This window comes from Lolium rigidum, chromosome 6 (assembly GCF_022539505.1).
Source record: "Lolium rigidum isolate FL_2022 chromosome 6, APGP_CSIRO_Lrig_0.1, whole genome shotgun sequence".
Classification (NCBI taxonomy): domain Eukaryota; kingdom Viridiplantae; phylum Streptophyta; class Magnoliopsida; order Poales; family Poaceae; genus Lolium; species Lolium rigidum.
Window position 1 is genome coordinate 239,021,999 of NC_061513.1, and position 72,089 is coordinate 239,094,087.

Consider the following 72,089-nt stretch of genomic DNA (forward strand, 5'->3'; position numbering starts at 1 on the left):
TACGTCGGGGACGTATCAGCCCCCACCTGGCTTGCCCTTCTGGCTACGTAAGTATTCTGGGAAAATAGGACCTTTCGCATAAATTCCGAGGATTTTCCTGAAAGTTGGATTTCTGCACAAAAACGAGACACCAGAGCAGTTCTGCTGAAAACAGCGTTAGTCCGTGTTAGTTGCATCCAAAATACACAAATTAGAGGCAAAACAATAGCAAAAGTGTTCGGGAAAGTGGATACGTTTTGGACGTATCACCCAACACTGTCTACAGGAATAGAAGCGTGCGTAGACATCATATTGCTACAGTAGTAACAAGCACCTTGACTCAAATATAAAACAAAAATTGCAGAAATAAAATAATGGGACGTCTCCCATAAGCGCTTTTCTTTAACGCCTTTCAGCTAGGCGCAGAAAGTGTAAATCAAGTAACATCGAGAGAAGAAGCATCAACATCATAATTTGTTCTAATAATAGAATCAAAAGGCAACTTCATTCTCTTTCTAGGGAAGTGTTCCATACCTTTCTTAAGAGGGAATTGATATTTAATATTTCCTTCCTTCATATCAATAATAGCACCAACGAGTTCGAAGAAAGGGTCTTCCCAAAATAATAGGACAAGATGCATTGCATTCAATATCCAAGACAACAAAATCAACGGGGACAAGGTTATTATTAACCGTAATGTGAACATTATCAATCCTCCCCAAAGGTTTCTTTATAGAATTATCGACAAGATTAACATCCAAATAATAATTTTTCAATGGTGGCAAGTCAAGCATATCATAGAGTTTCTTAGGCATAACAGAAATACTTGCACCAAGATCACATAAAGCATTACAATCAAAATCATTGACCCTCATTTTAATGATGGGCTCCCAACCATCTTCTAACTTCCTAGGAATAGAAGCTATAAGTTTTAATTTCTCTTCTCTAGCTTGAATGAGAGCATTTGTAATATGTTTTGTAAAGGCCAAGTTTATAGCACTAGCATTAGGACTTCTAGCAAGTTTTTGTAAGAACTTAATAACTTCAGAGATATGACAATTATCAAAATCAAAACCATTATGATCTAAAGCAATGGGATCATTGTCCCCAATATTCTGAAAAATTCACTTTTATCACAAACAGTTTCAGCAGTTTCAGGCAGTTTTGCACGCTTTGTATTAGGAGTAGAAACATTGCCAACACCAATTATTTTACCATTGATAGTAGGAGGTTTAGCAACATGTGAAGCATTAGCATTACTAGTGGTGGTTATAGTCCAAACTTTAACTACATTATTTTCTTTAGCAAGTTTTTCTTCTCTTTCCCACCTAGCATGCAATTCAGCCATCATTCTAATATTATCATTAATTCAAACTTGTATAGCATTTGCTGTAGCAAATGACTTAATATCTTTATCTTCATTAGGCATAACTTTTAATTTTAAAAGATTAACATCAGCAGCAAGACTATCAACCTTAGAAGTAAGAACATCAATTTTACCAAGCTTTTCTTCAATAGTTTTGTTAAAAGCAGTTTGTGTACTAATGAATTCTTTAAGCATGACTTCAAGACCAGAGGGTACACTCCTACTATTATTGTAAGAATTACCATAAGAATTACCATAACCATTACCATTATTAGAAGGATATGGCCTATAGTTGTTACCAGAATTATTCCTATAAGCATTGTTGTTGAAATTATTATTTTTAATGAAGTTCACATCAACATGCTCTTCTTGAGCAACCAATGAAGCTAAAGGAACATGATACGTCTCAAACGTATCTATAATTTCTTATGTTCCATGCTACTTTTATGATGATACTCACATGTTTTATACACACTTTCTGTCATTATTATGCATTTTCCGGCACTAACCTATTGACAAGATGCCAAAGAGCCGATTCTTGTTTCTAGTCTGTTTTTGGTTCCGGGAAGGCTGTTCGGGCAATATTCTCGGAATTCGACGAAACGAAAGCCAAATATCTTAATTCACCGAGACGGACCGAGACACCGAAGGGAGCCGGAGAGGAGGCCCAGGGGCCCCAGACCATAGGGCCGCGCGGGCTCCACCCTGGCCGCGCCGGCCTATGGGAGGGAGCCCTGGCGCCCTTCCGACTCCGCCTCTTCGCCTATTTAAGACTTCGTGACCTAAAACTTCGACACGGATTGACGAAACTCCAGAAAGACTCCAGGGACGCTGCCGCCATCGCAGAACTCCATTTCGGGGGACAGAAGTCTCTGTTCCAGCACCGTGTCGGGACGGGGAATTGCCCCCGGAGTCATCTCCATCGACACCACCGCCACCTTCATCGCCATCGCTGTCTCCCATGATGAGTAGGGAGTAGTTCTCCCCCGAGGCTGAGGGCTCTACCGTAGCTACGTGGTTCATCTCTCTCTCCCATGTGATCTTTATGTGATCATGAGCTTTGTGATCTAGTTGAATATCATCTATGTGCTACTCTAATGATGCTATTAAAGTAGTCTATTCCTCCTTCATGATGTAATGTGGACAGTGTGTGCATCATGTAGTACTTGGTATAAGCTATGATTGTGATCTCTTGTAGATTATGAAGTTAACTATTACTATGATAGTATTGATGCGATCTATTCCCCCTTTCATAGCCTGATGTTGACAGTGTGCATGCTATGTTAGTACTCGGTATAATTGCAATGGTCTATCGTGCACTCTAAGGTTACTTAAATATGAACACCGAATGTTGTGGAGCTTGTTAACTCCGGCTTGAGGGAGCTCTTGTAGCCCTACACAATGAATGGTGTTTGTCATCCAACAAGAGAGTGTAGAGAAAGTAGTATTTGTTTATTCAGTTATGTGATCAATGTTGAGAGTGTCCACTAGTGAAAGTATGATCCCTAGGCCTTGTTTCCGAATATCGAAACTCCGTTTATTTACTGTTCCACTGCATGTTTATTCGCTGCCATATTTATTTCAGATTGCTATTACCACTCATATTCATCCATATCACTTGCATCTCACTATCTCTTCACTGAACTAGTGCACCTATACATCTGACAAGTGTATTAGGTGTGTTGGGGACACAAGAGACTTCTTGTATCGTGATTGCAGGGTTGCTTGAGAGGGATATCTTTGTCCTCTACCTCCCCTGAGTTCGATAAACCTTGGGTGATTCACTTAAGGGAAACTTGTTGCTATTCTACAAACCTCTGCTCTTGGAGGCCCAACATCGTCTACGGGAATAGAAGCGTGCGTAGACATCAAGCTATTTTCACGGCGCCGTTGCGTGGAGGTAAGGTAAAAGGTATTCACATCCTCCGACTACTAAGCTATTTCCTAGCATTGTTGGCGGTGTATGAGTGCTCAAAGCTATTTCCTTTAGATCCTGCAACTGCATCTTTTTGTTTCTTGTTTTTATTTTTCACTAGTTAGGCATAATGGAAAACAACAGTGAGCTTTTTAATCTATTTCCTGAGTTAAGATATGAATTGTTTGATGCGAAAATTAAAAAACCTATGGAACCTTATTTGCATGATAGTAGCAATGTTATTAGTATGAACGCAATTACTGCTAATGCTATGGAGAAGTCTAAGCTTGGGGAAGCTAGTTTATATAAAAATAATCTTTTTGCTCCTCAGCTTTGGAAGAAATATTTTGCCTTGAGAATGCTTTGTCTCCAATATGTGGTGATTCGAATGATGCTTGTGATATTTTAAATCCACCTGTTGAAAGTATTCCATATAAAATACCTATGAAAATTATTGAACATGTTATGGATAACCGCTATGAAAGGGATGGAACTGTTCATCCTGGAGATCATTTACTGTTTCTACATGAATTATGCGGGTTATTCAAGTGTGGAGGTATTTCTATGGATGAAGTTAAGAAGAAACTATTCTCTATATCGCTGTCTGGTATAAGAATGGGAATTCTCTTGATTGGAAGGATATTGTGCCTCTATTTTACTCTAAATTCTATCCTCCAAGTGAAATTCACAAAGAACGGAACCGCATATATAATTTCTGGCCTCATGATGGAGAGAGTATTGCCCAAGCATGGGGAAGATTGAAGTCTTTAATGCTCAAATGCCCCATTCATGAGCTTCGTTGGTAATATCATCATTGATAATTTCTATGCAAGACTTTCTTTTCAAGATAAAACCTTGCTGGATACTACTTGTTCTGGATCATTTACATGCAATGAAGAAGAGTTTAAAAGGGACCTTCTTGATCAGATTTAGGAGAATACTGAAGGATGGGAGAACAACAAAGGTAAAGAGTCAGGTATAAATTATGATTATGAATGCATTGAAACTTTTATGGATACTAATAAAATTCGAAATATGAGTGTTACTTATGGTCTTGACTCTCAAGTTGTTGCAAATCTTTATAAAGCTTTTGCCTCTCATTTTGAATTGCCTAGGAAGAATTTTGACAAGTATCATGAACCTTTTAAAGATGCTTGCATGAAGGATGAAATTGTTATTAATGATTGCAATAAACATGCCCAAACTTCTGAAAATACTATTTATTATAAGCATGTTAATTTTTGTGGAATGCATAGACCTTGTGGAATTAATCAAATCGAAGATGAATATTGTATCCATCATAGGAATGAAAAAACTAGAAAGTGGTTTAGGGCTCTATATGATCTTGGTAAAAAAGTTTGTGCCCTCTATCCTTTTATTTGTGAACTTTGCCATAGAGTGGGTCATTTTAATTTTCAATGCTCCTCCAATGATAATTTGAACCCCATGAGTGCTGCAAATTTGTATTGTGATGATGAAATCCTTCTTAATCAGCATGACGAACTTACTTTATTTTTGTGGTGTGAAGAGTTATCAAGAAAAATTTCTTTGTTACATATGAGTGATCTTGATATTGATGATGTCCTGCATGGGTGTCTTTCTTATTGCATTAATAATTTCCATACAAATACTTACATACAGAATATTTTAGAAGATGACACTTTGCCAAAATATGATAGGACCGCTGCGTGTTTTGAACTTATTAATGAAAAGGAGGAATCCTCCCAAGTTTCTTCTATTGTTTTTGTAAATAAAACAGGTTATATGGAGAAGCCTCTCATCAAGCCTCTCCCTCCTAAAGAAGGGAACGAGGAGAATGAGAAGAAGAAGAAGGGAACGAAGAAGAAGAAGAGGGGGAATAAAAAGAAAGAGGTAACAGCATATCCCCGCGTGTATGAGATAACGATAGGTAACCGTAAGTATGTTGCTCCTAATGATTATTATGATAATGAATCTGAGTACAATGATCTTCCTATGCCTTTTACCTACATTATATTAGTGATCATGTAGAAGAGCACACTACTTTTGATATTGAAAATCTTTGGGAAACTAATTCTGAAAATGATGATGTTAATAATTGCCATAATATTAGTGTTATCCATGCTTATTCCCATAATGATATAGAAAGCTCTAAGCTTGGGGATGAGGTGTTTGAAAATCCTTTTGCTACTGATGATTATATGCTTGATACATCTCCTTCTAGTAACAATGATGGTAAGGTTACGGATGAACATACTTGTGGAAGATAACTATTCTATTTCTTATGATGACACTATGCCTCCAATCTTTGACAATTATTATAAAGAATGCTATGACACATGTTATAATTATCCTTATGAAACTTGTCATAGTTATGGTGGGATCGCTAAAAATCATTCCCTTAGTATGCAACTTGTTTACCATGTTCAAATTCTTGATAATGATCCTGCTCCAATTACTATTAGGGATTTCTATTTTCGTGCCCTCGGGTCGTTAGTTGTGCTCAGTTTTCCCCAGCTCGTTAGTTTTTCCTCAGTTTTCCCCTCCCTCTGGTTTGAAACCCCTCGAAGACGCGGGTTGCCGTCAGGTCAGAGGCCTTGCCGTTACCGTGAGGTCAGTTCCTCGCTGACCGTCTCGTGCTGACGGGTGGATCCATCTACCGCTGAAGCGTGGGCCGTTTTATTTCCTGATTGTATACGTGGTGCTGCCAATGACAAATGGGGCCGCTCTATGGGGCTGCCGCAACCAATGACCAGTGGGTCGTCTATTTATTTATAGAAAATTATATATTGCCAGCTCTGTGGGGCCTCCGTGACCAATGACCGCTGTGGTCGTCTATTTTATTTAGAGAATATAATATAGAGCCGCTCTGTAGGGGCCGCCTCAGCCCATGGCACGTGACTATTTTCGCAGCTTAATCTAAAGTGACTCTTATGCTAAACATTGTGCATCCCGACGTTGACCTAGCGGTGGTGGCGAGCATAGCCGTTCCGACCATGCCGATATCGGCATCGGCATCGGCATCGTTTGGAGGATGTGGTGCTCGAATAATAGTGGAAATGGGATGTTATTTTTTACATGCATAATATATAGAAAAGGCCTATAGAAAATAGCTAGATCTCTAAATCGATGCATATGAAGCTACATATATATTCTTGGTCATAATCCCCTTAATTATCTAAAGGGGATGGATGCATGGCTTCACGTCGTCGTCGCTTTCATCGTCAGTATCTTCGTCGTCCGAGTAGTAGTACCTCCTGCACATTGTTCCGTCGAACACCTTCACTGTGAGCACATCATCGCCTTCATATTTGAAGTGTACGAACCAGCCGAAATCCACACCGTGCGCGATGGCGAATTTCTCCCAGCCCTTGTCGAGGTACATCCGGCCTTGTCCAGTCAAATAGGACCTCCACGGTCCGGAGACGAGGACCGCGGTCAGCCTGCTCGCGAGATACACCTTAGCTGGCTCCTTGCCGTCAAGATAGTCCGCAAATTTTTTGGGAGTTCCTGCAAAGAGATCGAGCGCCGATCGTTTGAAATTAGGGAACCCTTGAAATTAAAGGTTTTTAGAACATGCCCATAATTAATCACATGCATCATATATGTGGGAACGCGTACGTACCTTCTTGACCAAAGGGTCTTCATAGACGACGATGAAGAACTCCTCTATGATCAATGGCAGTGTTGACGGTGGTGGTGGCAATGATGATGATCCCCTTCCCCTTCCCCTTCCGGTCCGCGTCCGAGACGTGGAAGCCATGGCAATGGATAAAGTGTATGTGAACGAAAAGAAGAGAGAGGCAGAACCTATTGACACAAGGGATGGCCGTGTGGGTGTTTATAAGGGAGAGATGACCGTTGTAGGGTTTACACAATAAAATAAGGAGGAGATGACCGTTGTGGGGGTTTATACACAATAAATTAAGGAGGAGACGACCGTTGTGGGGGTATAGTTTATCATTTTACCGTGAAAAGTAATGCCTAAAAGGAAAGTAATGGCTACAAGAAATCGGTGATGGTTTATCGTTTTTGCGTGAAAAGTAATGGGTACAAGAAATGGGTGATGGTGTATCATTTTTTGCGTGAAAAGTAATGGCTACACGAAATGGGTGATGGTGTATCATTTTTGTGCGTGAAAAGTAATGGCTACAACAAATCGGTGATGGTTTATCATTTTTGTGCGTGAAAAGTAATGGCTACAACAAAATCGGTGATGGTTTATCATTTTTGCGTGAAAAGTAATGGGTACACGAAATGGGTGATGGTGTATCATTTTTGTGCGTGAAAAGTAATGGCTACAACAAATCGGTGATGGTTTATCGTTTTTTGCGTGAAAAGTAATGGGTACACGAAATGGGTGATGGTGTATCATTTTTGTGCGTGAAAAGTAATGGCTACAAGAAATCGGTGATGGTTTATCGTTTTTTGCGTGAAAAGTAATGGCTACAAGAAATGGGTGATGGTGTATCATTTTTGCGTGAAAAGTAATGGCTACAACAAATCGGTGATGATTTATCGTTTTTGCGTGAAAAGTAATGGGTACAAGAAATGGGTGATGGTGTATCATTTTTTTTGCGTGAAAAGTAATGGCTACAACAAATCGGTGATGGTTTATCATTTTTTGCGTGAAAAGTAATGCCTAAAAAGAGTTTATAATTTAGCTCGTGAAAAATAATGCGGAAAACCAAACTTTGCGTGAAGCTAACCGACGACGAGAGAGAGAGAGAGAGAGAGGGGTGGTGGCCCCGACCGGAGAGAGAGATAGGGGTTATCCTCGCCCGTTAGATCATACGATCAACGGTCGTCGGGCACGATCCGCGTGACATGGGCTAGACCAATCAAGGCAATGTTGGGCGTCTGTGAGAGTTTGTGAAGGGAGAGGGCAAAACTGAGTAGTATCAAGAAACCAAGGGCAAGTGAGTAGTAAACAGACTAAGGGATTCAAATATGAGATTTAAAAAAGGGAAAATGCGTGTTTTGTACAATGAAACCCATCTTGGCCTACCTCAAACTATTTGCAATACAAATCTACATGAGTGTGAAAATTATGGTCTCATTCAGACAAAGTATGTTTTGGGGAAAGCTGTTTTGGGTAGGGCTTATTATGGAAAACCATGCACCTTCATAGCTACTAGGTGATTTGAGAAGTGGCAATTTGTGGTGAAACTTGATTTATCTACGATTTATCTATGATTTGAGAATTGGAAATTTGTGGTAAAGACTCCATGAGTAAGTGCCACTCTTTTTCGGAATTTTTTGCACATTAAATAACTCATTTAACTAGTTAATCCCATTTGTTGACTCTCTGTTGACCAGCCACTTGAGGGTAAAACTGAGTATATTGCACTAGCCAGTATTAGCACTCAAGGTGAAAACCGAGCATACAAAAAATGCTAGTATATGACTCGAGGGTATACCTGAGTATATCTAAATTTCCGAGGTTAGACTCGAGGACGCGTGTTGCGGTGCGAAGTGGAAGACGTGCCATTGTTGACGCATGTCGCGGTGCAGACGTGGAAGACGTGCCATTGTTGATGCGGGTCGCATTTAGGACGCGTAAGCCCCTCTCTCCCTCCCTCTGCACACAGTACGTCTCATTATCGCTCACGCACGAAACCACCCCTCTCACGTCCCATCAACTTCTCCAAAAACCCCAACCGCCGTACGAGCCCTCCCCTGCCGGCGATGGAGAAGAAGAATGCGCCGGCGGCCATCGCCCCCGAGCCCGTCGCCTCCGAGCCCGTCGCCTCCGAGCCCGTCGCCGCCGAGCCCGTCGCCGCCGAGCCCGTCGCCGCCGAGCCCGTCGCCGCCGAGCCCGTCGCCGCCGAGCCCGTCGCCTCCGAGGGCGGCGCATCCGAGGGCGGCGCATCCAAGCGCGGCGCCTCCGTGAACTGGGCCGGTCTCACGGCTGACGGACCACTTCACAAGATCGGCGAATGCTTATTGGCGAAAGAGGAGTACGTGGACAGCTACTCGCTATGAGGCAAGTCCGTAGAAATTGGCGCTCAGGTTTACCCGATCCCGACGTGCACCCGCACGAATGGATCATGCTACACCACGCCCTTCCACGCGCCGCTGAGTTCACCTTCCTCCATCTCGGCACATCCCGCTACGTCACCATAGATCTATCTGCAGTTCGTGCAAGGTTCAAATTCCTCGGCTTTTCCCGTGGCGTCACCATAGATCTTATTTTCAATCTTAGTGCTGAATGTTATCTTTTCAATATATTTTAGATTCTACTTCGTCGGCTTTTCCCGTGGCGTCATCGTGCTTGCCCAGAAGAACCCGCCGCACAAGATACGGCTGCTGAACCCACTCACAAAGAAATCGAACACTATGTTTGAGGCGCGAGATGCCATCTGTTTTTCGAAATCGATCGCCGTTATCAAATCCCCGACTATGGTCTTCGTTGCCGCACATTACCCGCCGGAAATTGGTTGGGTCGATGAGAGCACTCCAACTAAGGATATAAATGAAGATGGGGATTGGGGAGAAGGAAGATTTTCGATCAAGAACCATTGTTTGCGTTGCATTACCCCGTTCAATGGTGAACTGTATGCGATAGCTGCGGACAATTTTGAGATCGGAAGAATAGTGTGCACCAATGTACGGTTGCAGCAGCGCGCGAGCACCTTGTCAAGGTGGAGACACTAATTTCATTTCCAGAACTTGGACGTCGAAGTTCTACCTTGTGAAGTCGGATGGTGATCTGCTGCTTGTGTTGTTGGTCGGCGCGGCTTTGGCGGGCAAACCATTGGTGTACCGTGTGGACACTCGGAGCCGCTCTCTCCATCCGGTCGAGTAACATTGGCGATAATGCCTTCTTCGTGAATTATATCCGGTGTATCTCCGTCGACACCAGAGTGTACCCGACACTTCAACTCTGGCAGCATCTACTACACGGATTTGGGTTATATCGGAGAGTACTCTCATGATACAAATGCCCGGGATGAGTGGCCACTACGTGTGGATAGAATAGGACTCTACGGTTTGAGAAATGAACACGAGGCCATACCGTTTGGAGGATGTATTGGCCTCACACTTGCAGACGGAAGGAGTTCAATGAATATTTCCTTGGGGAATTGCACGAATGGAGCGACGAAGAAATATATGGGGAGGAATGAAGAACAAATTCATTCATCCTAATCTTCTTGTTGTCCATACATTGCGTGCGTGATCTTGTATATTTTTGCAGCTTAGTTTGTCGTGAACATTAACAATGTTATTGGCTGCTTTTGGCTGCTGTATGCGGTTTACCTATGTATTATACTTAGTTTTCTCGATTATGCTTGTCTGTGAATTTATCATATAATAGCTTCTAGATTTGCTACTAGATTTGCTGCCATATTGGGCAAAAACGAGGGCCAAAAGGCATAAATAACCCCGGAGATTTGCTACTAGATTTGCTGCCATATTGAAGAAAGACAGAAATAGAAGCTTCTCTAGATTTGATACTAATTTGGTGAAAAAGACGGAGAGAGAAAGAGGGGAAAAGGTGCTCTTAAAAATGCCAATTTGGGCCGAGAGAGACAAAACCCAGCTCCTGCTCACGTGCAACCAAACGCTTCTCGTCCTATCCCACGCGGTCCCTTTCTACCAGCCCCACGCGACGTGGCCCCACACGACGCGGCCCCACAGACGACGCGGCGCAACACGTCGGCCACGAAACGTCCAAATAAACGGATTCCTTCCGTCTGAGCTCCTTCTGCGGGTCTTCAGACAAAGGCTAGGGTAAAACTGAGGAAAAACTAAGGGGCTGGGGAAAACTGAGCACAACTAAGGAACCGAGGGCACGAAAATAGAAATCCCTTACTATTAATGAGAAGAGTTTTTCTTATGCCAAAATTAATGATACTTTTATGCATATGAACCATGATAAGAATGTTTTAAGTGATGGGTATATTGTGGATTTCATCAATGATGCTACTGAAAGTTATTATGAGAGAGGAAAATATGGTTGTAGAAATTTTCATGGTACTAAAACACCTCTCTATATGCTGAAAATTTTGAAGTTACTTGTGTTTTATCTTCCTATGCTTGTCACTTTGCTCCTCATGAATTTATTTGTGTACAAGATTCCTATGGATAGGAAGTGGGTTAGACTTAAATTTGTTTCATACTTGCTTTTTGATGCTCTCTTTGCTTCAACTCTCATCCTTATGTGAGCATCATTGAAATTGCTGAGCCCATCTTAATGGCTATAAAGAAAACACATCTTGGGAGATAACCCATGTTTTTATTTTGCTACTGTTTTGTTGTGTCTTGGAAGTTGTTACTACTGTAGCAACCTCTCCTTATCTTTATTTTATTGCATTGTTGTGCCAAGTAAAGTCTTTGATAGTAAGGTTGATACTAGATTTGGATTACTGCGCAGAAACAGATTTCTTGCTATCATGAATTTGAATAGGCCTCTCTGTAGGTAACTCAGAAAAATCTTCCAATTTACGTGCGTGATCCTAAGATATGTACGCAACTTTCATTCAATTTGAGCTTTTTCATCTGAGCAAGTTTAGTGCCCCTGAAAAATTCGCCTTTACGGACTATTCTGTTTTGACAGATTCTACCTTTTATTTCGCATTGCCTCTTTTGCTATGTTGAATGGATTTCTTTGTTCCATTAACTTTCAGTAGCTTTGGGTAATGTCCAGAAGTGTTAAGAATGATTGTGTCACCTCTGAATATGTGAATTTTCAATTATGCACTAACCCTCTAATGAGTTTGTTTTGAGTTTGGTGTGGAGGAAGTTTTCAAGGGTCAAGAGAGGAGGATGATACAATATGATCAAGAAGAGTGAAAAGTCTAAGCTTGGGGATGCCCCGTGGATCATCCCCGCATATTTCAAGAAGACTCAAGCATCTAAGCTTGGGGATGCCCAAGGCATCCCCTTCTTCATCAACAACTTATCAGGTCACCTCTAGTGAAACTATATTTTTATTCCGTCACATCTTATGTGCTTTACTTGGAGCGTCTGTGTGCTTTTATTTTCGTTTTTTTATTTTCATTCTCTGAATAAATTGGATCATACCTTGTGTGGGAGAGAGACACGCTCCGCTCGTTCATATGAACACTGGTGTTCTTAGCTTTACTCTTAATGTTCATGGCTAAAGTTAAAAGCTGCTGCATTTATTGCTATTTGGTTGGAAACAGCTTCATGTGGTAATTGGTATATTGTCTTGAATAATTTGATACTTGGCAATTGTTGTGCTCAAATAGATCATGTTTAAGCTCTTGCATCATGTACTTTGCACCTATTAATGAAGAACTACATAGAGCTTGTTAAAATTTGGTTTGCATGATTGGTCTCTCTAGAGTCTAGATATTTTCTGGTTAAGGTGTTTGAACAACAAGGAGACAGCGTAGAGTCTTATAATACTTGCAATATATTCTTATGTAAGTCTTGTTGTACCATTTTATACTTGAGTTTGCTTCAAACAACCTTGCTAGCCTAGCCTTGTATTGAGAGGGATTTCTTCTCGTGCATCCAAACCCTTGAGCCAAACACTATGCCATTTGTGTCCACCATACCTACCTACTACATGGTATTTCTCTGCCATTCCAAAGTACATTACTTGAGTGCTACCTTTAAAATTCTATTCTTTGTCTTTACAATATATAGCTCATGGGAAAATAGCCTTAAAAACTATTGTGGTGAAGAATATGTAGCTATGTATCTTATTTCTTATAAGTTGCTTGTTGAGCGGTAACCATGTTTCTGGGGACGCCATCAACTTTTACACCTTTGTTGAATATCATGTGAGTTGCTATGCATGTTCGTCTTGTCAGAAGTAAGGGCGATTTTCATGATCAAATGGTTTGAGTATGCATATTGTCGGAGAAGAACATTGGGCCGCTAACTAAAGCCATGAATCATGGTGGAAGTTTCAGTTTGGACAATCAATCCTCAATCTCTTATGAGAATATTATCTCGTTGTTGAATGCTTATGCATTAAAGAGGAGTCCATTATCTCGTTGTCTATGTTGTCCCGGTATGGATGTCCTAAGTTGAGATCTATCAAAAACGAGAAATCAAATGCGATCTATCTCCTTAGACCTTTGTACAGGCGGCATAGAGGTACCCCTTTGTGACACTTGGTTGAAACATATGTTATGCAATGATAATCCGTGTTAATCCAAGCTAATTAGGACAAGGTGCGAGCACTATTGGTAATCTATGCATGAGGCTTGCAACTTATATGATATCTTATACATAACACATATGCTTTATTACTACCGTTGACAAAATTGTTTCTATGTTTTCAAAATGAAAAGCTCTAGCACAAAAATAGTAATCCATGCTTCCTCTCTGCGAAGGGCCTATCTTCTACTTTATTGTTGAGTCGGTTTACCTACTTCTTTCTATCTTAGAAGCAAACACTTGTGTGAACTGCGTGCATTGATTCTTACATGTTCACCTATTGCACTTGTTATATTACTTTGTGTTGACAATTATCCATGAGATAAACACGTTGAAGTTGAAAGCAACTGCTGAAACTTATATCTTCCTTTGTGTTGCTTCAAAGCTTTCTACTAAGAATTTATTGCTTTATGAGTTGACTCTTATGCAAGTCTTATTGATGCTTGTCTTGAAAGTATTATTCATGAAAAGTCTTTGCTATATGATTCAGTTGTTTATCCATTGTCTTTACCATTGCTTCGAATCGCTGCATTCATCTCATATGCTTTACAATAGTATTGATCAAGATTATGATAGCATGTCACTTCGTAAATTATCCTTGTTATCGTTTACCTACTAGAGGGCGAGTAGGAACTAAGCTTGGGGATGCTTGATACGTCTCAAACGTATCTATAATTTCTTATGTTCCATGTTACTTTTATGATGATACTCACATGTTTTATACACACTTTATGTCATTATTATGCATTTTCCGGCACTAACCTATTGACAAGATGCCAAAGAGCCGATTGCTTGTTTCTAGCTGTTTTTGGTTCCGTGAAGGTCTGTTCGGGCAATATTCTCGAATTCGACGAAACGAAAGCCAAATATCTTAATTCACCGAGACGGACCGGAACACCGAAGGGGAGCCGGAGAGGAGGCCCGGGGGCCCTGGACCATAGGGCCGCGCGGGCTCCACCCTGGCCGCGCCGGCCTATGGGGAGGGAGCCTTGGCGCCCTTCCGACTCCGCCTCTTCGCCTATTTAAGCCTTCGTGACCTAAAACTTCGACACGGATTGACGAAACTCCAGAAAGACTCCAGGGACGCCGCCGCCATCGCGAAACTCCGTTTCGGGGGACAGAAGTCTCTGTTCCGGCACCCTACCGGGACGGGAATTGCCCCCGGAGTCATCTCCATCGACACCACCGCCACCTTCATCGCCATCGCTGTCTCCCATGATGAGGAGGGAGTAGTTCTCCCCCGAGGCTGAGGGCTCTACCGTAGCTATGTGGTTCATCTCTCTCTCCCATGTGATCTTTATGTGATCATGAGCTTTGTGATCTAGTTGAATATCATCTATGTGCTACTCTAGTGATGTTATTAAAGTAGTCTATTCCTCCTTCATGATGTAATGTGGACAGTGTGTGCATCATGTAGTACTTGGTATAAGCTATGATTGTGATCTCTTGTAGATTATGAAGTTAACTATTACTATGATAGTATTGATGAGATCTATTCCCCTTTCATAGCCTGATGTTGACAGTGTGCATGCTATGTTAGTACTCGGTATAATTGCAATGGTCTATCATGCACTCTAAGGTTACTTAAATATGAACACCGAATGTTGTGGAGCTTGTTAACTCCGGCTTGAGGGAGCTCTTGTAGCCCTACACAATGAATGGTGTTTGTCATCCAACAAGAGAGTGTAGAGAAAGTAGTATTTGTTTATTCAGTTATGTGATCAGTTATGTGTTTGTCATCCCTAGGCCTTGTTTCCGAATATCGAAACTCCGTTTATTTACTGTTCCACTGCATGTTTACTCGCTGCCATATTTATTTCAGATTGCTATTACCACTCATATTCATCCATATCACTTGCATCTCACTATCTCTTCGCCGAACTAGTGCACCTATACATCTGAAAAGTGTATTAGGTGTGTTGGGGACACAAGAGACTTCTAGTATCGTGATTGCAGGGTTTCTTGAGAGGGATATCTTTGTCCTCTACCTCCCTGAGTTCGATAAACCTTGGGTGATTCACTTAAGGGAAACTTGCTGCTGTTCTACAAACCTCTGCTCTTGGAGGCCCAACACTGTCTACAGGAATAGAAGCGTGCGTAGACATCAGAACGTTATTAGGATCAACATGAGATCTACCATTAACAAGCATAGACATAATAACATCAATCTTATCACTCAAAGAAGAGGTTTCTTCAACATAATTTACCTTCTTACCTTGAGGAGTCCTTTCAGTGTGCCATTCAGAGTAGTTGATCATCATATCATCAAGAAGCTTTGTTGCAAGACCCAAAGTGATGGACATAAAAGTACCTCCATAGCACTGAATCCAATAGGTTCCTCGAAGAAAAATTCAATCCTGCATAAAAGGTTTGGATGATCATCCAAGTAGTTAGTCCATGGGTAGGGCAATTCTTTACCAAATATTTCATTCTTTCCCATGCTTGGGCAACATGTTCATTATCCAATTGCTTAAAATTCATAATGCTACTTCTCAAAGATATAATTTTAGCAGGAGGATCATATCTACCAATGAAAGCATCTTTACATTTAGTCCATGAATCAATACTATTCTTAGGCAAAGATAGCAACCAATCTTTAGCTCTTCCTCTTAAGGAGAAATGAAACAATTTCAGTTTTATAATGTCTCCATCTACATCCTTATACTTTTGCATTTCACAAAGTTCAACAAAATTATTAAGATGGGCAGCAACATCATCAGAACTAACACCAGAAAATTTCTCTCTCATAACAAGATTTAGTAAAGCAGGTTTAATTTCATAAAATTCTGATGTAGTTGCAGGTGGATCAATAGGAGTGCATATAAAATCATTATTATTGGTGCTAGTGAAATCACACAACTTAGTGTTCTCAGGAGTATTCATTTTAACAGTAATAAAAATAAGTAAAGCAAACTGAATTAAATAAAGTAAATGCAAGTAACTAATTTTTTGTGTTTTTTATATAAAGAAAGCAAACAAAACAGAAAATAAAATAAAGCAAGACAGTAAACAAAGTAAAGAGATTGGGCGTGAGAGACTCCCCTTGCAGCGTGTCTTCATCCCCCGGCAACGGCGCCAGAAATTAGCTTGATGACGCGTGAAGCACACGTCCGTTGGGAAACCCAAGAGGAAGGTGTGATGCGTACAGCAGCAAGTTTCCCTCAGTAAGAAACCAAGGTTATCGAACCGGTAGGAGATGAAGGCCACGTGAAGGTTGTTGGTGAAGGAGTGTAGCGCGGCGCAACACCGGGGATTCCGACGCCAACGTGGAACCCGCACAACACAATCACGGTACTTTGCCCCAACTTAACGAGTGAGGTTGTCAATCTCACCGGCTTGTCGTAAACAAAGGATTAAACGTATGGTGTGGAGAATGATGTTTGTTTGCAAAGAACAACAGAGAACAGAGTTTGCAGTAGATTGTATTTCAGATGTAAAAGAATTGACCGGGGTCCACAGTTCACTAGTGGTGTCTCTCCAATAAGATTAATAGCATGTTGGGTGAACAAATTATAGTTGGGCAATTGACAAATAGAGAGGGCATAACAATGCACATACATATCATGATGACTACTATGAGTTTACTTAGGGCATTACGACAAATAACATAGACCGCTATCCAACATGCATCTATGCCTAAAAAGTCAACCTTCGGGTTAGCATCCGCACCCCTTCCAGTATTAAGTTGCAAATGATGTCTACGGGAGCTTCTATTCTTGTAGACAGTGTTGGGCCTCCAAGAGCAGAGGTTTGTAGAACAGCAGCAAGTTTCCCTTAAGTGGATCACCCAAGGTTTATCGATCTCAGGGAGGAAGAGGTCAAAGATATCCCTCTCATGCAACCCTGCAACCACAAAGCAAGAAGTCTCTTGTGTCCCCAACACACCTAATAGGTGCACTAGTTCGGCGAAGAGATAGTGAAATACGGGTGGTATGAATAAGTAGTAGCAACGACACCGGAAAAGTGCTTTGCCCAGGACGATAAACAAGCGAGTAGTAACGCAGCGAGTAGTAACGCAGACAGTAGTAACGCAATGAAACAAGTAAACAAGCAGCGATAGCGATATTTAGGAACAAGGCCTAGGGATTAGACTTTCACTAGTGGACACTCTCAACATTGATCACATAACAGAATAGATAAATGCATACTCTACACTCTCTTGTTGGATGATGAACACATTGCGTAGGATTACACGAACCCTCAATGCCGGAGTTAACAAGCTCCACAATTAAATGTTCATATTTAAATAACCTTAGAGTGCAAGAAAGATCAACACGACTAAACCAAGTACTAACACAGAGCATGCACACTCGTCACCTTCACACTATGTAGGAGGAATAGATCATATCAATACCATCATAGCAATAGTTAACTTCATGATCTACAAGAGATCATGATCATAGCATACGCCAAGTACTAACACGGATGCACACACTGTCACCATTACACCGTGCAGGAGGAATAAACTACTTTAATAACATCACTAGAGTAGCACATAGATAAATTGTGATACAAAACACATTGCAATCATAAAGAGATATAAATAAGCACTTCACTACGCCATTCATAACGGTGAACAAGTATTCCGTGAAATATAGCCTAAGAGACCCACACGGTGCACACACCGTCACCTTTACACACGTGGGACAAGGAGTCTCCGGAGATCACATAAGTAAAACTCACTTGACTAGCATAGTGACATCTAGATTACAAGCATCATCGGATGAATCTCAATCATGTAAGGCAGCTCATGAGATTATTGTATTGAAGTACATAGGAGAGAGATGAACCACATAGCTACCGGTACAGCCCCGAGCCTCGATGGAGAACTACTCCCTCCTCATGGGAGCAGCAGCGGTGATGAAGATGGCGGTGGAGATGGCAGCGGTGTCGATGGAGAAGCCTTCCGGGGCACTTCCCCGCTCCGGCAGGGTGCCGGAACAGAGACTCCTGTCCCCCAGATCTTGGCTTCGCGATGGCGGCGGCTCTGGAAGGTTTTCCGTATCGTGGTTTTTCGCCTCAGGGTTTTCTCGACGGAGGCTTTAAATAGGCGGAAGGGCAGCGTCGGAGGGTCGAAGAGGCGGCGGCACCATAGGCCTGGTGCGGCCGGGGCCCGAGCCGCGCCACCCTATCATCCGGGGCCCACAGGGCCCCCTCTAGCGGCTCTCGGGTGTTCCGGATGCTTCCGGTGAAAATAGGAACCCGGGTCTTGATTTCGTCCGATTCCGAGAATATTTCGTTACTAGGATTTCGAAACCAAAAACAGACTAGAACAAGAACCGGCACTTCGGCATCTTGTTAATAGGTTAGTTCCAGAAAATGCACGAATATGACATAAAGTGTGCATAAAACATGTAGGTATCATCAATAATATGGCATAGAACATAAGAAATTATCGATACGTCGGAGACGTATCAAGCATCGCCAAGCTTAGTTCTCGCTCGTCCCGAGCGAGTAAAACGATAACAAAGATAATTTCCGAAGTGACATGCCATCATAACCTTGATCATACTATTTGTAAACATATGTAATGAATGCAGCGATCAAAACAATGGTGATGACATGAGTAAACAAGTGAATCATAAAGCAAAGACTTTTCATGAATAGTACTTCAAGACAAGCATCAATAAGTCTTGCATAAGAGTTAACTCATAAAGCAATAAATCAAAGTAAAGGTATTGAAGCAACACAAAGGAAGATTAAGTTTCAGCGGTTGCTTTCAACTTGTAACATGTATATCTCATGGATAATTGTCAACATAGAGTAATATAACAAGTACAATATGCAAGTATGTAAGAATCAATGCACAGTTCACACAAGTGTTTGCTTCTTGAGGTGGAGAGAAATAGGTGAACTGACTCAACATAAAAGTAAAAAGAATGGTCCTTCAAAGAGGAAAGCATCGATTGCTATATTTGTGCTAGAGCTTTTATTTTGAAAACATGAAACAATTTTGTCAACGGTAGTAATAAAGCATATGAGTTATGTAAATTATATCTTACAAGTTGCAAGTCTCATGCATAGTATACTAATAGTGCCCGCACCTTGTCCTAATTAGCTTGGACTACCGGATCTTTGCAATGCACATGTTTTAACCAAGTGTCACAATGGGGTACCTCCATGCCGCCTGTACAAAGGTCTAAGGAGAAAGCTCGCATTTTGGATTTCTCGCTTTTGATTATTCTCAACTTAGACATCCATACCGGGACAACATGGACAATAGATAATGGACTCCTCTTTAATGCATAAGCATGTGGCAACAATTATTATTCTCATATGAGATTGAGGATATGTGTCCAAAACTGAAACTTCCACCATGATTCATGGCTTTAGTTAGCGGCCCAATGTTCTTCTCTAACAATATGCATGCTCCAACCATTAAGGTGGTAGATCTCTCTTACTTCAGACAAGACGGACATGCATAGCAACTCACATGATATTCAACAAGTAATAGTTGATGGCGTCCCCAGAAACATGGTTATCGCACAACAAGCAACTTAATAAGAGATAAAGTGCATAAGTACATATTCAATACCACAATAGTTTTTAAGCTATTTGTCCCATGAGCTATATATTGCAAAGGTGAATGATGGAATTTTAAAGGTAGCACTCAAGCAATTTACTTTGGAATGGCGGATAAATACCATGTAGTAGGTAGGTATGGTGGACACAAATGGCATAGTGGTTGGCTCAAGTATTTTGGATGCATGAGAAGTATTCCCTCTCGATACAAGGTTTAGGCTAGCAAGGTTATTTGAAACAAACACAAGGATGAACGGTACAGCAAAACTCACATAAAAGACATATTGTAAACATTATAAGACTCCATACCGTCTTCCTTGTTGTTCAAAACTCAATACTAGATGTTATCTAGACTCTAGAGAAACCAAATATGCAAACCAAATTAGCAAGCTCTAAGTGTTTCTTCATTAATGGGTGCAAAGTATATGATGCAAGAGCTTAAACATGAGCACAACAATTGCCAAGTATCAAATTATCCAAGACATTTTAGAGTTACTACATGTAGCATTTTCCAATTCCAACCATATAACAATTTAACGAAGAAGAAACTTCGCCATGAATACTATGAGTAGAGCCTAAGGACATATTTGTCCATATGCTACAGCGGAGCGTGTCTCTCTCCCACAAAGTGAATGCTAGAATCCATTTTATTCAAACAAAACAAAAACAAAAACAAACCGACGCTCCAAGCAAAGTACATAAGATGTGACGGAATAAAAATATAGTTTCAGGGGAGGAACCTGATAATGTTGTCGATGAAGAAGGGGATGCCTTGGGCATCCCCAAGCTTAGACGCTTGAGTCTTCTTAGAATATGCAGGGGTGAACCACCGGGGCATCCCCAAGCTTAGAGCTTTCACTCTCCTTGATCATATTGCATCATACTCCTCTCTTGATCCTTGAAAACTTCCTCCACACCAAACTCGAAACAACTCATTAGAGGGTTAGTGCACAATAAAAATTAACATGTTCAGAGGTGACACAATCATTCTTAACACTTCTGGACATTGCATAAAGCTACTGGACATTAATGGATCAAAGAAATTCATCCAACATAGCAAAAGAGGCAATGCGAAATAAAAAGGCAGAATCTGTCAAAACAGAACAGTCCGTAAAGATGGATTTTATTAGGCCACCAGACTTGCTCAAATGAAAATGCCCAAATTGAATGAAAGTTGCGTACATATCTGAGGATCATGCACGTAAATTGGCTTAATTTTCTGATCTACCTACAGGGAGGTAGACCCAGATTCGTGACAGCAAAGAAATCTGGAACTGCGCAGTAATCCAAATCTAGTACTTACTTTACTATCAAAGACTTTACTTGGCACAACAAAACATAAAACTAAGATAAGGAGAGGTTGCTACAGTAGTAAACAACTTCCAAGACACAAATATAAAACAAAGTACTGTAGCAAAATAACACATGGGTTATCTCCCAAGAAGTTCTTTCTTTATAGCCATTAAGATGGGCTCAGCAGTTTTAATGATGCACTCGCAAGAAATAGTATTTGAAGCAAAAGAGAGCATCAAGAGGCAAATTCAAAACACATTTAAGTCTAACATGCTTCCTATGCATAGGAATCTTGTAAATAAACAAGTTCATGTAGAGCAAAGTAACAAGCATAGGAAGATAAAACAAGTGTAGCTTCAAAAATTTCAGCACATAGAGAGGCATTTTAGTAACATGAAAATTTCTACAACCATATTTTCCCCTCTCATAATAACTTTCAGTAGCATCATGAGCAAACTCAACAATATAACTATCACATAAAGCATTCCTATCATGAGTCTCATGCATAAAATTATTACTCTCCACATAAGCATAATCAATTTTATTAGTAATAGCGGGAGCAAATTCAAAAAAGTAGCTATCATAATTATTCTCATCAAGTGTAGGAGGCATAGTATAATCACAATAAAATTTACTCTCCATAGTAGGTTGTACCAAAAGACCACTATTATAATCATCATAAATAGGAGGCAAAGTATCATCAAAGAAAATTTTCTCCTCAATGCTTGGGGGACTAAAAAGATCATGAAAACCAGCTTCCCCAAGCTTAGAACTTTCTATATCATTATCAACAATGGTGTTCAAAGCGTTCATACTAATATTACTACCAGCATGCAAATAAGATTTCATAGGTTTTTTAATTTTCGCATCAAACAATCCATGTTTTAAATCAGGAAATAGAATAAGAAGCTCATTGTTGTCCATTATGCCAAACTAGTGTAAACAAGAAACAAAAAGATGCAATTGCAGGATCTAAAGGAAATAGCTTCGAGCACAAACACAATGGCGCCGGAAAAGTACTGTTACACGGAACCGGAGTATGAGTGCCTTTTTACCTTTCCTCCCCGGCAACGGCGCTCGGAAAAGTGCTTGATGTCTACGGGAGCTTCTATTCTTGTAGACGGTGTTGGGCCTCCAAGAGCGAGAGGTTTGTAGAACAGACAGCAAGTTTCCCTTAAGTGGATCACCCAAGGTTTATCGATCTCGGGGAGGAAGAGGTCAAAGATATCCCTCTCATGCAACCCCGCAACCACAAAGCAAGAAGTCTCTTGTGTCCCCAACACACCTAATAGGTGCACTAGTTCGGCGAAGAGATAGTGAAATACGGGTGGTATGAATAAGTAGTAGCAACGGCACCGGAAAAGTGCTTTGCCCAGGACGAGTAAACAAGCAGTAGTAACGCAGCAGTAGTAACGCAGCAGTAGTAACGCGAGTAAAACAAGTAAACAAACAGACGATAGCGATATTTAGGAACAAGGCCTAGGGATTAGACTTTCACTAGTGGACACTCTCAACATTGATCACATAACGAGAATAGATAAATGCATACTCTACACTCTCTTGTTGGATGATGAACACATTGCGTAGGATTACACGAACCCTCAATGCCGGAGTTAACAAGCTCCACAATTAAATGTTCATATTTAAATAACCTTAGAGTGCAAGAAAGATCAACACGACTAAACCAAGTACTAACACAAGCATGCACACTGTCACCTTCACACTATGTAGGAGGAATAGATCATATCAATACCATCATAGCAATAGTTAACTTCATGATCTACAAGAGATCATGATCATAGCATACGCCAAGTACTAACACGGATGCACACACCGTCACCATTACACCGTGCAGGAGGAATAAACTACTTTAATAACATCACTAGAGTAGCACATAGATAAATTGTGATACAAAACACATTGCAATCATAAAGAGATATAAATAAGCACTTCACTACACCATTCATAACAGTGAACAAGTATTCTGTGAAATATAGCCTAAGAGACCCACACGGTGCACACACTGTCACCTTTACACACGTGGGACAAGGAGTCTCCCGGAGATCACATAAGTAAAACTCACTTGACTAGCATAGTGACATCTAGATTACAAGCATCATCGGATGAATCTCAATCATGTAAGGCAGCTCATGAGATTATTGTATTGAAGTACATAGGAGAGAGATGAACCACATAGCTACCGGTACAGCTCCCGAGCCTCGATGGAGAACTACTCCCTCCTCATGGGAGCAGACAGCGGTGATGAAGATGGCGGTGGAGATGGCAGCGGTGTCGATGGAGAAGCCTTCCGGGGCACTTCCCCGCTCCGGCGGGTGCCGGAACAGAGACTCCTGTCCCCCAGATCTTGGCTTCGCGATGGCGGCGGCTCTGGAAGGTTTTCCGTATCGTGGTTTTTCGCCTCAGAGTTTTCTCGACGGAGGCTTTAAATAGGCGGAAGGGCAGCGTCAGAGGGTCGAAGAGGCGGCGGCACCATAGGCTGGCGCGGCCGGGGGCCCGAGCCGCGCCACCCTATCATCCGGGGCCCACAGGGCCCCCTCCGGCGGCTCTCGGGTGTTCCGGATGCTTCCGGTGAAAATAGGAACTCGGGTCTTGATTTCGTCCGATTCCGAGAATATTTCGTTACTAGGATTTCGAAACCAAAAACAGCGAGAAAACAACGAATCGGCACTTCGGCATCTTGTTAATAGGTTAGTTCCAGAAAATGCACGAATATGACATAAAGTGTGCATAAAACATGTAGGTATCATCAATAATATGGCATAGAACATAAGAAATTAGCGATACGTCGGAGACGTATCAGCAAACAACAGACAATTGCATTAAGTACTGTGCGTAATGTAATCAACACAAATATCCTTAGACAAAACATTGATGTTTTATCCCTAGTGGCAACAGCACATCCACAACCTTAGGACTTTCTGTCACTGTCCCAGATTCAATGGAGGCATGAACCCACTATCGAGCATAAATACTCCCTCTTGGAGTCACAAGTATCAACTTGGCCAGAGCCTCTACTAGCAACGGAGAGCATGCAAGATCATAAACAACACATATATGATAGATCAATTAATCAACTTGACATAGTATTCCATATTCATCGGATCCCAACAAACACAACATGTAGCATTACAAATAGACGATCTTGATCATGATAGGCAGCTCACAAGATCTAAACATGATAGCACAAGAGGAGAAGACAACGATCTAGCTACTGCTATGGACCCATAGTCCAAGGATGAACTACTCACACATCAATCCAGAGGCGGGCATGATGATGTAGAGCCCTCCGGTGATGATTCCCCTCTCCGGCAGGGTGCCGGAGGCGATCTCCAGAATCCCCCGAGATGGGATTGGCGGCGGCGGCGTCTCTGGAACTTTTCTCGTATCGTGGCTCTCGGTGATAGGGTTTTCGCGACGGAGAGATTAAATAGGCGAAGGGGCAGAGTCGGGGGACGCTCGAGGGGCCCACCCCATAGGGCGGCGCGCCCAGAGGTGGGGCCGCGCCCCCCTAGGATGTGGCCGCCTCGTCGCCCCTCTTCGTCTCCTCTTCGGACTTCTGGAAGGCTCCGTGGAAAATAAGACCGTGGGCTTTTGTTTCGTCCAAATCTGAGAATATTTCCTGTGTAGGATTTCTGAAACCAAAAACAGCAGAAAACATGAACTGACGCTTCGGCATCTTGTTAATAGGTTAGTGCCGGAAAATGCATCAAAATGATATAAAGTGTATATAAAACATGTGAGTATTGTCATATAACTAGCATGGAACATAAGAAATTATAGATACGTTTGAGACGTATCACCGCCCCATAAACCGCAACGAGAGCCCAGCAAAAAATGATCAGCTTTGGACTTAACATAGAACTTAACACATCTATCTCCGGCTACAACTTAGTAGATGTAAAAGAAAAGATATTTCCTTTATATTTAAATCCTGCGAACGAAACATGCATTTATTATATATATAAGAAAACCTAATTCAACTTAGTAGATGTAGACGTATGCCTTTACTCCATTTGGTGTGTGGGGTTGCGATCAAAGTGTGCCTTGACCTGCACATGTAGCCAGGCATATAAAACCTTGTGTCCTCAGTCTAGGCTTAGTGGACATCGTTGATACTCTCATCAATTGGTAATAACAAAAGGATCAAGAACCATGGATTTTCGACAACAATAACGTGGAGAAGTGGACAATATGATTGACAAAGTTAAAAATAAGAAGGGAGGGCATGGGTTTTTGCAGGCACCGAACATCTTCAGAGCCTCATGTACCGCGAGTAATCTGTGGATGTAACCTGATGTTGCCGTTGGATTCATTCTTGTTTCTTAAACTCTGCATAATTTATGAAATTGCAACATCCCCGCTTAATTTACAAAAATGCACAAGAAATGGTCCCACTTTTCTCGAGAAAAAAAGATCGTCGCCTCTGACGGTGCATTACACCGATCTAACTTTCTTATGGGTTTACACATATTCTTGGATTTATTTGTTTGAATAATTTCCTTTTACTTACAATCGTACCGTTTATCCTAAAAACATTTTCATTTTGATCGAGGCATGCATAACATCAAAGCAAGTGAACGATCCCACAATGCAGTATATTATAGGATCCATAACACAAACCTTTTGAAAACTATGCAATACAAATATGCATGTGCGCATCGTTCTGATGCAGAGGCATGCTCTCTTTAAGAAAAAAACACCAACTAACCTTCAACAATGTGCATTCTCTCCTCCTAGTAAATAATACACACACTAGTTGTGATGCTGTATGTCAAGAGGCTCTAAGCACACCAAGTCACAAACCCACAATTTGTCAGCAAAATGTTTGCTAGTTTTCGAGCAAGCGAATCCTCTGCAACGATCGAAAATCATCGTTATTATCATGCTCATGGTTTCGAATTTCAGTTTCAGGATTCTCTTTTTGTTTGGCTCCTACTGAAATCATGGAAATTTAGCCAAAGGAGTGAAGTTTTCTGTCGAAATTCATCAAAATTTTGAATAATATTTTGGATATGTTTTGGATCCATGGGTACTGCTGAAATTACTGAAATACTTTGACCAAAAGGTAATTATTTGTGTGCACCAAAATCATTTCGTTGAAAACTTAGTGAAAGTCAATTCCATGATCCTGCTCTACTATTTTTTCTATAACATGAAAAAGAAAAGAATGCTTTGGGGTCTTCTCCAAAACATTGTTTCGACGCTGGCCGCTACTTCCCAAGCATCTCTCCACAAGCATCCGCATCGAACTCCCCCACACAAAAATATCGCCAGCTTACCATTTCAGTCCAAACAAATTTCCTTCTCGCAGCGGTCCGTGGACGGCGACGCCCGGCCGACCTCTATCACCACCACGGCCTATCCTGTATCCTCCCCGCGCGCGTCTCCGCCACCCAAATCCCGCCCGCTCCCACCCATAAACTTATCCAAAACCACCCACCCCGATCCTCCACTTTGCATCCAGCTTCCAAGCTTCCCAGGCTGCTGCAGCAATGCCGGCGCTCGGGACGCTCTCCGCCGGCGGCGCCGCCGCCGGCGTCGCGGGCCTGCTCCGCCTCCGCCGCGGCCCGGCCGTCGCCTCGCCGCTGCCGGCCGCCGCGCGCGCCGGCGCCGTGCACGACGGCGGCCAGCTCGTCTGGGGCCGCCAGCTCCGCCCCAACCTCCTCCTCCCCGCCGGCCTGCTCCCGTCCCAGCCCTCCAAGAGGCTGCCGCTCCGCCCGCCCGCCGCCTCCTCCTCCGACCCCGCCCCCGCCGGGTGAGTGCTGCTGCTGATTCTTTTGGAAGCTTCTAGAACCCTCTGGCCGGCCGTTCCCTTGTTTAGACGCGCCCGTTGGTTTCCTCGCCCGCCCCCACGCGCGGCTCGCATAAAAAAATCACTTGCATTCGCGCTGCTTCACACGTTGCCCCACTAGGCACTCGCTCATTGCAGGCACTTCAAAAAACTGGTCCCACCTGCAGCCACACTGATCGCTGTTCAGTGGGGCTCCATCGATGAAATCTGTATAAAACTGATTTGGTAGCCTATCTGATATCGGAGAGTACAGTAGACTGGACAGCAGTGCTGTGCTTTTCATAAATATAAGTTCTCATTTCTGACTGCGATCTCTGGTAACAGGGACACGAAGTCAGTGGGGCTCCTGGAGAAGTACCCTGCAATCACCACCGGATTCTTCTTCTTCATGTGGTACGTTTTCGCTGCCTCGCCGCTTGGCCTACACGTCGAAGTCAAGTACAGTTTCAGTGATTTCTTCAGCTAATGCTGCATTCTGGTGCAAGTGCTTCTGCAGGTACTTCCTCAACGTCATCTTCAACATCCTCAACAAGAAGATCTACAACTACTTCCCCTACCCATAGTAAGTGTGTCTTGGATGCTTCACATTGCTATCAAACAGTGAACTCGGCGAGCTGAAGAATCTTTGCTTTCAGTTTTTGTGCTCGAGCTGCAACTTATATGAAGAATCTTTGCTTACAGCTTCGTGTCAGTGATACATCTGCTCGTGGGTGTCGTGTACTGCCTCATCAGCTGGGCCGTCGGTCTCCCAAAGCGTGCGGTAATTTGTGCTACCTGCCCCAGTGTTGTGTTTTACTATTTGAAAATTCACATGACAGTCAAAATGGTGTTCAGTTGAGATGAATTATGAAACTTAGGCTGTAGGAACAAGGTTTCGTAAGCTTTATACGTACTGTTCGACTGATAGGCCTCCTGTAATTTTCAGTTTAAATAGGTTCAACTGATGGAACATCTGTCACTGCCATGTTTAATACTCTATCTAGATAAAATGCAAAAAATCTCACACTTTCTGGTTTGTGGAGGGTGTAATGAAGTACGGGTGCTTGCAGGTGTTAAGTATATGGTACATATCCTTTATTTAAACCATAATGCAGATCTTCTGTTGTTTGTATGGCTCAAACTGAACTTGATTTACACCCTTCATCTTTTCATACATTACAAAAGTTTCTGTTTACAAAAGAATGACATTCCTCTTCTATCGTAATATAAGAGAATAGTGCATCACAAATCATCACTGCGTTTTATCCAATGTCGTGTTTTTTACGAGGAAACTAGCAACAAATTGACACAAAAAAAACCTGCTGTTTTCTGTAGCCTATCAATTCTACGCTCCTGAAGCTGCTCTTCCCTGTGGCTTTGTGCCATGCTCTTGGTCATGTCACAAGCAACGTGTCCTTTGCTACAGTTGCAGTCTCATTTGCCCACACTATTAAAGGTGACTCTTTCATCTGCACATTTCATTGTGGAGTTCTGTTGCTCTTTTTTTGTGTTATATAAGCTGATTCTTTTCTGTGTCACATAATTGCAATGCAGCTTTGGAGCCCTTCTTCAATGCAGCTGCTACCCAGTTTGTCCTTGGGCAGACAGTTCCCTTGTCTCTCTGGTTATCTCTTGCCCCCGTTGTGCTTGGTAATTCTCAACTAAGTGTTTTATTATCAGTTTGCTAGTTAAAGAGTAGATAGTATAAACAACAAGAAAGAAATGTGTGATACAGTGATTGAAAACTAATAATAACTTCGTCTAAAAAACTAATAATATTTCCTTGCCATATGAGGTTCATTTTGTCCCAGTTATTGCTGTCATTTTTCACTTGATAACACATGCTACTTAGTATTTCTAGCTTCTTTGATCTCACTAGTACCGTGGCCATGCCATTTTCCTCTTCAACCTATTTAACTACTTGAATTACCAGGTGTTTCAATGGCATCCCTCACCGAACTTTCATTTAACTGGAAGGGTTTCATCAATGCCATGATCTCTAACATCTCCTTCACTTACCGAAGCATTTATTCCAAGAAAGCCATGGTTTGTGCCACATCATATCTTTTACTGCTCATTCGATATTTTCTGCCTCAACTCGTGCTTCTGAACTTTCTGTTTTTACTATTTTTACTTGTTTTTGCAGACCGACATGGATAGCACCAACGTGTATGCTTACATCTCAATAATTGCTCTTATCGTCTGCATACCACCAGCAATTATTGTAAGTGTGATAAATTCAGCCCACATAAAAAAGGAAAATATTTGTGCATTATGCTTATGATTGTTTTTCCCATGATCTACCTTGCAGATTGAAGGACCCCAACTTATGCAGTATGGATTAAATGATGCAATTGCAAAAGTAGGAATGACAAAATTTGTTTCAGACCTTTTCCTGGTCGGACTGTTCTACCATCTCTACAACCAGGTAACCATTTTGATACCATGCAAACTGTACGTGTGCTCTTTTTGGCATAATAGGTGTAGCATTTAAGCTTTCTCATGTCATTATGCCATACTTTGATAGCACTAGTAGCTGTAGAATATTTCCTTCTTATGCAATATTCATATCAACATTAAGCAGTAATTAATGATGATGTTGCCAAATGGGTGCGTCCATTTTTTGATGGACAACCTACCTTCCATCTATTATAATCTATAACATGGCTAATGCATTATGCCATGGCAGCTTGCTACAAACACATTGGAGCGGGTGGCCCCTCTGACGCATGCTGTCGGTAATGTGTTGAAAAGGGTGTTCGTCATTGGTTTCTCGATCATCATCTTTGGTAAGTAAAATATTCCTGTTGTTTATGAGTGAATAGTATTTGTTCCCTTGTCAGTTTTTGGACACTGCTGTGCCTACCTTAACACCGGCTAAATCTTATGTTCAACAGGCAACAAAATTACCACACAGACTGGTATCGGGACGGTCGTTGCAATAGCTGGTGTTGCCACCTACTCATACATCAAGGCTAAGATTGAGGAGGAGAAAAGGGTAAGCTTTCAATCAATTATTACAATGTCTCCTAATCTGAGTACATGTAAAGCAGAACTGCTATGACTAGTTTCCAACTGGAATATGGTTTGCACGATAGCAATGATTTTTGTTTTCGGTTACCCAAGCAAGATTACCTACTCCGTAGTACTTGCTAACGATAACAATTCTTTACAAGCAATATGCATAGTATTACAAATTGCTCCTCAGTAGCGAAATTCCTCAGAAGTCAAAAAGCCAGACATTTGAAAAGTAGAAGTAATGGCAAGACAAGAACCATTCAATACCAGGATTGTTATGGTCAATGCTAACCATAATTATAGAGAAAATAAACTTGGATTTCTAATATTACATTTTCTATGATTCACGGCCAGTGTTATAATGTCATCTCATTATCTTGCTTCAATCTTGCAGGCGAAGAGCGCTTGATGTGGTTGCTGTGAATATGGTCGGATGGTTCTGGTGCTCGACTTGCACTGTGCATTGGAGACATGGAGGAGAACCGTAGAGTCTCCTCTTCGTTATTTTGTTTTTGTTTTTGTTTTTATCTGCGCAACTGTTCCCGGTCTAAGGTTGAGCAGCAACAATGCAGATGGTATCCTTCATATTGTCACCGAGAGAGCTCAAATGTGCAGGAATAAACGCTCGTACTTGTAAAGGCTTTTTGTTGTGTGTGTGTGATATCCGAGCATCTATATTCTTCTTTTTGGTTCTTCTGTTGTGGACGTTGGATGAAAGAAATCAACCAGTCTCCTTTCTGCTGTGAACCCTTAGTCGGTAGGCCATATGTGCGCATAATGTGGCAACAGGTCTAATACGTCGGAAAATGATTAGCCAAAGCTACTCTAAGCTTCTGGAAACATTCGTCCGAGCCATCCTAACAAGAGTTAATGATTAGCTGAAGATAGGGCAATGTTACTCTAAGCTTCTGGAAACTTCTGTCTGTGCCATCGTAACATGGGCTCCAATACTAGCAACCATGACACTGAGTCACTGACAATGTAGACATTGCCCATTCCCTAAGAGCATCTCCAGCCGCGTCCCCCAAACCGTCCCCCAAACCGCGCCGGATCGAGCGTTTGGGGGACGTGTTTCGTTCGTGCCGCGTTTGGGGGACGTCGCTCCCCAGCCGCGTCCCCCAAACGCCGCCCCCAAACATTAAAAGTATTTTTTTTAGCTAGAAAGAAACTATTTAATAATATTCAAATCGGTTGAACATAAACAAATTATATATAAAACTTCGAAAAAATATAATTAAATACATATAAACTATCTACTTCTTCTTCTTCGCCGATGGCCCCGCCTCGTCGTCGTCATCGCGGTGGCGCTTCCTGCTCGTCACCTCTTCCGAAGAGGCGGTGTCGGCGCTCGACGCGTCGTCGTCGCCGGTGCTCGTCGGCTGCGCCTTGGCCTTCGCCTTCGCCTTGGCCTTGGCCTTGGCCTTGGCCTTGGCGGCCTTCGCCTTGGAAGCCTTCGCCTTGGCCGCCTTCGCCTTCGCACGGGCCACCGCCGCCGCCGCGGCCTCGCTCTCTTCTTCCTCCTCCTCCCGGCCCAGCCATTCCTCCTCGCGGTCAACTGGCGGCGGGGAATCGTCGCCGCTGCTCGGCGTCCCGGCTCTCTCCCACCAATGGCGCCAGCCGGCAGGCTTTCCCTCGCCGGAGGTGTCGGACGGGAGGCCGGGAGATGTAGCTCATCGTCGCCGGAGGTGTCGGATGAAGGCTTGGATGAATGGTGGCGTGCGTACGGCGTACGTACGGGTCTTATTGAGCGCGGATGAACGGCGGCGCGAAGTCGAAGAGAGCAGCGGTTGCTCTTCCGAGGAGTCGGCGCTCCATTCCGGCGGGGTTGGCGCGTCGTCGACGCGGTTGCCAATGCGACGGTTCCGCTTCCTGTCAACTGCACCGTCGCTACGTATGTGGCGGTTGAGCGTCCGAGCCGCTGACGGGTCGGCCCCGCCACTCCCCGCCTCGCTTTTCGCTGTGTCCGGCGTCCCCGGTGCGTCCCCTGTGGGACGGGGACGGGCTCGGGGCGCCGGACACCGAATGGGGGCGCGCCGGACAAAAAAGGGCTTTGGGGGACGCGGCTGGAACGCTTTTTTTGTCCGGCGCGCCCCAAATCCCTTTGGGGGACGCGACTGGAGATGCTCTAACATTCTAGCTCAAAATTGATCTAGTTCATGTGCTATTCGTACAGGATAATAGTTCCAATATAACTGATTTTGAACAAAAGCAAAAATTCCCATACACAGACACGGTGCAAAATCTCTAACCTCAAACCTACATGGGGTTTGTTGCCAGCAATCATCCTGGCTGCATATGTAAAAAGACTCAAGCAAATTATGGAGATAAAAACAACAACATATCAATATAATTTTTACAGGCATGTTACGGGATACCCTCATTTAACCAATTCCGCTCATTGGCCTCTTCAGGCAAACAGAATCTACCTAGCCACACGGTGGCAATATTCACAACCACTTCTGCTAGTCTATAGAATGCCATTTAAATCTAAGAACCCAAAAGCCTTTTGATCCCAGCCTTTTGGTCAGACGTTAGCCTGGAAGGGAACTTGATACTGAACTTAACCCGCAGGTTTCCCTTCTTATTCGGCTCCTTGGGTATTGGCATGCCCTCTCCAGGGATCACCTCTTCATAGCTAGGATGGATCACTGAGCTAACGGGTACAGACAGAATACGCCCATCAAGCGTAGCAACACGCACAGTATATCCAGTCAGTGCTTCAACCAAAGAGATCTTCTCTGTCACGACGAGATCATTTCCTTCCCTAGTGAAAACGTCATGGGGCTTCTCTTCAATGATGAAAACAATATCAGCAGGTATCATGTTTGGAGCTTCATTTCCCTTCTCAGGAAAGGTGATCTTTGTCCCCTTCTTCCAACCAGGCTTTACATCTATAGTCAGAATTTCTTCTACTTGTGAGACTCTCCTGTAAAGATAAGTAAAATTAGAAAGCAGGCACCCAGTATAAGAAGTTTGCAAAGAGAGCATGGTCTTGGAAAGAAAAAGGCTCACAAGAAATAACAATCTATTTTTGTCACAGCATAATATCAGGTACCACAGCAGATGCAGATGAATCAAATCATTGAGGGACTATGTCATAAAATGCAAATATCATACACTGTCCCTAAAATAGGCCGCACACAAGCTAACTAAAACAGTTAACGAGATGACCAATCCCGCACCAACAACGACTTGTTCTGAAAGTCAGACTGAAATAGATATGCAAATATGAGTTGTACTTCCTCCGTCTAAAAATAGGTGTCTCAACTTTATCTAGATACGGATGTATCTCTAACTAAAATGCATCTAGATACATCCGTATCTAGACAAAAGTGAGACCTATTTTTAGATGGAGAGAGTATATCTATTTTTAGAATGTTTCCAACATTCCCATTAGCAAAGCAGAACAACTGGACAAAATTGGAAGGTAATCATTACGGAAAGATGAAAGCTACCATTAAAAAGGAAATATGAGATGGCAACGTGTCTGAAACCGGGTGTTATTTGGTGTGTCCAAAATTTTCTCCGAATCGGATACTCGAATCCGAGTCGGATTCTGACAATGAGATACTCGAATCCGAGTCGGATTATAACAAGAGCACGTGTGTAGCTCTTGTTACATTATTTACAATATAAAGAGATGCTTGGCAAGGAAACAAGATGATTAACACACAGGACTTCCGTGGTTAATAATAGCCAGGTATCATCCCTGCGTTACAAAAAACTAAAAATACCATATAATCTCTGGCTCTGGACAATCTCAAGTTCTCAACCCTGTCATGGAAGTATAAAGCCAAGTGCTAAGCAATTAAAATGCATCACTATGTATACCTAAAATAGACATCTTGCCTAGTTAGTTGACGACTATGAATTAACATAGCTATTTCTAATAGTTCTGTGGAAAACAAGTTATGTCCTTGCAGCAATAATGGGCACACAAGGCCATAAAAGAAAAACAATTTTTGCTCCAAATAAAAGATTGTAATGCAGCTAATTCAGAAAAGGAGAATTCATTTAAATCCCTATAGCCTATAGGGGAGCTTACACCCTGCAATTTCTCATAGCTAACGTGCCAAGCTGAAAAGTAACTGGAATATAGAGGAAGCTTACCCGGTGGCCTCTATGACCTCTCTTGATATTTTCATCTTTTTGGCTACACCCTTGTACAAATCAGCAAGGGTAACTGGCAGCCGGTTCTCAATGGATGCAGGCTTGTGTGATGGGCGCGGCATATTACTTGCAGAACTCTGCGCACCAAATTGCGAGGAGAGGAACTCATTGCCAAACATTGACCCGTAGGATCTAGGGTCCCCTCTCATGCCGCCAGTGCCACCTGACATGCCACCCATGCCACCCATACCACCCATGCTTGAGAATGGCCCAGAAAATCCGAAGAACTCGGCAAATATATCATCTGCACTCCTCGGATTGAAGTGGAATGAGGTGGAATGGCCACCGCCAGGGTAGAAGGGAGATGCACTAGGACCTCCCGCGCCTGGGGGAGGCTGTCCCTTCAACCCTTCTTCACCAAGCTGGTCATATACTGTGCGTTTCTGGGAATCGCTAAGGACCTGAAAGGTCATGAGGTAACGCATAGCATCAGTGTACATTTATAATAAATTACTGGATAAAGAGTATTTAACAAACACAGGAAGTTGATCTCGCTCAAGGTCTGGACTAAAAATAACGTTTCAAAATTTCTCTACCAGATAATAGCAACTATAGATTAAGATTTTCAAGTGTGTGAATCCTTGCGACTAAAATCGTAACAAAGAAGTGGATTAGAGTTTGCATCAACAGAGAAGTTCCTTCCAGCTTCAGGCAGTTGTTTCTGCTTCCTGCTTGACATTACTCCTAAATTGTGAACTCCAAACAAGGATGCAAATCACCCCTCCTACACATTAGTTATGCCCCTAAACGACACAGTAACATCCAACGATATAACCAAAGGATTTGCGATGCAGTTCTAAACATTTTCCAGTTTAAAGCTTCAATTTTTCTAAACATGCCAAATCATTTGCCTTGATGCAGTAAGACCTACAAGCACAACAAAATAGCATACAAATATCATGTAAAAAACTGGCCCTTAAACGGAACCGCTTCCTACCAGCGCACACAATGGCAACGCCAATACATCGATCTGAATTGATCGCCTACAGAGGAGACTTGTTATCTAGGGTTGTTATCTTCGATTCACGTTTTGTGTACGGATAGAATAGACAATCTGGATGATTTCCCTAATCGGCAGGCGACGATCCAGGCGGAAGAAGAAGAAAAAAAGAAGTAATCTTGGGTAGAGGGATGAGATCGAGAAAGAAGGAACAACCTCGTATGCCTCGGAGATCTGCTTGAACTTTGCCTCCGCGTCCTTCTTGTTGGTGGGGTTCTTGTCCGGGTGCCAGCGCATGGCGAGCTTCCGGTATGCCTTCTTGAGGTCGTCGTCGCTGGCGCCGCGGTCGACGCCGAGGACCTTGTAGTAGTCGACCCCCATCTCCTTGGGCGCCTCGGCGGGCGAGTCCTTGCGGCGGCGGGTGGGCCGCGTGGACGACGACTCCGGCGGTCTCCGCTTGGCTCCCCCGCCCCCTCGAATCTTGCCGGCCTTCTCGGTTCCTCGCCGGAAAAGGTCGGCCCGCTCGCTCTTGTCACCAGCCCGTGGGTGGTGGCCTCGGTCTCCGGTTCAGTTTCAGTTTGGTGCTTGTGACGGGAAAGGCGGCTTTGCCTCGGGTCGGAGGGTGTTGATAGGAAATTAGGGAGGCGTAGAAGGTTCCAGAAGGGCTTGGATGGGATACGTGTACTCACGGACACCAGGTGCTGCTGGTGTTGGGTTTGGTCCCGGTTTGGGCTCTGCGGCGCAGCCCGTCCGGTCGGACATGTCACGTCATCTTTCCATGGATTCGTACGAGGTTAAATTGTTGGCCCAGTATAGGCCCGGTTCCCATTATCTGCGATGAATAGACGGAGTTCAATCTATACCTAATAATAAAGGAGCTAAGGTTTCTGCCAAAAAGTTTCGTCAACGCTTTTTTTAGACCGTTTTGCCCTCCCACCAAATCACATAATACTTCACATTGCCATGGTACCAGTTGGTTTCTATACCTAATAATAAAGGGAGAAGCGTTTCCACGGTTTGGTCCGTATGGTTCCGCTGTCCTTCCCTGCTTGGTTTCGTCCGTCGTCGGTGATAAATTTTTGTTCGCCTTCCGACCTGCCGTGTCAAAGCCGAACTCGGTCGCCCTCCCCCCTCCCGCAGGGACTCTCCCTTCCCGCACGGAAATAAATCAGCCCCCATGGTGCTGGGCTCTGGTGCAGATCGATCACGGCCTCCGTGATCTCCCGACAGCCAGCAAGGCAGAAGCGGCGGAGGTCCAATGTGGCGCAGCGCTGGGGCCTGTGAGGCTGTGACGGAAGACCAGGGCCGTCGTCCTCACCGCCATAGCTAGAAAATCGACGCCATCACTACTAGGTCCCACGTCACCGCAGCGAGCTCGCCGGAGATCAAATCAATCCCGCGGCCTGAACCTACGCATGATTTGATCAATTTTCCGAAAAAGTTCAATCGGTTGGAGGTACAGGAATCGATCCTCATGCCACCCAGCTAGCAGCCGAAGGCGCCAGGTCGCCACCACCAAGCAGCCTGGCCAGATCTTCCCACCGCTGCCTCCAAGAGTTCCCGCAGACCCTGCGCGTCCTGACCTCTGCAGGCTATAGCGATGCTTCAAAAACATAAGCCACGGGACAGCGTCCAGGAGGACAAGCCGAAAAGGCCACGGCGACACGATTCCTGGCCATTGACACAATAGTGGTAGCACGGGAGAGGGGAGACGCGGTTGGACGTTATCAAGGAGTGTGAGACCGCTTCAGGGTGGCATGGCGAGCCGCTCTTGGCGATGGTGGTGGAAGAGGCAGTGGGTTCCAGCCGCACGTCGGAGCGCGTGTCCGACGATCATCAAGAACAGCTACCGGGACAACCTACTGTAACGGGCGCCTGTCTCGAACAGCGACATGGACGGCAACTTGCATCGACTCATCGGCTCCGGTGCGACAGCCGTACTTCTACGATGCCGATGAGGACGGCCGCGCCGTTGAGTGCGCCATCTGCTTCTACGTGTGATTAGTTGTTGAGTGTTGACTCGCTCCTTCGCAAATCAGATTCCTCAGTCTGTTCTAAACTTTTGATCTATTTGTTCTATTCTTTTTTCCTCGGTCGTTCAGTTCTATCTGAGACTGAATCCAGGTGTTGCGCCGGTCAGTTCCACTTCATCAAAATTTCTTCATCAGGATCTCTGTAACTTTTGTTTGAATGTATAATGAGTTTCTGGAGTGCTTCTCCACGGCAGCTTATTTAACTATTTTGAGATGATTGCACTACATTGCTGCAGACGGGAGAAGGCAGGACTAAAAACCCAGCCAATTGATAATTTTAGAGGGGTAGTGCCTCTACTAGATGACAAACTCTTGATTTTTTTTTGGATTTTTATAGAAAGGTAATATAGTGTTTGCCTTCAATGAATTAATTTGTGCTCACTGCTTATGTGCTCCATCCAGTAGGCCACATACAAATGCATCTTTTGACCGCCACACATTTGGGAAAAGAAGAATAATTTTCACGCTTTGAATGTGCATATGTTTGATATAAACTGAAATATATGTACATGCTTGTCTGAATTTAACATCACTGTTTCGCTGTCAGGTTGGTTTGATAATATGCAAGATTGCCACTTCTTAAGAAATATAGTTCCTCCTTATTTTGCTTCATGTTAAAAGCTGGATGTGTGAAACAAATGACTTATTGCCGCAATTTCACTTTTTTTGATAGATGAGTACTGCATATCTTGAAGTTATATCGAATAGTCCGAATTTGAAGCAGTAAGATATACTCCATGGTTGATAGCAACTGAGCCTTGAGTTCCACCGACCGTGAGAATCATCACGAACCTACTCAAAACACTAGCTAGCAAGGTTGTTTACATAGGTTTCTGAATTAATTGTTTTCCACTTTAGTTTGATTCTCTCAATTCATGTCAAGTTTTCAGAAAAAAAGCATCTTAATGTGTCTTTGGACATGAAAATTATGAAAATACCATACTAAAAAATGCTGCCATATATGCAAAGGTACCTTCCCTTGGACGGGAGGGGACTGCAAGGTCGTGCCTGAGAGTGAATGAAGAAGAGGGTTCGCCTCTAATATATATGAAATGTTACTTTCCTTAACCGGTAGCATGGTGGGTAACTGGCCGACAAGAAACAATCCACGTTTTACTATTTATAAGTACTCTCTCCGATCCATAATAATTATTGGGCTTTAGTTCAAATTTGATTGGAGTAATAGTATAGATATAGATTATGTTTGTCGTGAATATAATAAGAGAAAACATGACCACGCTTAACGATAGCGATAAGGAGGTGGTCAACGTGATGGTATGCTGGAGAGTTTGATTGATGGTTTGCTGTAGCGTTAAGTATTTCTGTCTTCCGATGCGTTCCGGTGCAACGCATGCTGCCAAAATTTTCGTCCAATATTTTTTTTTGGACAGTTTTGCCCTCTCACCAAATCGCATAATACATTAAATTGTCACCATACCAGTTCATCCTCCGAGCGGAATCCTCCCCCCCCCCCCCCCCCCGTTCCTTCTCGACAGCCACAACTCCCCTCCCCTACTTCCGGCGCTCGTCCACAAAGACCCTTGCCGCACACCGCCAACGAACCGGCGAATCCGCCGCCTGCCGCCCGTTCCTTCTTTGCATCGACAGAGGCTTCTATGGGATCCTCTTCTCGCGCAGTGCTTTTTGTGGTTGATTCGGGAGCGACGGTGGGTAAAGATGACCAGCCCCAGATCCCCCACTTCCTGAGATCTGGGTCATCCGGTGGCTGAGCCCCTATCCCCAACGAGTCATGATTTGGCTCTATCCCGGCCTGCTCGCTAGATGCCATTAATTAAAAAATTATTTCTTATTCGTACCCGGTGCAACGCACGGGCATTTGTGCTAGTGATATATAAAGCTCACAAAGGTTTATCTAAAGCAGCGTCTGCTTCTCTCAACAAAAAAAAAAAAGCTAAAGCAGCGTCCGCTTTAGAAGCTATCTTAGCAATGCCATAATTGCCGAGTTGAAATAAAGAGAACTAGCAAAAGATTTCGCTTATCTTGGCTATAAAATGATCTCTTAGAAAGATCTAAAAAAAATGATAAGACATTTCTTCTTCTCTTTGCTCACATGTTTTCTTGTTTAATTTGAACAACCACATTACTTCATAAGAATACAAACAACGGTTTATATAGATACCTTATCGAGGTTCCATATACTGATATGGTGGTCGTGCTTAAAACCTTTGGTATTGGTCAAGTTTATGCTTGGTTTGGTCTTCTAAGGTTGTCTACATTGCGGTCATCGAGGAACATGGAGATGCAAATAGTGAAGCAAGGTACAAAATGAAAATGGGTTGATGTATTACCTCTCCAAAGTCCTAGCACCTAATTCTACTCATGTTTCACATATGTTGTATCTTTTGGTCTGGAACTTTGGATAGAATTGTCTACTTCCAGCATGTTCTAAACCTTTTCTGGTCTTAGGCATAGATGAATATCATCACAAATTCACGAGTTATATTTGTTTTGTTAGAACTCAGAGCCAATCTACCTTTTTCAATGTTCATATCAACTAGATTATCAGGAGCTGAACTTCTTTGACCACTAAAATGAGTCTCTAGCCCCTGTCCCAAATATCTGTGCAAGTTCATATGTAGTGTCAACTAAATACTAGAGAGGACACAAATTTTACACTCAACTTAGAGTATTGAGTGAGAGAATTTCTTGGAGGCTTTCCTGTATCCTTTTAATGTTGAATGTCAATGAAACACCAGACTACATCTTACTGGTGCTTCATATGCAGCCACATCTTATACATAAAGTTGTTTCTTTAAGACAAGGTTTACTTAGTGCTAGGTTGATTTAGTTGCAGTAGGATTTGTTAGCAATTTGGTTTGTTAGCAGTAGGATTTGTTTGCACTCTGGTTTGAATGAAAATGAAAATGCTACTCCTACTGGTTGAATAAAGTAGCTACTGGTTACTCCTGCTGCTTCATTAGGTGGAGTTCTTTTGGTGGCAGTAGTTGATTTAAACCAAAGTAAGAATAAATTTTGGTGGCAGTAGGTGCTTCATTAGGATTTAAATTTTGGTGGCAGTCCATGCTGCTACTCTGCTATTGCTGGTGCATGCTACTACTGTGATGTTGATGCTCTGGTTGCAAAAGTATAGTTCTCTTGATTTAGTTCATTGTTTTCAAATTCAAAATAAAAGTATAGTCCATGCTACTGCTCTGCTATTGCTGGTGCATGTTGCTCCTGTGCTGTTGCTGCTCTGCTTGCAAAAGTATAGTTCTCTTGATTTAGTTTCATTATTTTTAAATTCAAAATAAAATTATAGTCCATGTTGCTGCTTTGCTAATGCTCACTGGTTGCTCATGCTCACTGTAATGAAATGATGAAATGAAGCAGAAATAAAAGGGCATTCTCTAGAAATAAATGGTGTACATGGTTCTCTGGAAAGTAGAGCATATAGAAATAAAATGGGCATTCTCTGGTTATAAATGATTTCTGCTCACTATATATGTGTATATGTTGTACATGGTTCTCTGGAAAGTAGAGAATATACAAATAAAATGGGCACTCTGGTTATAAATGAAATGGTTCATTCACTGGAAATAAAATGCTATGGTTCATTCTCTGGTTATAAAATTCTATGGTTCATTCTCTGGAAATAAAATGCTATGGTTCATTCTCTGGAAATAAAACGGGCTATGCAACTGCTTCTATTGCATTCTATATGGTGGCAGATGCATGGTGGCTACTCTCTGTAATAAAAGTGGTGATATGCTATGCTATTGCTCCTACTGTATTTTTATACTAGGAGGCATTGGCGCGGCGCACGCCGCGCCCATGACATTTCGATTGTAGGAAAGGCAAGTGGTTATGAATTATCGGCGTATATAAAGTAATAAAATCGAGTAAGTCTAGCAGATTAGTGGTGTGTAGCATAAAATCATGCAGTGTATATGTTGGAATTATGTGTGTAAAAAATTGTGCCGGAAATTGCACTGAACAACCTATTTATTAGATTTGTTTCTAAAAGTATTAGTATTAACCCCGAAATTGCCTGCGGATGGCCAGTGAGCTAAAACCGGAAGTATGGGTTAATTCTCTCTTCTTATAGTCTTACATATAGGACAAAAAAAATAAAGTTTTTCGATCACTTGCTTCGCTTGTCCTTTTTTGATCGGCTTTTTTTAACGCAAATAGATTCAATGTAGTAATTTCTTTTAAGTGAACTGGAGTAACGTGCAGATGGGCTGCTAATGGAACAATGGCCCATAGGCAATAGCTGTTCTGTGTTGTTGGGTTTTTAGTACGTGGATTGTTTTTCGAGGGAATTGCAGTACATGGACTAACTCCAGGAGTTGGGGTGTCTTCTCCCCGGATCCCCTTTCTCACTCCTCTGGCTGGAGCTTGGAGGAGCTGAGCTCTGTCGCCATTGATTCTGGGCGTCGTCGATGTCAGCCGACTCAGGAAGAAGGAAGGCTCGATCTAATCATCTAGCGGGGCCGTACTTTGTTCCTTCGGGGCGGCCACCTGGATGGCCTCGCTGCTTCGCGGCAGCGCGATGGCAAAGCGGGTGGCGTATGAAAGGCGGGGATGCGTTGCAGGGACGTCTGTGGAGGGATTCTTGAGACTTGGGTGGTGGAGCTCGTAGTTTAATGGAGGCTCCGGATAGAGGTGTGGCTCTCCGTGGGAATCGGCTCCATCGACATCGCCAATGGAATGGAAGGCAGCCAAATAATTGGTATGTTTCTCTCACTGGTTACTGAAAGCAATTTCGTTCGTATGCTTTATTTGAGTGGGCGAGGCAACCTCAATTTATTTTGTGCTAATTAGAGTGTAAAAACAGCAGAGCTTTCAACTCTGTCTTTAGCCTCTGAGGCATGCACAGAATGCATAGGCATTACGGATAGGTAGTGGCGCATGGAATATTCATACACAAGAGCAAACACAAAGCACAACAGTATCAAAAATAGTTCCACTACATGGTTCTACGCAAACAAAGCACAACATACCATAGATACTTGCCCAAAAGAAAAATATACTCTTGATGAATAAATCGTGCAGGTGTGAGTAAAGTAGAGTGATAAGATGAATGGCTTTCCACAATCACTTTTATCTTAGGAGGAGAGAATGATGGCTTAGTCTAACAGGCGTGGTAGAAAAACTAATAGATGGGATCTGCAATTACACAAAGCGACTTAGTATTATAGTACTTCAGCTACTTAATATTACTTCATTAGAGGTACTCAATGTTACAATAGCTCAATGGTCTGTTCACTATTGTAGAGTTGCTAGAAGGGTGCCTCATATTCTACATTGGTGTCGCGGTTGAGCCATTGCAAAGAAATCAAATTCTTCTATATAGGTTCTCTGAATGGCTAGTTCTTGCAATCACCATGGCCTTAATTAATTTCGACAGCTTCTGCAAACGAAACTGTTTACCACGATATTACGTGTTTAGCCATGGTTTATGCAATTTAGCTTTGGCTTTGCATCTTTACCTGACCAATTGGTCTATTTCTTCTTCTCGTGACCTGTACTGCAAACATCAAATATGGATTTCAGTCATTGGTGCAATCATATATAACTTGTATAAATGTATGCCTTCTTTTCCCTGACCCAGTCGGCCGCACCATGTATACGGAGTGTGGGAGACAGTCTATTGACGCTGGATCAGCTATAAGCAATATGAGAAGTGTCAGTGTGAGAGTGTACCTCACCTAGGTCTGAGTTAATTGGTCCCAGGACATCTTTGGTGGGCGTGACTTATGTGGTGCCGCAATCCTCTGATATTTTTGGACCTCTCAAGTTTCCAAGCAGGGCAGGAGGTGGTGGCAGACTAATTCTTGCGCCCGCAATTGCCTGGGATTTTTTGCCCACAATAACGGCCATGTGAGGTGGGATGTAGTATCAGTAGTATGCTCAGTCCTTGTTATTGATCACAAAGAGCATCTCATCTCTGCATGTCCTTGGAATGGCAGGGGAGCCAAAGAACAGAGTTTAACCGACTATCACCTCATCTTTCGCGGTTAAGGTCAATGTTGGTTCCGTTGGCTCCATTGGCGTGGAGTTTGTACCTGCACAAGGCAATAATGAAATCATAATGAATATGCTTGACATGTCCACTGTCAGAAGCAAAATTGACCAGTCGTGCATCCAAGATATTTTATTTATGCATCCAAAATTATCTATCTATGTTCTAAGCATCACCTAAAAGCAATGATATAGAATATGAAATTAAGGGTGTAGACGAACAAATTAAATAATAAATATGATAAATGGTAAGGTTATGCATACACTCAATTTTGGAAGCACTGCTTATGAATTTTAAAAGTAATCTAAGAAAAACTGTTCATAGCTTTGTCGCTATAGTCCACTTGCCAGTTGTAAATATTTGACGTGACCCTGATTGCAAGAATTAATCAACATACGTACCATATCTCCATTACTCATTGTGTATCATTCCTGGCAAACCGTCAAGCAAGTAAGCACGCACTTAGCAGATGCACAGTTGAGTTACATCAGCCATGGAAAGGGGACTTCATAACATCCTGGGACATGGAACAGCAGCACGATATACATGCTATACATTGAAAGTTGAAAGCCTTGAAGTTTGACAGCCTGAAACGCATAGACATCACATCACATGAGAGAACATGTAAAATTCTAGTGACCTCATCCCTAGCAGCGAAGTAGGCACAACCTATCTTCACTTTGTGAAGAGAAGGATAGATAAATAAGTTGAGGTAGTGGGGCATTGTTTTTACTAAATACGGAGACAAAATAATTTCAATGCTGAAAACTGCAGAATATCACATCACAGTCCACAACAATGATCCCTAGATCGTATATATTCTGCAGTGTTTTTTGGTCTCTGTTTTCCCAAATGCGGCCAATGCGTGCGAGGATTTTCCATTGATAGGTCTTTGGGTTTACAACTATAACCAATTAAGTCCGCATGGTGTATTTGGTCGGTACTGCATAGAAGAGGAACTACTCAGTAGGAAATAACCAAGGAAACATCAAAATTAGAAAGCAACAATGATATTTATAGACAAAACCTGTGTTTGCCTGAATGAACTGAAGCTCCATTTTGCTGGAATGCATGGCGATGGAACTTTGTTGGTAATCAAGATCTAGCTTTTCAGGGGCACTGGTTCTATTGGTGAGGCCTGGATAAAAAGGGGCTGCTCGTTGGCAAGCAGCCGCAATAGATGGAGAGCCAGAATCGTACTGGTCGGCAGCAAGTGGTCGGGGAGGACATAGAACAATGGGAGGTGAATCGAGCTGGTGTACTACAGCTGGTATGTTCGTACTGGTCGGCAGCAAGTGGTCGGGGAGGACATAGAACAATGGGAGGTGAATCGAGCTGGTGTACTACAGCTGGTATGTTCCTCTTTCTTGAAATACTAAAACTTAACTTCCTTTACATACATCAGCCAATTATATCGATCAGCTCTGAACTTTTTTTGTTGAGGTGAAGAAAATAATTGCATCATTCTCAATATTACTTTACTATTCCTTAGCATGCAAAGTTTTGTTCTCCCTGCATACGAATAAGCTAAAAGTGAAAAAGTAAAACAAAAGACTAAATACAAAGAAACCATGACTCTTTATTGAATCAAATGGTTATGACTATTAGAAGTGATAAAAGGACATATGAAATAAGGGATGGTGTGCAGCACACTGAATACATCTAAAAAAGCAATACAAAGCACATAAGAGGAACTACCGGCTATGCCACAACAAAGTACCATTTGGTAATAGTAAGCATACATAATGCAATAGCTGCAGACACCTGAAATTGGCTTCCTGGCATCTGCATACTTCTGAAGTTAGCTCCCTCACTACAGATTTGCACATACAAATAGAAAACAGTGTGGTGCGTAATTTTATAAAACTCACCGCAAAAGAACCTAGGTAGAAAACACAACACATGGGTGCGAGTTTTTTTTGAACTTTGCCCATGAAGATCTCCTTCATTCGTGGACGACAGCCTGCCAATTTCTGACCTGTATGTAGTTACAACTATTCTAATGCAAAATCCAAGCAAAAATATCGCCATGAAAGGCCATAAAAGTTTGGAAAAACCTGAGAAATACATGTGAACTGACCCTAAACACGCTCTAACGGCAAACCAAAAAATATTCAGTCAAATTCATGAATTTAAGGTACATAAATTGGTCGACTTAAATGCAAGATGAAAAGGTAAAAAAATTAACAAAAAAAAAAGACTTGGCACAGAAGCTACTATCACTTGAAGGAAGAAGTCAACTATATGCATGACAATAAGAGTTTACCGGTAGGAAACAAAATCAATCCTTTTTACCAGCTTTACTGCTTTCTGTGCACGCCCCGTTGCTGCTTACCCTTTTTTGCTTATCTTCTTAAGCGGAGATGGAGACATGAGGAAGACGTAGCCTACCGGAGCCTTGCCGATGGAGAAGATGAGGCTGGAGATGGAGACATGAGGAAGACGTAGCCTACCGGAGCCTTACTGATGGAGAAGATGAGGCTGGACCTCCTTACCTGATCCGCCCCTGCCTGCATCTATGGGACAGTACGGGAGGCTGTGTAGTGGCACATAAAAGTGTTGCCATGGGCGAGCTGACGCAAGTGCGGAACAACTTCTGACTGCGCCATCCATGATTGCAAGATCACCAGCGGCGCAGACAACTTCTGATGGCATCCTCCATGACTGCAAGATCACCGGCGACGCGGACAACTTCTGACGGCGTCCTTCATAACTGCAAGATCAACAGCGGCACCACGTGGAGAGCTCCGGACGGCGACCACAACCTCCTCAAAGGGTCCGAGGTACGTCGGGATAAGGCGGGAACCACCGCGGCGAGGCACGGCTACCGCTCCACCAGCGACCATGGCAACATCAGAGGAGAGCCCTAGGAGAGAGTTTGTGGTCTGAGAAGGGGAAGAGGGCGCCGGCCCTAGTGGGAGGAGGTGGGCGGTGAGGTAGGGAGGAAGGATAGAGATGGGGCAAAGCAGCCCCTCGCATCGATCTATGTGGAGTCGTGGGCACCGCTTTGACTACTTGGCTCTTTGACCAATCTTAAAAAAAAAAGGGAGAGGCCAACAGCCGGTTGCCGGTTGCCCAGGAAAAAGAAACGTGTAACAACTAATAGAGCAAATGGTGGAGAAAAAAAAAGAGAGCAACGTGTCATGCAATGGCTGGATAAAAGAGTGGATAAATAAGCCATGAACAGTAACCGAATTGCTAGGAGCGCACGAAATCAGCCACCCTTTATATAGGGTATATATTATGGTGGCAGATTCTATAAAAGTTCTACTGCTGCTACGCTACTCTCTGTAATAAAAGTGGTGATATTGCCAACATGTTGATATGCTGGAGTTTTTTTGCATTTTTGTACATTTGTAGGGATTGAGTTGCTATTGAGTTGTCGGAATGTTGATTCACTTCCGTTCCAGCAATTCTAGCACTCCGCATGACCATTTTTTAGCAAAAGTCATGCCGAATTTTTCCGTGAAATTTATGTTTGCTAATAGCTCTTTCATCTTTGATTAGGGCTAGCCACCATGTTGTCTCAACAAGATTTATAGTTGCACTACCATAAGTATTTATTGAAGTCGGTGGAGGATGCCGCCGGGGGTAGTGGCGACGACCATGAGATGGAGGATGCTGCTGGGGGTAGTGGCGACGAGCCAAGCGGCGACGAGACAAGTGGCGCCGCCAGGGTGGCACCGAAACAAGTGGCAATGAGCCAAGCGGCGCCGCCGGGGGTGGCGCCGAGACAAGTAGCGACGACCCGGCCAAGCGGCGTCGCCGAGAGTAGTGGCACCAGGACAAGTGGCGCCAAGCGGCCGCAGAAGGCAAGGCACCCAAACACGGTCACCACTTGCACAGACACAATCACAGAGGTGGACCCCAAAAGTGGTTTGCCAGTGGAGCCTAAGCATGTCGCGAAGGGGTACGGCAACCAACTGACAGCAATCCTCCGAGAGGTCGTCAATCTCAACAAAACGGACCTCCGAGGGAAGAACAAAAAACATTTGCGAGTCCAACTCCTTGCGAGGTTGCACGAACGATACAAGTTCCTAGGCGACTACTCCTCCACTCATGAAACCAAAAACATTGTGAACTCACAAGCCCTCCTCAAGTTCACTAAACACCTGAGCAGCTATAAGCCCATGGTGAGGAAGATGATTGCTGAGGGCAAAGGTTTCGAAGAGGTCCACTCTTCCTTTCCGAAGTTTACGCAAGAGGACTTCGATGATTTTGTGGACAATGAAGAGCTACAAGCGACCAAGAATCGCAAGACGTTGGGGAAGGATATGTGGGAGCTTAACATCGGCAACCACACCCTTGGGAGCCGTGGGTATGAGGGAAAGGATCCCTATTGGGAGAAGGAGGCCGAGGCCTATAGAAATTCCGGCATTGAGAACCCTTGGCACAAGTACAAGAACCCGCAGTAAATAAGATTTATTAGGTCCCGGTACCATAAAAAGGACCATCCGGGGAACTTGTCACGGACCCCAAGCTGGTAACTGACATAATTTGGTTCACGACCAACGAGAAGGTCATGGAGCTCAAGAAAAAACTGGTAAGCAATTTACCGGTTTAATTAGATCCTATGACTCATCAAGGATCGTTTATATAATAGTAGCAACATTTCTAAATGGTTCACGTTTCTTCCGCGGGAAGAAGAAAGACAAAGACTTGCCCAATGTGATGAAGGCTCCTCGTCCCGGGCGTCGACGGGCAGGGTAGCCCGGGATAAGCCTCTCATACGGGTGATAAACCTAGTTAATGAGCATTCACCTACGAGAAGGCCGAATAGAGGCCGTGTGGCTGGCACCGATATTGGCCACAAGCATTCTCACTACGGCTTGTCGTCTGCGGCAGATAAAAATGTGCGCGATGAGAGGAAGCAACGGGAGGTGGAGGATATGAGGAAGTCCATCTTAGCCGAAGTCAGAGCTGATTTGGTACGATGAATTACAGCTGAACTGGTACCACAACTCGAAGCTTCACTCGTACTTGAACTCAAAGCTGCAGTCGTCGCTGACGTCCAAGCAGATTCCGACGCCGTCCTCGCGTGGTATGAAGGTGGCAAAAAGGGCGCCGCCCGGTGGTTAGCTTAACTGCCAGCAACTCCGTGATGGCGCCGCCGGCCGCCAGCAATGACGATGTTATAATGGAGATTCCTCCGGCCAACGGCAATGACGCAGGTGCTAGGGATTCACTGGCCATGCCAGCTAGCAACGCCTCCGTCACTTGCACGCCCACCGCCGCAGGTGTCGGCCCGTCGACATTAGCCAAGCTCAACGCCCTCACGGTAATTAACTAAGCTAGTGTACATCAAGTTAATATATTAGTTTCGTCATCCTTGCCCTCTCTCTAACGACGTACACATGTTCTCGCAGGTGCTCTCAACGCCATGCACCTTTCTGATGAAAGTGAATGAAGAACTCAAAGATGTCGCGAGGGGGTCCATCATTCGGCCTCTAGACTCACATGAGATATTCCCGATGACTGTTACCGGGTTGAAGTGGATCGGGCATTACCGGGCTATGAGGATTTGTATCCTCCAAATCAACCAGATGGTGCCGATGACCAGATGAAGCTGAGCGAACTAAAGGGTTGGGTAGTGCTATGGCCGAAGACCCTATTTAGGATCAACACCTCCTCGGGTTCGACGGCAATCAAAGGAAAGCAGGTTGCTGCGACAGAAGTTAGCGCCACTCCACAATAGCCAGCGGCGCCGGTGGTCAGCGCCACTCCACAACAACCAGCGGCGCCGGTGGTCAGCGCCCCTCCACAACAGCCAGCGGCGCCGGTGGTCAGCGACCCTCCACAACAGCCAGCGACGCTAGAGGTCAGTGCCCCTCCACAATAGCCAGCGCCAGAGGTCGAGGCCTATGAACGTGACGACTTCAAATGGGATATTCCTACGTCTTTGTAGCGGCCCCGGGTAGTACCCTATTAGATTTGTTTGTTCCTTTTCTTTTATGCATCATCATGATGTCATGCATCATATCATCCATGTTTTTAACAAAATAAAATTATTTTTATAAAACCTCCTTTGCCTATCCTCTTAAATAAAACCCTAGTCTCACCCTGTCATATTCTCTATTTTATAATTGGGATTTCTATTTTCGTGCCCTCGGTTCCTTAGTTGTGCTCAGTTTTCCCCAGCTCCTTAGTTTTTCCTCAGTTTTCCCCAAGTCCTTGTTTGAAACCCGCAGAAGTAGCTCAGACGGCAGGAATCCGTTAAGTTGACCGTTCCGTGCTGACGAGTGGGGTCGTGTCGTTTGTGGGGTCGCGTCGTGTGGGGCTGGTAGGAAGGAACCGCGTGGGACAGGACGAGATCATGTTTGTGTGGCCGTAGCGTGTGGGGCCGTAGCGTGTGGAGCCGTGTGGGTCCGGGACGTGGGCACGAGTGGTTTCTGTCTCTTTCGCCCAGATTAGCAGTTTTCAATGTACCTTTTTCCTCTCTCTCACTCGATCTCATTCATATTTGATAGCCCAAATTGGTAGCAAATCTAGAGCAGCTTCTCCTTCTGTTTTTTAACGCCATTCATTTCTTTGTGCCTTCGTTTTTACCCAATCAGGTAGAAAATCTAGGGCACAAATCCGTAAAAATATAGGATAAGTTGCATACAAGCAGACCAACATAGCATAGATATATTCACGACGGATCCAACAAGTAGTACCGATAGAACCCTACAACATAAGCTACATTTTACATGAATTTAAACTGCTCTGACGTATAGAGCAGTCACATACGAGAGTGCAAGAGGCATGTTCAACGCCTCCGGAGTTGCGCCCGTGACTCGCCCGGAGGTTGCGCGAGTGAATCCCAAGTGCTTTGTGTTTGGCCATGAACGCATGCACGTTCACCGTCGTTCCAACTCTAGCACCGCATCCGCCAATGGATTCAGCATGGTTCACCGTGCGAGTTGAAGTCGGTGGCGCGGAGCTTCCTATTGCGGAAGGGGCACTTGTAAATGCCTCGAGCAAAGGGGCCATCGTAATGGCCGGACCGCAGCCTCCCGAGGACGTGACGAGTCTTGGTGTGGAAGGACTCGTCGTCGCCGTCGACGTCGCCGCTCCGCACTCGTCACGTAGCACCAAATATCGTGCAAAAAACATGGAGTCAATTGCAACGATGATGGAACAAAGAGTGAACAAAGATCATGCATGATAATATGGGCTCGAAAAAAAGAGGTAGCCGTAGTTACATTGGACACACTTATATCCAGGATTTGAGTCAGTAAACCAAAGATCATGCACAACAAATTTGTACACACCAATTGTTTACTCGACCAAACCCCGAATCAATTTGTGCCCAAATATTCATCATCATCGGCACAAATCTTAAACAAAAGCAAATCACAAGCACTAATAACGCAAGATCTAACACAAAAGGATTGAACTAGGAACACACGCACCCTAATAATGCAAGATCGAACACAAATGGATTGAACTAGGAACAGACGAACCCTAATAACGCTAGATCTAACACAAAAGGATTGAAATGGGATAAGAACAAGGGAGCAAAGGGTTACCTCCGGCTCGTCGTCGACGATGCTGGTGTCGTAGGGGTTCTCCGGCGCGACGTACGGCACCGGTTCGTACGGGTCCCAAGTGACGGGGCCTCGGACGGTGGCGGCGGCCGATGCGCCGGCGGCTGATGCGCCGGCTGCTACGTTGGAAGCAGCGAAAGGGGCCTGGACGGGGGCAGCGGCCGATGCGCCGGCGGCTGATGCGCCGGCTGCTATGTTGGAAGCAGCAACAGGGGCATGGACGGGGGCAGCGGCCGATGCGCCGGCAGCCGATGCGCCGGCGGCCGATGCACCGGCAATGGGCATCTCATTCTTGTCCATCGCCGGCGGTTTTCTTCGGGTTTTTTTCTTCGGTTGTGGAGAAGATGATGGGACAGGAGAGGCGGTTGCAGTGAGAACGTGCATCGAGGGAGAGAAAGAGGGGCTCTATAAAGACGAAGGTGGCGTGTACCGTAACACGCGTCCGCTATGCACGGCTGCAGCGTGCACCGCGACACGAGTCTAACCCTAGGACGTTTGGTGTACTCAGTTATAACCTCGGGCCTTATACAGAAATTTTATCTATACTCAGTTTTCCCCTCGAGTACTTAGACTGGTGATACGTCTCAAACGTATCTATAATTTCTTATGTTCCATGCTACTTTTATGATGATACTCACATGTTTTATATACATATATGTCATATTTATGCGTTTTCCGGAACTAACCTATTGACGAGATGCCGAAGGGTCGACTTCGTTGTTCTGCAGCTTTTGGTTTTAGAAATCCTAGTAAGGAAATATTCTCGGAATCGGACGAAATCAACGCCCGAGCATCCTATTTTTCCACGAAGCTTCCGGAACACCCGAGAGCCACCGGAGGAGGCCCCGTGGGCCCCGGATGATAGGCCGGCGCGGCCGGGGGTGGGCCGCGCCCCTACTCGTGTCATCGCCTCGTCAACCCTCCGACTCCGCCTCTTCGCCTATTTAAAGGTCCCCGACCTAAAACCTCGACGAAAAGCCACGCGTACGAGAAACCTTTCGGAGCCGCCGCCATCGCGAAGCCAAGATCCGGGGGACAGGAGTCTCCGTTCCGGCACGCCGCCGGGACGGGGAAGTGCCCCGGAAGGCATCTCCATCGACACCACCGCCATCTTCATCAACGCTCGCTCGTCTCCCATGAGGAGGGAGTAGTTCTCCATCGAGGCTAAGGGCTGTACCGGTAGCTATGTGGTTAATCTCTCTCCTATGTACTTCAATACAATGATCTCATGAGCTGCCTTACATGATTGAGATTCATATGAGTTTTGTATCACTATTCATCTATGTGTTACTCTAGTGATGTTATTAAAGTACTCTATTCCTCCTCCATGGTGTAACGGTGACAAGTGTGTGCATCATGTAGTACTTGGCGTAGGTTATGATTGTAATCTCTTGTAGATTATGAAGTTAATTATTGCTATGATAGTATTGATGTGATCTATTCCTCCTTCATAGTGTGATGGTGACAGTGTGCATGCTATGTTAGTACTTGGTGTAATTGCAATGATCTATCATGCACTCTAAGATTATTTAAATATGAACATCGAATGTTGTGGAGCTTGTTAACTCCGGCATTGAGGTGCTCTTGTAGCCCTACGCAATTAGTGGTGTTCATCATCCAACAAGAGAGTGTAGAGTGGTTTTATTATGTGATCAATGTTGAGAGTGTCCACTAGTGAAAGTATGATCCCCAGGCCTTGTTTCTAAGCATCGAAACTCCGTTTATTTACTGTTCTGTTGCATGTTTACTCGCTGCCATATTTTATTCAGATTGCTATTACCACTCATATACACCCATACTACTTGTATTTCACTATCTCTTCGCCGAACTAGTACACCTATACATCTGACAAGTGTATTAGGTGTGTTGGGGACACAAGAGACTTCTTGTATCGTGATTGCGGAGGTTGCTTGAGAGGGATATCTTTGACCTCTTCCTCCCTGAGTTCGATAAACCTTGGGTGATCCACTTAAGGGAAAACTTGCTGCTGTTCTACAAACCTCTGCTATTGGAGGCCCAACACTGTCTACAGGAAAAGGAGTGTGCGTAGACATCAAGCACTTTTCTGGCGCCGTTGCCGGGGAGGAAAGGTAAAAGGCATTCATACTCCGGTCCAAGGTAACTGAGTACTTTTCTGGCGCCATTGTGTGAGTGCTCGAAGCTATTTCCTTTAGATCCTGCAATTGCATCTTTTTATTTCTTGTTTTTATTTTTCACTAGTTAGGCATAATGGAAAACATCTGTGAGCTTTTTATACTATTTCCTGAGTCAAGACATGAATGGTTTAATGCGAAAATTAAAAAACCTATGGAATCTTATTTGCATGCTAGTAGCAATGATATTAGTATGAACGCTTTGAACACCATTGTTGCTAATGATATGGAAAATTCTAAGCTTGGGGAAGCTGGTTTTGATGAGCATGATATTTTTAGTCCCCCAAGCATTGAGGAGAAAATTTTCTTTGATGATACTTTGCCTCCTATTTATGATGATTATAATGATAGTGGTCTTTTGGAGCCGCCTACTATGGAGAGTAAATTTTATTATGATGATATTATGCCTCCTATATTTGATGATGAGAATAATAATGATAGCTACTTTGTTTAATTTGCTCCCACTACAACTAATAAAATTGACTATGCTTATGTGGAGAGTAATAATTTTATGCATGAGACTCGTGATAAGAATGTTTCATTTGATAGTTATATTTTTGAGTTTGCTCATGATGCTACTGAAAGTTATTATGAGAGAGGAAAATATGGTTGTAGAAATTTTCATGTTACTAAAACACCTCTCTATATGCTGAAATTTTTGAAGTTACACTTGTTTTACCTTCCTATGCTTGTAACTTTGCTCTTCATGAACTTGTTTATTTACAAGATTCCTATGCATAGGAAGCATGTTAGGCTTAAATTTGTTTTGAATTTGCTTTTTGATGCTCTCTTTTGCTTCAACTCTTATTTCTTGCGAGTGCATCATTAAAATTGCTGAGCCCATCTTAATGGCTATAAATAAAGCACTTCTTGGGAGATAACCCATGTGTTTATTTTACTACAGTACTTTTGTTTTATATTTGAGTCTTGGAAGTTGTTAATACTGTAGTAACCTCTCCTTATCTTATTTTATTGCATTTGTTGTGCCAAGTAAAGTCTTTGATAGTAAGGTTCATACTAGATTTGGATTACTGCGCAGAAACAGCTTTCTTGCTGTCACAAATTTGGGTATGATTCTCTGTAGGTAACTCAGAAAAATCTGCCAATTTACGTGCATGATCCTCAGATATGTACGCAACTTTCATTCAATTTGAGCATTTTCATCTGAGCAAGTCTGGTGCCTCTTTAAAATTCGTCTTTACGGATCGTTCGTTTTGACAGATTCTGCCTTTTATTTCGCATTGCCTCTTTTGCTGTGTTGGATGGATTTCTTTGTTCCATTACCTTCCAGTAGCTTTGAGCAATGTCCAGAAGTGTTAATAATGATTGTGTCACCTCTGAACATGTGAATTTTTGATTATGCACTAACCCTCTAATGAGTTTGTTTTGAGTTTGGTGTGAAGGAAGTTTTCAAGGGTCAAGAGAGGAGGATGATATACTATGATCAAGAAGAGTGAAAAGTCTAAACTTGGGGATGACCCCGTGGTTCATCCCTGCATATTTGAAGAAGACTCAAGCATCTAAGCTTGGGGATGCCCAAGGCATCCCCTTCTTCATCGACAAATTATCAGGTTTCTTCTCTTGAAACTATATTTTTATTCGGTCACATCTTATGTGCTTTACTTGGAGCGTCTGTGTGCTTCTATTTTCGTTTTGTTATTCTAATTCTCTGAATAAATACATGCTTGTGTGGGAGAGAGACACGCTCCGCTGGTTCATATGAACACATGTGTTCTTCGCTTTATCTTTAATGTTCATGGCGAAGGTTGAAACCGCTTCGTTAATTGTTATTTGGTTGGAAACAGAAAATGCTGCATGTGGTAAATGGTATAGTGTCTTGAATAATTTGATACTTGGCAATTGTAGTGCTCATATAGATCATGTTTAAGCTCTTGCATCATGTACCTTGTACTCATTAATGAATAACTACATAGAGCTTGTTAAAATTTGGTTTGCATGATTGATCTCTAGAGTCTAGATATTTTCTGGTTGAGGTGTTTGAACAACAAGAAGACAATGTAAAGTCTTATAATAGTTACAATATGTTCATATGTGAACTTTGCTGCACCTTTTATACTTGAGTTTTCTTCAAACAACCTTGCTAGCCTAGCCTTGTATTGAGAGGAATTCTTCTCGTGCATCCAAATCCTTGAGCCAATAACCATGCCATTTGTGTCCACCATACCTACCTACTACATGGTATTTCTCCGCCATTCCAAAGTACATTACTTGAGTGCTACCTTTAAATTTCTATTCTTTGCCTTTGCAATATATAGCTCATGGGACAAATAGCCTTAAAAACTATCGTGGTGAAGAATATGTACTTATGTGTCTTATTTCTTAATAAGTTGCTTGTTGAGCGGTAACCATGTTTCTGGGACGCCATCAACTTTACCTTTGTTGAATATCATGTGAGTTGCTATGCATGTTCGTCTTGTCTGAAGTAAGGGAGGTTTTCACAATCAAATGGTTTGAGTATGCATACTGTTAGTGAAGAAAATTGGGCCGCTGACTAAAGCCATGATTCATGGTGGAAGTTTCAGTGTGGACAATTAATCCTCAATCTCTTATGAGAAAATTAACTGTTGTTGAATGGTTATGCATTAAAAAGGAGTCCATTATCTGTTGTGTATGTTGTCCCGGTATGGATGTCTAAGTTGAGAATAATCAAAAGCGAGAAATCCAATGCGAGCTTTCTCCTTAGACCTTTGTACAGGCGGCATAGAGGTACCCCTTTGTGCCACTTGGTTGAAACATATGCTATGCAATGATAATCAGTGTTATTCCAAGCTAATTAGGACAAGGTGCGAGTACTATTAGTATACTATGCATGAGGCTTGCAACTTATAAGATGTTTTATACATAACACATATGCTTTATTACTACCGTTGACAAAATTGTTTCTTGTTTTCAAAATAAAAAGCTCTAGCACAAATATAGTAATCAATGCTTCCTCTCGCGAAGGGCCTATCTTCTACTTTATTGTTGAGTCAGTTTACCTACTTCTTTCTATCTTAGAAGCAAACACTTGTGTCAACTGTGTGCATTGATTCTTACATGTTTACTTATTGCACTTGTTATATTACTTTGTGTTGACAATTATCCATGAGATATACATGTTGAAGTTGAAAGCAACCGCTGAAACTTATATCTTCCTTTGTGTTGCTTCAATGCCTTTACTTTGAATTTATTGCTTTATGAGTAACTCTTATGCAAGTCTTATTGATGCTTGTCTTGAAAGTACTATTCATGAAAAGTCTTTGTTATATGGTTCAGTTGTTTACTCATTGTCTTTACCATTGCTTCGAATCGCTGCATTCATCTCATATGCTTTACAATAGTATTGATCAAGATTATGATAGCATGTCACTTCAGAAATTATCCTTGTTATCGTTTACCTACTCGAGGGCGAGTAGGAACTAAGCTTGGGGATGCTTGATACGTCTCAAACGTATCTATAATTTCTTATGTTCCATGCTACTTTTATGATGATACTCACATGTTTTATATACATTATATGTCATATTTATGCGTTTTCCGGAACTAACCTATTGACGAGATGCCGAAGGGCCAGTTGCTGTTTTCTGCTGTTTTTGGTTTCAAAAATCCTAGTAAGGAAATATTCTCGGAATCGGATGAAATCAACGCCCAGCATCCTATTTTTCCACGAAGCTTCCAGAACACCCGAGAGCCACCAGAGGAGGGCCCTGTGGGCCCCAGATGATAGGCTGGCGCGGCTAGGGGGTGGGCCGCGCCCCCTACTGTGTCGTCGCCTCGTCAGCCCTCCGACTCCGCCTCTTCGCCTATTTAAAGGTCCCTGACCTAAAACCTCGACGGAAAAGCCACGGTACGAGAAACCTTCCAGAGCCGCCGCCATCGCGAAGCCAAGATCTGGGGGACAGGAGTCTCTGTTCCGGCACGCCGCCGGGACGGGGAAGTGCCCCCGGAGGCATCTCCATCGACACCACCGCCATCTTCATCAACGCTGCTCGTCTCCCATGAGGAGGGAGTAGTTCTCCATCGAGGCTAAGGGCTGTACCGGTAGCTATGTGGTTAATCTCTCTCCTATGTACTTCAATACAATGATCTCATGAGCTGCCTTACATGATTGAGATTCATATGAGTTTTGTATCACTATTCATCTATGTGTTACTCTAGTGATGTTATTAAAGTACTCTATTCCTCCTCCATGGTGTAACGGTGACAGTGTGTGCATCATGTAGTACTTGGCGTAGGTTATGATTGTAATCTCTTGTAGATTATGAAGTTAATTATTGCTATGATAGTATTGATGTGATCTATTCCTCCTTCATAGTGTGATGGTGACGAGTGTGCATGCTATGTTAGTACTTGGTGTAATTGCAATGATCTATCATGCACTCTAAGATTATTTAAATATGAACATCGAATGTTGTGGAGCTTGTTAACTCCGGCATTGAGGTGCTCTTGTAGCCCTACGCAATTAGTGGTGTTCATCATCCAACAAGAGAGTGTAGAGTGGTTTTATTATGTGATCAATGTTGAGAGTGTCCACTAGTGAAAGTATGATCCCTAGGCCTTGTTTCTAAGCATCGAAACTCCGTTTATTTACTGTTCTATTGCATGTTTACTCGCTGCCATATTTTATTCAGATTTCTATTACCACTCATATACATCCATACTACTTGTATTTCACTATCTCTTCGCCGAACTAGTGCACCTATACATCTGACAAGTGTATTAGGTGTGTTGGGGACACAAGAGACTTCTTGTATCGTGATTGCAGTGGTTGCTTGAGAGGGATATCTTTGACCTCTTCCTCCCTGAGTTCGATAAACCTTGGGTGATCCACTTAAGGGAAAACTTGCTGCTGTTCTACAAACCTCTGCTCTTGGAGGCCCAACACTGTCTACAGGAAAAGGAGTGTGCGTAGACATCAACTGGCAAGTGCAATATACTCAGTTTTACCCTCAAGTAGCTGGTCAACAGAGAGTCAACAAATGAGATTAACATATCCAATTGAGTCATTTCATGCGCTAAAAAATCCAAAAAAATGAAAACATAGTGGCACCTACTCATGGAGTCTTCCTACGCAAACTGCCACCTAGAAAACCTTAACAAACATATAAAAATCAAGTTTTACCCCAAATTTCCACTTCTCAGAATCACTAGTGTAGCTATGAAGATGCATGGTTTTCCACTCAAACCCCTTTGCAAAACATCTTCCCCAAAAACATAGTTTGTCTAAATGATGCCATAATTGTCACACTCATGTATATTTGAATTGCACATAATTTGATGTAGCCCAATATGAATTATATTGTACAGAACACGCATTTTTCATTTTGTAATTCTTTTTGTTTGAATCCCTTAGTCTATTTACTATTTATGTGCCCTTGGATTGTTAGTACTACTCAATTTTGCCCTCAAGTTCTGTCACAAATTCTCTTAGAAGCCCAAACTTATCCTGATTGGTTGAGCCGTTGTCACACGCATCGACTCCACGAACCGTTGATCAACTGATCTAACGGGCAGTATACCCCTCCCCGTCTCTTCGTGGCCACACCTCTCTCTCTCTCTCTTCGTGGCCACCCCTCTCTCTCTTTGTCGGTGGATGCATTATTGTCACCCCTCTAACAATTATCAACTATCTTTCGCTTTCCTTTTCTTTTAGGGGATATAGTTTGGGATATAGTTTCGGTAATTTGTAATGGCCCAAAAGTGGTATAATTTTGGTACAAACATGAGGCATACATATTTGCGGATTTCGGTGAATGCATTATTGTCACCCCTCTAACAATTATCAACTATCTTTCGCTTTCCTTTTCTTTTAGGGTATATAGTTTTGGCATATAGTTTTGGTAATTTGAAACGGCCCAAAAGTGGTATAATTTTGGTATAAACATGAGGCATACATATTTGCGGATTTCGGTGAATGCATTATTGTCGCCCCTCTAACAATTATCAACTATCTTTCGCTTTCCTTTTCTTTTAGGGGATATAGTTTTGGCATATAGTTTTGGTAATTTGAAACGGCCCAAAAGTGGTATAATTTTGGTATAAACATGAGGCATACATATTTGCGGATTTCGGTGAATGCATTATTGTCACCCCTCTAACAATTATCAACTATCTTTCGCTTTCCTTTTCTTTTAGGGGATATAGTTTTGGCATATAGTTTTGGTAATTTGAAACGGCCCAAAAGTGGTATAATTTTGGTATAAACATGAGGCATACATATTTGCGGATTTCGGTGAATGCATTATTGTCACCCCTCTAATAACTATCAACTATCTTTCGCTTTTCTTTTCTTTTAGGGGATATAGTTTTGGCATATTTGGGGGATTTCGGTGAATAAATTATTGGGATTATTTGTCACCCCTCTAACAATTATCAACTTTCTTTAGCATTCCAAAATAGTTGGTAATTTCGGTGAATGCACACACTAACTATGAAAACAACTACAAGTACATGTAATCGAATAATGGATTTGTAACAAGGTATCCCTTGTAACAACTTCCGACGTCTCGGTGAGCAATGATAAGAATCCGATCGCAATTATACAACTGAAAAAACAACCAGCCATCGGATTAGCTTGCTTCTTCAACTCGATCAACTCGCCTTAACTCGCTTGTTCATTTTCTTCGCTCTCCCTTCACTTCCACCAGTCCCGCATTGGGAGCATTAGGCATAATCGAACGGCTCCTCTCTCCACCGCATTCTCTACAGCAAGCCCCCTCCCAAATTGCGCTCCCCAATAGCGCCAATTGATTCCCGGAATTGAAGCCTCCGAACGTACACATCGATCCACTCGAAATGCCCGCATTTCTTCGAGGATCCGAAAACAACAACGTGAACCCTAAATCCCAAATTCGAGGGAATAACAAGAAAATCGAGAGAAAACATAGAAATTGGAGCGAGATCTGACCTTATCCCCTCTCTATATGGCAAGCTCTCGCATGCAAGGAACTCACGTCCACGGTTGCCGTTCTCGTCCGTCTTACAGATCGACCGCTTCAGAGGCTCCTGGCGTGGGCAGTCAAGGCATCTTGTCAAAGGCAGGGGTCCATACTGCGGCCATGAAGAACGGGAGGTCGAAGAGAAACTAGACATCACCCGCCTGCCGGAGAAGGGCTGCCGCTGGCGGAGAAGAAGAACAATGGGGCGCGGGGAAAGAAAGGGGAAGCAATGGCACGGGCACGGGTGCGGGGCTAGCTCGGGCTCCCATTTTGCAACGGTCACCTGGGTAAGCTGTGGGTCCGGCGCACTAACGAGGACAGGTTGTGGGTCCCACGATGATCTGGATAAGTGAAGACGTGTCCACTGCAGGGCACCAACAGCGGCCCCACTTGCCAGCACCAACCAACGTCAACTAAATGGGAATCCTCCATCCGAGCTCCTTCTGCGGGTTTCAGACAAGGTCTTGGGGAAAACTGAGGAAAAACTAAGGGGCTGGGGAAAACTGAGCACAACTAAGGAGCCAGGGGCAGGAAAATAGAAATCCCTTTATAATTACACTTGTTCGACAAATAATTTTGGAATAAAAATGTGTTTTGTTTTGGGTTACAAATAAAGTATATATTTTGAAATCTAGTGTTGAATCTCACTCTCACCCCTGGTTCAACTCAAACTAAAAATGGTTTTGAATTCAAAACAGGTTTTAAACAAAAAACAAAAAAACAGGAAAAGGAGAAAAATACCCTAACCCTCCCTGGTCTCTCCTTCCTGGACCATTTTCTTTCTTGGCCTGCTCCCTTTCCACCCGATAGCCCAGCCGCGGCCCACCTCTCCTTCTCTCCCTTTTTCTCGGCCCAGCCCGCAGCGAAGCGGTACAATCTTCCCTCCTAACGCTGTCCTCCTCCAGAGCACACACACGGAGATTGCGTGGTCCTCCACCGTTGCCACCACCACACTTTTCACCTTCTCCTCTTCTCCCTTAAAGCCGCCTGAGCGCCTCGCCAAACCCTAGCGCCCTCTCCTCCCTCGAGCCGTCGCCACCCTCTCCTCCTCCCTTTTCTTTTCTTCTCTTTGTACACCACCGGAGCACCACCTCACATGCCGCCGTCACCCGCTCGCTTCCAACCACCTCGAGACCGTCCAAGACCTCCCTTCGACGCGCCTCGTCACCCTCGTCATCTACCTCCAAGGAATCGAACCGGGAGGCTTGAGATTGGGCGAGAGCTCGCCGTTCCCTTCTCCGTCTCCGGCCAAGTTTTTCACCGATTTCGTCGACCACCGTCCTCTTCTGCTTCCGTCATCGACAAGTTGAGTTTCCTAGTAATGTTGCGCATCTCCTAGACATCACCGTCGCCTTCTTTGTTTCCTGGTATCTTCTTCACCGTGGTGACCGAGCTCCTCCGCCGCAGGACACCATTGCCGATGCCGTTCCGGTGACCTGCTGGAAGCGGCGCCGCCTCCTTCAGGTCTGCGCCGACGAGACGAACTCGACACGCTTTCGCGCACATCCAGGGACGCCCTGCAATGCTCGCGCGTGTGCCATGCCGCCCGCGGTGGTCACCGCCTGCACTGCGCGCGGCGACCTTCCGTCGAATACCTCATGTGCGTGCAAGCGTGGTTTGCCAACGTGGCGCCACATCCGCTTCCTCGGGCCCACCCTTCAGTGGCTCAGGATAAGCCCCCTCTCGGTGAGCTTTCCCTCAGAACTACATCGAGTTTGGACGGTTTTGCAAGAAGCCCCCTGTCTGTTCAGTTTTCTGACCCGTGGTCCTTTTCCTTGACGTTTTTGTCGGTAACCCCCTATATCCTGCGGACCATAACTTGGAGTCCCTCTGCCTCATCAGCGCCAGCCCAGCAACGCGTGGACCCACGCATCAACCTATGTGGCTAGCCTCTCTTCGGTATAAAACCATTTTCCCTTTCCCCTGTTTTTCTGAAAATTGCTCCAAATGCTTTTAACTTGTGAAAATCATATCTTTAAATCTATAACTTGGAATAAAATGTTTTCTATATGAAAATCGATCAGAAAATATGAAGAACATGAATATTCCATCCATTCATATCTTTGCATCTCGCATTATGATGCGTCATGGTAGTCGTGTATGTTCACCTCACATAACATGCGGAGTATTTCAGAATTCCAATTAGGTTTTTCCCCGCTCCGCTTAATACTGAAGTAGCGCACCCCTGCCATGCTATGCCATGTTAAGCAACCTTTAACTTTGTCGATAGAAAATGCAAATCCAACTTAATTTGTTTGTCTAGGATTCCGATCCCGCTTAAATTGGATAAGTTGCATCGCACCATCGTTGCCATGCCATGCATATCATATCATGATCATGCCGATTCTTCTTTCGTAGTAGTAAGTGGTGCATCCATTTTTTGTTTCAGTGCTTTGGTTCTTCTCGGATAGGCCGTTGAGTTGATGCGAGCTATGACAGGATCTCCGACTATTCTTCGACAATCTTAACATGCAAGCATTTCCTAAACTCATGTCTCTGCAGGAGTCGCTCACCTATTTTATTTTGCCTTCTCTCTTATGCTATCCTTGAGTTGCGTTATTGTCACGTGTCCTATCCACCTGCCACCTCAAGCATCCCATATTGCCTCCACCATCCTCCTACAGCTGTTGTTTGGTTATCGGGTCTGCCTTGCGAGTCGTAGTGCATGCTAGTGCCATTATATCTCGTTGCGCCATTGTTATCTTATCAGGTTATCTGTTGGGTTTGTTGGGAGGTTATCACATGCTACATCAGTTGTTGGAGATACACATGCTTTACTTAATTGTTAACAACTAAAATTGGTGGCATCTGTGAGCCCCTTTGCGAAAGCATCAGATCTTTGTCTCGCTAATGTCCCCTAGGACCCGAGTTCTTGTTATCTGTTCCAAGATTGAGCGCTCTACCCGTACGTGGGGATGTTTATCGGGACCCCCCTCACCCATTACCTTTCCTCGAGTCAGTTTATTGGGACCCACAACCTTGGTTTTATTTGCCTATACCATGTATGCCATGCTTTACTTAATGTTGCCTTCGGGTGTTTACATTCTGTTGCCTTCGGGTGTTTATATTCTGTACCGTACCTTGCGGGACGTTTAGCGAAGCGTGTGGTTTGCACGCTTAGCTGCCGGCGCAAACCTCTGAGTCTGTATCGGAGTACGGCCGAACTTCGTCACGGGTAGATTAGTTGGGTGACTCCCATTAAACTTTCTCTTGCATTGGGAACGGTCTTGTTGTGAGACTTCACCTGTAGTAAGTGGGGTCAAGCATGCGTATGGTTACATTTGGGCAACCCCTGCAGGGCGTACAGCTTATCGGTAAGCCGTGTCCGCGGTTATGGACAACTTGGAATTGTATAGCTTGATCATAGAACAACTTACACCTTTATGTTGCTGCTAATAATTTGTTAATAACTTGCATAGTAATTCAGTATCACTACAACTGTTACCTAATAAAATTTGTCAACCGTGTGAGTGCCCTTGTTATACTTCTTCCTAGTGAAGGGGGAAAGCATCAGATGGGTTATGTTTGCAGAGTATAGAACTGTTAGTTGTGCGCTCTCTCACCTTCTCTCATAGACGAATATTGTAGAGTGTCTCTATAGGTTTCTAGTACTTGCGCGCTGCCGCTTAACCCCACCATATTGCCTATGATGTTTCCCTTGCGTCCTCTAAGTCCCATGCGTGCCTCAAGTACAAAGGACGACTGGTTGACGAACGCTTATACGTCTTGAAGTCTTGTTAAGTACGAACCCGTACTTATTGCTGCTTTGGGACATAACCAGGCAGGTATGAACATCGGTGCGATGAAGAACGAAGTTAGCAAGGTTACCCTTCCAGCTTGGCATGGGCAGGGTTATGGACGCCATCGTTTATCTTCAGGACTCTTAGTCCAATTTGTATTTTGTCCGTACTCAGACTTATTTGATCTCCTGTATGATTTGGATCTTTGTATTGTATATTTGTATATTGACTCGTTGGAGTCGTTGTTGTAATATATCTGCTTCTTGTGGGCTCTATTGTACTCATGTTGTAATGTTGCCGCTCGTGTTAATTCCTCTGGCATCATGTGTGCGATTTGTGCGCACGTCGTGTCGAAGGGCGTCTCTGAATCGATATCGTGCGGATTTCGGCGGGTTCGCCGGGATCCTCATGGTACCGATTCCGGGGCGTCACAGTCTTCACAAGTTCTCCATGATGCTCCGGTGGCTTCGAAATATCTGTGCTCCAAGAGGCTGTTCGATTCTCAAGAAATGCCTGAGGAGGCCGTCTCCGTCGCCAAAAAGATGCTGATCCCAAACACACTCCGTGATACGACCATTAAGGCGATGGATGCTATAGGCGTTCCAAAGTGCCTACAACCCAAGAAGCTGAAGAGGCCAACGAAGAAGGACGCCAAAGCCAAGGCGGAGGCCAAAGCCAAGGAGCCGGTCTAGCACCTTGACAAGTTGCCAGACACGTGGCGATCGGAGCATCACATGGGTGAACTGATGTTGCCGGAGAATGTCCTCAAGAAACTCACCGCGGATATGAGGAGTGTGCATAACACGGTTATGTATGTAGAGTAGCAACTTCTCAAATCAAAATCTCCTGGTTACCCTCTGTACGTGGCAAAGGTGCCAACTGGCATGGGCTTTGCCGACAAGTACCCCACGGACTTGTGCTTCATCCGGTTCGATGACATCTTCAACATCTTTCGCATGAAAATGTGATACGTCTCCAACGTATCTATAATTTCTTATGTTCCATGCTAGTTTTATGACAATACTTACATGTTTTATTCACACTTTATAATGTTTTTATGCATTTTCTGGGACTAACCTATTAACAAGATGCCACAATGCCGGCTTCTCGTTTTCTGCTCGTTTTTGATTTCAGAAAAGTTGTTTTACAAATATTCTCGAATTGGACGAAACAAAAGCCCACGGCCCTATTTTCCACGGAGTGTTCCAGAAGACCGAAGAGGAGTCGAGGAAGGCCAGCAGGGGGCCCTCCCCATATGGCGGCGCGGGGGGGGGGGGGGCACAGCCGCGCCGTGACGTGGGGAGGGAGCCCCCTGGCTCCCCCGACGCTGCCCCTTCGCCTATTTATTCCTTCGTCCCCGAAAACCCTAGTACCGAGCGCCAAAATACCAGAACAGTTCCAGAGATGCCGCCGCCGTCAACCCTAACTCGGGGGGTTCTGAAGATCTCCTCCGGCACCCTGCCGGAGAGGGGAATCATCACCGGAAGGCTCTACATCACCATGCCCGCCTCCGGACTGATGTGTGAGTAGTTCATCCTTGGACTACGGGTCCATAGCAGTAGCTAGATGGTTGTCTTCTCCTATTGTGCCATCATGTTTAGATCTTGTGAGCTGCCTATCATGATCAAGATCATCTATTTGTAATGCTACATGTTATGTTTGTTGGGATCCGATGAATATGGAATACTATGTCAAGTTGATTATTGATCTATCATATATGTGTTGTTTATGATCTTGGATGCTCTCCGTTGCTAGTAGAGGCTCTGGCCAAGTTGATACTTGTAACTCCAAGAGGGAGTATTTATGCTAGATAGTGGGTTCATGTCTCCATTGAACTGGGAGTGACAGACAACCCCTAAGGTTGTGGATGTGCTGTTGCCACTAGGGATAAAACATCAATGCTTTGTCTAAGGATATTTGTATTGTTTACATTACGCACGGTACTTAATGCAATTGTCCGTTGCTTGCAACTTAATACTCGGAAGGGGTGCGGATGCTAACCCGAAGGTGGACTTTTAAGCATAGATGCATGTCGGATGGCGGTCTATGTTCTTTGTCGTAATGCCCTAAGTAAATCTCATAGTAGTCATCATGATATGTATGTTCATTGTTATGCCCTCTCTATTTGTCAATTGCCCAACAGTAATTTGTTTACCCAACATGTTATTTATCTTATTGGAGAGACACCACTAGTGAACTGTGGACCCCGGTCCATTCTTTTACATCTGAAATACAACCTACTGCAATCATTGTTCTCTTTTGTTTTCTCGCAAGCAAACATCATTTTCCACACCATACGTTTAATCCTTTGTTTTCAGCAAGCCGGTGAGATTGACAACCTCACTGTTAAGTTGGGGCAAAGTAGTTTGATTGTGTTGTGCAGGTTCCACGTTGGCACCGGAATCCCTGGAGTTGCGCCGCACTACACTCCTTCACCAACAACCTTCACGTGATCTTCATCTCCTACTGGTTCGATAACCTTGGTTTCTTACTGAGGGAAAACTCACTGCTGTACTCATCATACCTTCCACTTGGGGTTCCCAACGGACGTGTGTTTTACCGTCACAAGCAGCTACTTTTCTGGCGCCGTTGCCGGGGAGGTCAAGACACGCTGCAAGGGGAGTCTCTCACACCTAATCTCTTTACTTTGTTTATTGTCTTGCTTTATTTTATTTTCTGTCTTGTTTGCTTTCTTTATATCAAAAACACAAAAAAATAATTACTTGCATTTAATTTATTTTGTTATCATGTCTAGTCCTGTACTTGTTACTCTGTCACCTGAGGAATTGATCTTTACTTTTAAACAAGGGGATGAGGAGAGTTTTAAAGAATCTTGGTCTAGAATTTTTGATTCTTATGGTAAAACTGAACCTAAAATGACCCTAAGCCTGCTTCTTCGCTATAGATATGCTTTGGATGCTGTAGTGGGAGGAGATTTCCTTCACTGCGATGGGGATCAAGCTTTTAATGCCATAAAAAATTGGTTGCATCATCTAGCTCAGCTAATAAATTTGATTCATATCTTGCTAGCATTCATGATAGATTAAACACTCTCGAGACAAATATATCTTGTTTAAAAGAAGGGTATAATCAGATTCGTGAATATTATGATTATGTTCCAAGTAAACTTTGAACCTTCAATGTGGGTCCCTACTATTAAGGTTGCTATTTGTGGTGAAACTTTTTATGCCTCGTTGTGATATTATGTCCGAGTTTTGCCTTATGCCTAAAAGTATTTATGAATCTTTGAAACTTTGGGGACTTATCGAAGGTGGAGAAGGAATAACTCTTGCCGATAATTCGGTTATAATTCCTAAGGGGATAGCTGAAGGTGTGTTCACAACCTTTCTTGGAAGAACGGTATCCACCGATTATCTCGTTATTGAATGTGTAGGGACAGGACAAATCACACTTGGAAGATCCCTGCTGAAACTCTTGGGAGCAACCGTAGATGTGGGAAAAGGCACTCAAAATTTTACCTCTACACCCGAATGCGGTCATGTATTCCCTAGACCAAAGAGTAAGAATAAGAGTAAGAGGGGTAGGCGTAAAGCCCTTGGTAATAATGTTAATGCTTCTTCTCTTGATGTTACTTGATTTCACTTTCTACGCCTAGCTGAAAGGCGTTAAAGATAAGCGCTTATGGGAGACAACCCATTATTTTATTTCTGCAATTTTTGTTTTATATTTGAGTCAAGGTGCTTGTTACTACTTTAGAAATACCTTTGTATCTTTATTTTTTTGCATTGTTGTGCCAAGTAAAGTCTTTGATAGAAAGTTGATACTAGATTTGGATTTCTGCGCAGAAACAGATTTTTAGCTGTCACGAATTTGAGCTTTTCTCTCTGTAGAAAAATCTAAAAATTCTGAAAAAATTCATGAGTAATCCTCAGATATGTTCGCAACTTTAATTGAACTGGAGCTTTTCCATCTGAGCATGTTAAGTGCCTCGAAAAAATTCGTCTTTACGGACTGTTCTGTTTTTGACAGATTCTGCCTTTTATTTCGCATTGCCTCTTTTACCGTGTTTGAGTGGATTTCTTTGCTCCATTAAATTTCAGTAGCCTTGGGTAATGTCCATAAGTGTTGGAAAAGATTGTGTCCTTGCTGAATATGTGAATTTTGATTATGCACTAACCCTCTAATGAGATTGCTTTGAGTTTGGTGTGAAGAAAGTTTTCAAGGATCAAGAGAGGAGGATGATATAATATGATCAAAAAGAGTGAAAAGTCTAAGCTTGGAGATGCCCCCGTGGTTCATCCCTGCATATTTCAAGAAGACTCAAGCGTCTAAGCTTGGGGATGCCCAAGGCATCCCCTTCTTCATCAAACTTATCAGGTCACCTCTAGTGAAACTATATTTTAATTCCGTCACATCTTATGTGCTTTACTTGGAGCGTCCGTGTGCTTTTATTTTCGTTTGTTACTTTTAGTTTTCTTAATAAATCGGATCCTAACATTCTTGTGTGGGAGAGAGACACGCTCCGCTTTTTCATTTGAACACTTGTGTTCTTCGTTTTATTTTTCATGTTCATGGCGAAAGCTGAAAGCCGCAGCACTTATTGTTATTTGGTTGGAAATAGAAAATGCTTCATGTGGTAATTGGTATATTGTCTTGAATAGTTTGATACTTGGCAATTGTTTTGACCTATCAAGTAGATCATGTTTAAGCTCTTGCATCATGTAGTTTAAACCTATTAGTGGAGAACTACCGTAGAGCTTGTTTAAATTTGGTTTGCATGATTGGTTTCTCTAAGGTCTAGATATTTTCTGGTAAAAGTGTTTGAGCAACAAGGAAGACAGTGTAGAGTCTTATAATGCTTGCAATATGTTCTTATGTAAGTTTTGCTGTACCGGTTTATACTTGTGTTTGCTTCATTGCTAGCCAAAACCTTGTACTGAGAGGGAATGCTTCTCTTGCATCCAAAACCTTGAGCCAAAAACTATGCCATTTGTGTCCACCATAACTACCTCTATGTGGTATTTTTCTGCCATTCCAAGTAAATACTTCATGTGCTACCTTTAAACAATTCAAAACTTTATTACTCCTTATTTGTGTCAATGTTTCATAGCTCATGAGGAAGTATGTGGTGTTTCATCTTTCAATCTTGTTGGGCAGACTTTCACCAATGGACTAGTGGCATATACATCCGCTTATCCAATAATTTTGCAAAAAGAGCCGGCAACGAGGTGCCCAGACCCCAATTAATTAACTTTCATTAATAATTCTCTTCACATGGTTTTCCCCGATTTATCGTTAAGCAACTTAATTTTGCAATAGACACTCCTCCATGGTATGTGAAATGTTGGAAGGCACCCGAGGATTCAGTTAGCCATGGCTTGTGAAAGCAAAAGGTTGGGAGGAGTGTCATCTATAAATAAAACTAAAATACATGTGTAAACAAAAGAGAAGAGGGATGATCTACCTTTCTGGTAGAGATAACGTCCTTCATGGGAGCCGCTCTTTGAAAGTCTGTTTGACAAGGGGGTTAGAGTGCCCACTACCATTCGTTGACAACAACAAACACCTCTCAAAACTTTATTTTTATGCTCTCTATATGATTTCAAAACTTGAAAAGCTCTAGCACATGATTTAATCCCTCGCTTCCTCTCGCGAAGGGCCTTTCTTTTACTTTATGTTGAGTCACTTTACCTACTTCTTTCTATCTTAGAAGCAAACACTTGTGTCAACTGTGTGCATTGATTCTTACATGCTTTCTTATTGCACTTATTATATTACTTTGTGTTGACAATTATCCATGAGATATGCATGTTGAAGTTGAAAGCAATTGCTGAAACTTAAATCTTCCTTTGTGTTGCTTCAAAACCTTGTATTAAGAATCTATTGCTTTATGAGTTAACTCTTATGCAAGACTTTTTGATGCTTGTCTTGAAAGTACTATTCATGAAAAGTTTTTGCTATATCATTCAGCTGTTTAGTCATTATCTTTTTTTTAGCAAACTATAGACCATTGCTTTGAGTCACTTCATTCATCTCATATGCTTTACAATAGTATTGATCAAGATTATGTTGGTAGCATGTCACTTCAGAAATTATTCTTTTTTATCGTTTACCTACTCGAGGGCGAGTAGGAACTAAGCTTGGGGATGCTTGATACGTCTCCATGATGACCCACAAGTATAGGGGGTGTATCATAGTACTTTCGATAAATAAGAGTGTCGAACCCAACGAGGAGAAGAAGGTGTTGACAAGCAGTTTCGATGAAGGATTCACTGTAAATGCTCACAGACAAGTATTCAGGGGGTTTTGATATAGCAGATAAATAAAGTACAAGTAAGTAAAATGCGAGAGTAATAATTGCAGCGAGTGGCCCAATCCTTTTTAGCACAAAGGACAAGCCGGTTTGTTTACTTATGATGACCAAACGTTCTTGAGGACACACGGGAATTTAGTCTAGTGCTTTCGTTTCATATAGTTGATTAATCTTCATTGTTTTGGTAAGTGTTGTGTGGGTGAACCTATGCTAATGCACCACCCTTCCTAGGACTAATACATACTTGTGATTATACCCCTTGCAAGCATCCGCAAATACAAGAAACTAATTAAGATAAATCTAACCACAGACTTTAAACTCGAGATCCCGCTATCCCTCCCCGCATCGATATACCAACGGGGGTTCAGGTTGCTGTCACTCCGGCAACCCCAAAATTAGCAAACGAATACAAGATGTATTCCCCTAGGCCCATAAAGGTGAAGTATCATGTAGTCGACGTTCACATGACACCACTAGAAGAATAACACCACAACTTAAATATCGAACCATTGAATATTACTCAGCGATAGTTCACTACTAACATTTAGACTTCACCCATGTCCTCAAGAACTAAACGAACTACTCACGAGACATCATATGGAACATGATCAGAGGTGATATGATGATGAATAACAATCTGAACATAAACCTTGGTTCAATGGTTTCACTCAATAGCATCAATAACAAGGAGTAATCAATACCGGGAGAGTTTCCCCTATGAAACAATCAAGATTTAACCCTAGATGTTACAACGGTGACGAGGTGCAGCGGTGGAGATGACGGTGACGGTGGTGGAGATGATGGTGATGATCATCCCAATGAAGTCCAGCTCGATGACGGTGATGATGGCGTCGATTTCCCCCTCCGGGAGGGAATTTCCCTGGCGGATTTCAGCCTGCTGGAGAGCTCTTTTCTCTCTGGTGTTTTCCGCCCCGCAGAGGCGGCTGTGTCTCCTCTCGATTATCCCCAGCACCTTAGGTTTTCAGGTAGATGAAGTACGCGAAAGAGAGGCGGCCGAGAGGGGTTGTGGGCCCCCTCCCCATAAGGCGGCGCGGACAGGGCAGGGCCCGCGCCGGCCTATGGGGGGCCCATGGCGGCCCTCCTCGGCTCCTCCTTCTGGCTGGCTCATTCTTCTGGAAAAACAAGATCTTCAGTGTAATTTCCGTCAATTGTTGATCTTCAGAAATATTGCATTCTGACGGTGTCGTGGTATCGTCACGGCATATGCAATAGGGTGGCCAATCGAAGGTGGTTCCTAGATGGTCTCACGGCGGTATCCGGATGCGGGTATGGGGCCTTCAGCGTCCGCGGCCGGTGTCTTCATCCGGACGGGCCTCACCATCACCACCGGCGAGCGGGTCGCTTCAGGCTTGATCTGGAGATTCGGCTCCCTCGACTGTGTCAGCGACAACGGTGGCTGCTTCGCCGACAGGCCCTTCCCTGCCGGCGGCAGCGTCATCTCCTTCGACGGCCACGACGTCTACGTCGCTACCGTCGCACCGCCGCGCTACCCGCGGCAGGTGCTGCGCTGCGCAAGCCCTGCTCCACGAGCCGGCACCAGCAGCGCCCTCGCCGACCCCTGCATCGTGCAAGTCATGGCGACCGGCGACGAGCAGCCCACCAAGTCCACGCGCATCCGCGGCCCCAACTTGGAGCGCAACGTCGACGGACACGCGTCCGCATCAGGCGCGAAGCCGCCACCACCACCATCCCGGCTGGAAGAAGTCCGGGCGAAGTTGAGCACCCCGCTCACGACTGGCACCGACCCCACCACCGTCGAGGTGGACCTGGAGGCGCACCGCGTGCTCCTCCTCAAGCAGACCGAGGAGCTGGCTGCTGCCAAGCGCCAGTGGGAAATCACCCAGCGCGAGTACAACCGCGCCCACGGCCTCACCCGTGCGGCGACAACCCCAGCCGAGCCGGCCAGATCCGCCGCAGAGGCCGCGACCTAGGCGCCGAGATCGACCGCGACGGCGCGGAAGCGCCGGCTTCGTCAATGGAGCTACCCCTCTACAACACCCCCGACAAGAACATGCTCGCCGCGCAAGCCGCCGCAGAAGAGCTGCGCGGCCTCGAAGGCGAAGAGTTACTCCGCCAGACCGAGCGGGTGACTGAGCTGCTGAAGGATGCCAACCGGCAGTCGAAAGACCCCAGGTACGACCAGGATCCCAGAGCTTCTCACGCTCGTGGTGCCGCAGGCAACGCCAGGGACACGGCCGAGTCCACCTCTCCAGCACCAAGCCGGCACAACGACTCCCGTGCCACGTACGCGAGCTCAAGCCGAACGAGTCGCCAGCCGGGCGGCAACAGCAGCCGCAGCCGGCCT

General features: G+C 43.7%; 2 protein-coding genes and 2 long non-coding RNA genes across 10 annotated transcripts; 2 read left to right on the forward strand and 2 right to left on the reverse strand.

Annotated features, from left to right (window-relative positions):
* Positions 1 to 26,689: 26,689 nt before the first annotated feature.
* LOC124665308 (triose phosphate/phosphate translocator TPT, chloroplastic-like) lies at positions 26,690 to 30,638 on the forward strand. Its single transcript, XM_047202723.1, has 12 exons — positions 26,690 to 26,967; positions 27,328 to 27,396; positions 27,500 to 27,565; positions 27,685 to 27,763; positions 28,318 to 28,438; positions 28,537 to 28,632; positions 28,916 to 29,028; positions 29,129 to 29,206; positions 29,294 to 29,410; positions 29,672 to 29,771; positions 29,880 to 29,980; positions 30,395 to 30,638. Exons 1-12 carry the CDS (start codon positions 26,705 to 26,707, stop codon positions 30,407 to 30,409), a joined length of 1,218 nt encoding a protein of 405 aa, XP_047058679.1. The 5' UTR covers positions 26,690 to 26,704; the 3' UTR covers positions 30,410 to 30,638.
* Positions 30,639 to 32,307: 1,669 nt separating this feature from the next.
* LOC124662073 (dnaJ homolog subfamily B member 1-like) lies at positions 32,308 to 35,728 on the reverse strand. Its single transcript, XM_047199962.1, has 3 exons — positions 35,327 to 35,728; positions 34,111 to 34,571; positions 32,308 to 32,926 (listed from the first exon to the last, which is right to left on the reverse strand). The coding sequence occupies exons 1-3, from the start codon at positions 35,489 to 35,491 to the stop codon at positions 32,488 to 32,490; spliced, it is 1,065 nt and encodes a 354-aa protein (XP_047055918.1). The 5' UTR covers positions 35,492 to 35,728; the 3' UTR covers positions 32,308 to 32,487.
* A 5,722-nt stretch (positions 35,729 to 41,450) lies between these two features.
* Positions 41,451 to 46,352, forward strand: LOC124659795. Its single transcript, XR_006989712.1, has 3 exons — positions 41,451 to 41,836; positions 44,244 to 44,481; positions 45,488 to 46,352. It is a non-coding gene; the product is annotated as an uncharacterized LOC124659795 (long non-coding RNA).
* Positions 42,280 to 46,095, reverse strand: LOC124659794. 7 transcript variants are annotated; one of them, XR_006989708.1, is made up of 4 exons: positions 45,625 to 46,095; positions 43,531 to 45,548; positions 42,816 to 43,172; positions 42,280 to 42,634 (listed from the first exon to the last, which is right to left on the reverse strand). It is a non-coding gene; the product is annotated as an uncharacterized LOC124659794 (long non-coding RNA). The 7 variants fall into 7 exon arrangements; XR_006989711.1 differs by having other exon boundaries at positions 43,531 to 44,914; positions 45,001 to 46,094; XR_006989707.1 differs by having other exon boundaries at positions 43,531 to 44,072; positions 44,157 to 46,090.
* Positions 46,353 to 72,089: the final 25,737 nt, after the last annotated feature.

Excerpts from the sequence above, each read along its gene's own strand:
- LOC124665308 (XM_047202723.1), top strand. The coding sequence starts at position 26,705 with ATGCCGGCGCTCGGGACGCTCTCCGCCGGCGGCGCCGCCGCCGGCGTC. Across the intron at positions 26,968-27,327 it reads TCCGACCCCGCCCCCGCCGG|GGACACGAAGTCAGTGGGGC; the intron begins GTGAGTGCTGCT and ends CTCTGGTAACAG. Across the intron at positions 29,772-29,879 it reads TTTCTCGATCATCATCTTTG|GCAACAAAATTACCACACAG; the intron begins GTAAGTAAAATA and ends TATGTTCAACAG.
- LOC124662073 (XM_047199962.1), bottom strand. The coding sequence starts at position 35,491 with ATGGGGGTCGACTACTACAAGGTCCTCGGCGTCGACCGCGGCGCCAGC. Across the intron at positions 34,572-35,326 it reads AGATCTCCGAGGCATACGAG|GTCCTTAGCGATTCCCAGAA; the intron begins GTTGTTCCTTCT and ends ATGACCTTTCAG. Across the intron at positions 32,927-34,110 it reads GAGGTCATAGAGGCCACCGG|GAGAGTCTCACAAGTAGAAG; the intron begins GTAAGCTTCCTC and ends TTATCTTTACAG.